A 72,089-nucleotide genomic window follows, 5' to 3' on the forward strand; every position below is an offset into this window, starting at 1 on the left:
AAGAGATCGTCAACTCCAATAGGTCTGGAACCATGACTGGTAGTTCGGAGATGAAGGTACAAATCCAACCTAAAAGAGATTGAACCTGCCCTAATAATACGCCTTTACTTTATTCTGATCGTATTCATGTGCGCTATCTGACTAACATGCAATCAATAGGTTTAACCCTAAACCTGTTTAATCTATGTTGGTTGAATATTAATGCACAAATAAAACTATTATTGGCGATCACTTGAATTATAATCATATTAACCCTAAACAAGATTATTAATTATCTTATTAAGCGTGATTACAAGTACAATTTCCCTTTAAACATGCATAAAAGGTGTGATCAAGCAATATAATCAAGCAACATAATAATAATCAAAATAATAATAATCATCATAATCATGATAAAGCATAATAATAGCAAGATCCTAGGCATGATACTGACAAGATTAATAACAAACCCTAGCATGTCACTAAACAATAAAAATCAAAGCTTTAACCCTAACATGATACTAGCATGCTATTAGGAAAGAAAAAAAGAAACATCGTAGGAATCACAATTGATATAAGCAAATCACCCTAAATATCATATTAAGAAAAGCATCCTAACATGATACTAGGAATCAAAATAACATCCTAAACATGATTTCTATATCATAATAACAATATATCAATTAAAACACTTACTTGGAGGCTTCGTATCTCTTTCTAATAACAAAATACAAGTGTTAGTAATTTGAAGGAAAATATAAAACAATTAAATTAAATTAAATAATTGAAAAAGAGATTTGGGACCAAACCCTCATAAATTAAAACCTTTCACGTCTAGGGCGAAGGCAATTTTGAATTTGGCTAGGTGTTTCTAGATCTTGTGAATGCGGAATTTTGTAGAGAAAGCTAGAGAGAGAAAAATTCTTAAAAATTAGAGAATAAGAAAACTAGAGAGTTGATGAGAATTGATTGATATTTGATGATTGAAAACGGAGGTTTTAGGAGGCTATTTACAGAGAAAATCAGCCAAACGGATAGAAAAACAAATCAGAGTTTCGACGAGAATAAAACAGGTTAGCGCCAGACGCTAAACATTAGCGTCAGGCGCCAAGCATTAGCGCTAGGCGCTAATCCCTGTCTGTCAGGCGCTAACAATTATTTTCACGCATTTTCTTAATTCTGATAAAATTTAGCCGTACAGAAGGGCAAAATCGTATTTTCCTTAAAAACACTCTTTTATTCTGATTAAAACTCCAAAAAGTCAATCAAAGTCAATTTATCAATGCTAATTGAATTAGGAATGAAAAGAACCTTCTAGAAGAATCTAGAAGACTAAAATCAATTCTAATTGCATTAGGAATGATAAATCAATATTAGGCCCTCCTCTAGATCATTAGGCCGCATATAAAGACCAAACCGAGCCCAGTTTAGTAATTTGGCCATAACTTCCTCATTATTCATCGGAATTGGGCTTATAATATATCGTTGGAAAGCTCTTTTCAAGCCCCATCCAACTATACCATTATTGGACCCTTGCTATGGACCAAACAAAACTGGATTAACTATTTTTTTAAAATAGGTTTTCAAAAACAGAGAGAAGAGAAAAGAATTAAAAATTATCCGCAACACTAGACCTTCCACACTTTCAGTTCATTCGATTATGATCCGAAGCGAAAGGTACTCATCACCGGGTTTGGTTTTAGGGAGACACAAATGGGTGTCTACAATAAGTGTAAGCAATCCTGATCATGAGGTCTATCACTCACTTGGCATTCATGTTTCTCAGGCACGGTACCTAGCACTCGATAAGAGACGCAATCTGAGACATATTCATATCAAAGACATGTTCATGTCAAAGACATTGGAACACTTGCCCTTTTGTACACTTTTATTTATTTTTTTGCTTATTTTTTGCTATTTTAATCTTTTGAAGTCACTCAACCTTTTTATGAAATTGAAAATTGCATAAGTTTCACATCATCCCATCCCAAGGTTAGGTAGATATGGGTTGAAAAATGAAAGGTCTATCGTTAGACAAGGCTCAAAGTGGTTTATCAAGAAAGGATTGCATAGTTGAAGGGTGAAAGGTGATATGATGTGGCTACAAGGGGTGCCTCAAATCATTAGTATACCTTGTGCTTAGTTTGACCTTTTTTTTTTAAATGCAATGCAATGCAATGATTATATGCAAGGAAATAAATGCTCATTTTATTAAAAGGGAAAAAGAAAAAACCTACAAAATAAATCTAAGGGAAAAGAAAGGTGCCTATGCTAGAATTTATTGGGGAAAGGAAGAATGAAAAAGAAATAGAAAAAGAGGTCATGAAATCTTGTCGTTGAAGCTCGCCTCTTGTCTTGTGTCGTTCGCTTCATCATCATCCAGTCTTCTTGCTAGCTAGAGGCAATAGGATCTTGTTTGCTTCTATGAGATCTTGAATGAGATTTTGAAATCTGTAACATTTATCGGTAGTATGACCATTTCCTTGATGGTACTTGCAATAAGAATTGGGATCCCATCTTGAAGATCACTTTTCTGGTGTTGGATCCTCGGTAAGGCCAATAGGTTTGATTAATCCTCAATAATAGAGACGATCAAAAGCAACATCGTAGGTCATTCCAATGGGTGTGAACTCTCTCCTGGGTTTCTTTTTATATCCTTGATTATCCATAGCTAAGACACCATTATGGTCAAAGGTACTAACATTATTACTAGAGTGGGTGTTTTCAGAAGAAGAAGGATTTTCGTTCTTCTTTCCTTTCCAGCCACTATGGTTACTATTGCTAGTAGCTTTTTACTTTACGATGTCATCTTCGATCTCGATGCCTATGTCATAGACGGCCTTGAAAGTATTCAAGTTATATTGATATTTTAAATGCTTTGAATACTTCTCTTGGAGATTCTTGATAAACATCCTCACAGATTCTTTTTCGGAGGGCACCTCGATCATCTTAGCGGAAGTTTCTCTCCACTTATTAAAGAAAGAAGTAAAGCCTTCATTCTCTTTTTGTCTTAGCATCTCAAGTTGTCTATAATCAGTTTCGACTTGAGTATTACACTTATATCTATCAATAAAAGTGTTTACAATAGCATCCCAAGTAGAAGTTTTCTCTTTATCAAGAGAAAAGAATCATTGTTGACAAACGGTTTCAAGAGATAAAGAAAACAAGGAATGAAAGACTTTCCTATCAATACCTTTAATGTTCATTATGGTCTCAAAAGCTCTTAAGTGGAAATAAGGATTATCTGTTGCCTTGAACTTAGGGATGTCAGTGGCATTAAAATTCTGCAGAAGAAGCTCCTTGTCCACCGAGACCCCTTGCGAGCTAATGCCCTGGAACCTGTATTCACTAGATGTCTTGCTCAAGATTTCTTGCATGAGCTCCATTTGTTATTGCTTCACAGGGTCATTAATTTGGAGGGTTAAAGCCTTCAACACCTCAGTCACGTCAGCCATTTGTTTCTTAAGCTTATTGACTTCTTCTTCACTTGCCATTATCTTCTTAACTTTACTTTTTCGACCAACCGGTTTATCAATAATTTGTACTTGAATAAAGGTGTTGTCTTTGATTAATCGCCCTTCTCTTCTTGATTAAGTACTGTGGAAAGGGAAATTTAGGGATATTTACTGCTAATTATTTGACTCAAACTCTATTCAATAATGCAATAGATGGGAGGAGGTTGGAAGAATGAATATTGTCATATGGGGAGAGCATGTAGAGAATGGAAAGATGATATAGATGGAGAGATATGAAAAAATTAGGAATAGAATTTACCCCCAACTCAAATGACGGAAAAAAACTGACTCATGCATGAACCTAAGACATGGTCATGGTGCCATATACTCAAAGTGTGTGCTAAGACTAGTAAGTGTAGGTGACATGTTAAGACTTGTGTCATGACCATGTGGCTAGATAATGTGACTAGACTTGATTAAGGACTTAACAAAGGTACTATTATTAACAAAATAACTGAACTGATTTGCAAATTGTTTAATTAGACTCATCGTGATGACTCGAGTACAGTGTTGAACTGTCGCCAAGGCAACAGGACTGTCGTCACACTCTGAATTGCAGCGCCAGACACCAGGGATGTCACTCGGCGTTGCACAACATTGTCTGGCGCTGCAGCCCAAATCGTGGCGCCATTACTGGAGCATTAATCAGGGACTGCTTTCAGTATTTTTACCCTACGGGACATGCCTAAAGTCGTACTAAGTCAATTCTGATTAAATTATTAGACTTTAATTACTCAAATTAATTAATTAATTAATTAGGCAAAGTCCTTTTAGTCATTAATCAGTTTATTTAAGACTTAAACATAAGTAAAACAAACGGTTAGGAAAAACACATAGAGTATGCACAACAAATAATGCACAATTAGACAAGTAGGCACAATATGATGCAATGAGTTTGCAACCTAACCATGGCTCTAATTCTCTAAAGTTCGGGATATGGGTTAGTCAAAGAGGGTCCATGTTCATTTGTCCGGATGCACCGCGCGGAAGCCTTACCTTTTGAAGGGTTGGCGCGAGTGGATGGGACACCGCGAGTTAAAAACTCGCTTCCATGGTTAGGTGAATTCAACGTTCTCGGATGTACCCTTTGTTGCACAGAGCGTTCAATCAGGTAGATGGAGCATGAATTCCCAGAGGGTTATATCATATGTAGAACACATATGAGTTTCAGAAAAGTGAGAAAAACTCAATCAGGAAGTAGAATCGAGCAAACAGTGCTAAAACTGGTCAAAATTAGAACTCATATTTCTGGCTCGGTATTGGAAGAACTTGGCGCCAGCGAACAGAGGCCGTCGCCGCAATATGGCTCTATTGCCTGGCGATAGAGTCATATCATCGGCGACAGACTCTGTTTTCTAGACGCCAGTTCCTACATGCCTCAGCAGCTTTCTGTGCTCGATAAAATTTTCCAGTTTTGCGCAGCATTATTTCGATCCTAGTTGTGAAAGATATTCCTCAAATTTCCTACGTGTAAAAATCCTATGTTTTTATATAATTACGGATGATCTTTCCAATGAGATATTTTTTATGCATATGACAGTTATGTTAATCAAAATTACGCACATGAAATACTTAAAACTTTTCGAGTCTCATCCACTCATTCTAAATCATTGTCGAAATAAATTTCAGGAATTAAAATAGAAATCCTCCCCAGTGGAGTCGCCAAAAACTGTAGGGAATATTTCAAGCATTACCCCAAACTTGAACCCCATTGTGATCATACACTAAAGCATGGTGGCATCCAAAGGGAAGGAAGATAGAGCAAAAGAGTCGCCAACAAGTTTTAGGAACTTGTAAACCGTTCATAGGGTGAAGGTTACAGCCCTTAACGATCCAGGAGATCGTTAACTCCAATAGGTATGGAACCAAGATTGGAAGTTCGGGGATGAAGGTACAAATCCAACCTAAAAGAGATTGAACCTACCCTAATAATAGGCTCTACTTTATTCTTCTCGTGTTCATGTGCGCTTTCAGACTAACATACAATCAATAGGATTAACCCTAAACCTGTTTAATCTATGTTGGTTGAATAATAATGCACAAACAAAACAATTATTGGCGATCACTTGAATTATAATCATATTAACCCAAACAAGATTATTAATTATCTTATAAGCGTGATTACAAGTACCAATTCCCTTTAAACATGCATAAAAGGCATGATCAAGCAATAACAATAAAAATAATATCAAGCTGAAAAGAATGGTGTCCTTCGAACAAGTGTACTATTCCGTTAGTGGGTTCAGAATTATTAGAAAGCTAATATATTCAGTGAGGTCAAGTGATCGGAATGCCTGGGTGGAGGCCGCTTCCGTTCAGTAATATTAATGAATAATTAATATTACAGCTTAATCTTGACTGAACCCTTCGGGTCACACCCAAGCATTCAACAAACCGAACCGACGAATTAATTCGGAAGGAATTAATGAGTCGACCGAGTAATATTTATTTAGACGTCGGAAATTCGAGCTTAGAGCGTCGAAACCGAGCGTCGGAAGTCGAGTCGAAAAATAGTGAAAGACGAGACGATAAATAGTAATAAATCAACAAAAGACCAAAATACCCCTAGCATCGGAATGCCCAAGCAAACCGAGTGCTAAGGGCGAATGGCCTAGCATGGTGGCTAGCATGCGCACCAAGCCGAGCCTAGGCTGGCTAGTGCGTGCTAGCGCACCCATGCTAGCATCGCAAGGCTAGGCGCTGCCTAGTGCGTGCTAGCATGCTAGGCGCAGCCTTATGCGCGCAATGGCTAGCAAGCCATGCCGCAACAAGCTGCAGCAGCTAGCACGCTAGGCGCGCCAGCTCGCCACAGCTAGCAGCAGCATGGCTAGGTCATTGCTTGCTGCCTAGCAGCGCTGGCCAAGGCCAGCAGCAGCCCGCACAAGCATGCTGGGCTTGCTGGCTAGCAGCGCCTGTCAGCCCGCATGCGAGTGCTGGGCCTGCTGGGCTTGCTGGGCGTGGCTGCCACGGACAGCAGCACATGGCAGCCCACATGGCTGCCTTGGTGCCCAAGGGTGGGTGCCATGTGGCTTGTGGTCCTTGAGTGTGTGTGGAGTGACGTGGCCGGTTATGGGAGAGGGAGTAGGGAGCAAGTTTGGTCCCCCCCTTCTCCAAGTGGTCCTCACCTAACCACTCACATGAGCTTGCCACTTGTTGATTTATTACTAGCTTGATTATTAATTTTATTTTAGCTTTAAAATAAAATGGAAAAATCATACTATCCCACATTGATGGGAGAGTAAATGATACTCCCATCATTTCCTATAAATACCCAAGTATGGGCATTGGGAATGATGCTTGAGTAAGAGTTGGAAAAGGCATCACAATTAGTGAAAACCTTTGAACTCAATATAATTACTCGGGTTTTATTGGTCGGGTCTTGCTGACCCCAAGACATTGGACCTAGTCGGTTTTTTTGGTGCGGGTGGACTTCGTTGGAGGTCTCCGTGTGAGCGGGACTTGAAGCTTTCAAGTAAGAGCTCATTTTGGAGCGAAGCACGCGTCAAAGGTAATTAGCTTATCTTAATCTTGTGATTAATTTAATTATTTTTATGGTTTTATTTATTTCGAGTGCGGTCTTGTTTTTGGGTCTGTTTTCCGCGGTGAGTCGGACTCACCAAACCCCAACAGTGGTATCAGAGCCTCGCTCGTTTATTTTTAAAATCATAATATTTTCAAGGTGTTTTTATGGCTTAATTTTTCTGGTTTTAAGTTGCTAATTAGATTTCGACCCAAAAATAGTGAATTTTGGGTGGAAAAGGCGTTCTGGAAATGGTTTTACCCTTTCAGGACTCGGTTTTTAGCCAAAAAAATGACCAGAAATGCTTTTTTCGAGGGATTTTTCGTTTTGACGAAAAATTTTAAGTCTTTCTAACCTTGAAAATTGATTGCATATTTATGGTGGTTATGTATTTGGTTCTTTCCTTTATTTATATGCAATTTTAGACCACTTTAAGCATGATTACTTGGTAGTAATTGGTGCTTGAAAGTTTGGTTTTATTTTTTCACATAATTGCAAATTAATTGCATTAAGTGTGAAATTGTTGTTCTTTGTTGCTTCCAAGTACTAAAGATTCAATCTTTATTTATGATAAGTGATTGAAACTTTGAGTTACTAAATTCCATGAATTTTGGTTAAACTTTGTTGATTTAATCATTTTTTAGTTGATTGGAATCATAAAGTTTAAAACTTGTGATTGAAATTGGTTTATCTTCATATTGGAAGATATAATTTTTCATGGAGTCACAAGTATTAAAGTTGGAGTCTTTATTGAACTTATGTTCATTTTTCCAACTCCCTTTTATTTTGTCAAAATCTCAAGATTAATTTAAAGTGATTAAATTAATAGTGAGAATTGCCCTAATTTATTTTATTACACCAAGTTAAACCAATTTTATTAAAGAATGGTTCTTGGAAATAAATTTGGTTAATTGCATTTGGATGAATTATTTAAGTTGGACTTGTTATTTTTCATTTTTCCTCAAAATTGATTCTAAAATTAATTTAGAATTGATTTATAATGTCACACACAAAAATTGATAATTTTCGAAGCATTAGCACGCAACATGAGGCCTAAGAGCCCCGAGCTAGCTCTCGGCCAGCTGGGCTGCTCACGCAACCCATATGTGGCTGCCGAGGCTGCTGGGCACTTCGTTCTTAGGTGCTTGGTGTTGTGCGTGTGTGTGTGCGAGGAAGGGCGTGGGCTGCTGCTCGCTGCCAGCAGCATAGCGCGCCAGCCAGCAGCAAGCAGCAGCATGGCGCAGCAGCAGCATAAGGATGTGCGCGTTGTGCGTGCTGCTACACTTGGCTGGGCTGGGCGTAGCGCATGCGAGCACAAGCAGCCCACATGCATGCTTGGTGTTGCGGGGGTGCGCATGGGCATACTACGTGCTTGTTGTACGGTACGTACAATCCCATAATTTGCACAATAAGCCCGGGTTATTAAGGCGATGCTATTTTAAAGTTAATTTTAGCGTTGCTTAATATGTAAATAAGGGTATTTTTTTTTTGGACTCCAAGTCTTAGTGCTAGGCACTTAGACATTTTGGAATTCGTAATTTTGCTTAAATTGTCGTTTTAATTATTTTAATTATTTTGTTTATTTAATTAAAATTTTTGGAGGCTAGGCCTCGGTTTTTGAGCGACATTTGCAAAAATTAATTTTGGCAAATATTTGGGTTCACCGACTTAATTAATTGGATTAGTTAAGTTGGATGCGGAATTTAGTGGGAGCGTCTCTTAGTTATTTCCATAACCGGTTAAAACAACTTTGACTAGTTTAATTAGGCGTGTTAATTGGATTAACCACCTAGATTAGTTACTAGTTCTCGCGCGTTTTATGCATTGTTACTTGTTTATCGTTGTAAAATGCATGGGCCATTCACAGATAATGAATGGATGAATGGAATGTAAATTCTCTCACAGGTTTTATGAAATGGCAACTAGTGGGGCCCGATTAGGATAGAAAATACGGACTGTGATCCGTGATGTATTTTTGTAAATCTAAATACGGTCTGCGAACCGTTGAGTATTTTTGTACCTTAATATTTAGATTAGTCCTAATCGTAGATACTAGCGATTGTAATATTTTGGTCAAGTCTTGAAGACGGGGTTCTTAGAAGACAAAGCCATGAAGTTGCAAATGAAGACTTTTTGAAGACTTGAAGATCTCAAGGGGTCATGCTAGTTGCCAAATGCATCTCTATTTATGTTTTCGATATATATTTATGTTTATATATATATGAATTATATGTTAGATGCATGTTTAGGATTTCGAATGTTGAGATGATTAATTAAGTTCACTTAAATCAACCAACATAGAAACCCTAGGTCCCTAAAATATTAAGTAAAACTTGCCATTCCAAAACACACTTACCAACCGAACGAGGGTAGTGGTGGGCTACGCCAAATCGAGGCATCACTACTTCTCCAAGGAACGTAAGGCATACCGGGTATGCAAGGTGGTTTTGGTTATACTCAACAATATGAGTGATGGAGTCCTAACATGTCGTGGCAAAGTGAATAAATTGTTTAGCGAGCATTGGATGCGACGATTTATTCAACCAAGAGTGTCTTGGAGCCATTAGCAAAGCGTTGCTTACCTTAGGAGATTGAGTGTTAAGACAAGCCAAAGCATGCTTAACCACTCTTTGTTTCTTTGGATCTTGGAATCGACTTATTCTCACCTAAAATGGGGACAATCTTTAATGTGTGAATAAGACTTTTTAAATAAGTTTGATTAAAATGCATGAATTCAATCTTATTTAAGTATAATGAATGGTTTTTTATTTCAAATTCTTTCAATTGTAGAATCATGTCTTCAACTAATGTCAACGACCTTATGCTCTCGGAATTGCCCGAAAAGTTGCCAATTTATCTGAACTTGGTAAACTTTAAGGAATGGGAAGAGGAACTCCGAAAGACCCTCCGAAATTGCTACCTAGAGGACATTCTGGACACTCAAATACCGAGTTTCTACTCAAAGGGGATTATGAGTGATGAGGCACATGAGGTATGGAGTGTGGATTGTAAAAGAGTTTCCAGACTCATGGCAAACTCCATCCCGGTACAATGGAAGGGGAAGTTCTCCAACTATTTTCCAGACATGATGCTCAAAGCTCTAGAAGATGTAGTCAATTTGAGAGTCACCAAAAGTACCAGAGGCAACTATGATGGACTTGTGGAAGATGTGACTAGGTCACTCTCGAACATGAGGATCAAGCCACCGCAAGATGGGTGTCTCACGAAAGAGAGACAAGAAGTATGGGCTAAGGTCTATAATGCAAGACATAGACCCGGGATGCCACTTCAAGCTCATGTGCTCAACATGACAAGGTTATTCACCCATCTGGAGCTAATTGGCAAACCAATGGACGATGAGCAAGCGGCTCTCATGCTACTAAGCTCACTCCATTCGGGGTATGTTGCATTAAAGATGCGACTTACGGCCAAGCGGAACAAACTGTCCTTGATGGAAGTTGTTCAAGAGCTCCAGAAAACCTATTCTTGCAAGAAGGCTAAGGTTGCTCTGAGACCAAAGAAGAAGGAGTTCAAAAACAAAGCTAAGATGCGCTGCTTCTATTGTAGTATACCCGGACACTACAAAAGAGAATGTAGCATGAATCTAGAAGATGAGGCGAAAAGAAAAGTAACCTCAATCTCAGGTATCATCTTTACACTTGAACATAAGCCATTTATAAGGTATTAGATACCGGAAAATTGGCTCACTATATGCTCCTGTTTCAGGAACAAAGTGAGCGGTGCTTTTCAAGTGGATATGAGTACACAAGTGGAAGAAGAAGATAATCTTTCAAAGAAAGCTTGTAATCTCATATTTTGTCTAGATTTAAAACTTGTTTAGTTTTATCTACCATATTTTGATCTTGTGGCGTTGGACGTCATTTTGAACTTGATCACAAGACATATCATCTTGTTTATATTTATGGAATGACACGTTTGTGTCTTTGGACAAATTTTTTATAATGATACCAAAATAGCTAAGACCATAGAGTCAAATCAGACATACTTGTGGCATTGTCGTCTTGGTCACATCAACATCAAACGCATCAAGAAACTTCTACAAGAAGGTGTTCTTGACTCTTTCGATTTAGAATCGTTTGAGAATTGCGAGGGATGTCTATTAGGCAAGATGATTAAACAGCCATTCTCCAAGTTGGGAGAAAGGGCAAGTGACTTATTGGGTCTTATACATAGCGATGTATGTGGACCAATGAGCTCAACCACAAGAAATGGACATCGATATTTCATCACTTTTACAGACGACTATAGTAGATATGGATATGTCTACCTCATGTCACATAAATCTGAATCATTTGAAAAGTTCAAAGAATTTCAGAGTGAAGTTGAAAATCAGCTTGGCAAGAAAATCAAAGCCCTTCGATCGGATCGAGGTGGTGAATACTTGAGCCAAGAATTCGATGACCATCTGAAAGAAAAGGGTATACTTTCAGAATTGACACCTCCAGGAACTCCACAATGGAATGGAGTATCCGAAAGGAGAAATCGGACCTTGTTAGACATGGTACGATCAACAATGGGTCTTAGTGATCTTCCTATCTCTTTCTAGGGACACGCACTTCTAACTGCGGCACTAACACTGAACCGTGCTCCATCAAAAGCTGTAGAAAAGACTCCATATGAATTATGGACGAAGAAACCTCCCAGGTTATCTTTTCTAAAGATATGGGGATGCGAAGCATATATCAAGAAATTGATTTCTGACAAACTTCATCCCAAATCTGACAAGATTTACTTTGTGGGCTACCCAAAAGAAATCAAAGGGTATTACTTCTACAACAAATCGGAGAACAAAGTGTTTGTTGCTCGCGATGGTGTCTTTTTGGAGAAGGAGCACCTTTCCAAAATGACAAGTGGGAGGAAAATCGAACTCGACGAAGTTCGTGAGGATGAGCAACAAAATCATAATGACAGCCAAAGTGCTCAAACAACATCTGTTGACGCAGGTCAAAATGATCAAAATGTGCAAAGTCGAACCGACAATGCAAATGCTCAATCCATTACCCTACGTAGGTCTCAGAGGCCGAGATCTCAACCTGATAGATATCTTGGTTTAGTATTAACCGAGAATCAGGACATCTTGATTATGGATGGAGATGAACCGGCAACCTACAAGCAAGCGATGGAAAGCACCGACTCTGCTAAATGGCAAGAGGCCATGAGATCTGAAATGGATTCCATGTTTGAAAATCAAGTCTGGGACTTGGTTGACTTACCCGAAGGTTATACACCTATTGGATGTAAGTGGATTTTCAAGTTGAAAACCGACAAAGATGGAAATGTATTCATTTACAAAGCTAGATTGGTGGCAAAAGGTTACAGACAAGTTCATGGTATTGATTACGATGAAACCTTTTCACCAGTCGCAATGCTTAAATCCGTTCGGATCCTCCTAGCGATTGCTGCATATTACAATTATGAAATATGGAAGATGGACGTCAAAACCGCCTTCCTTAATGGTTATTTGGAAGAAACTGTGTATATGACACAGCCTGAAGGTTTTGTCGACTAAAACAATGCTAGGAAAGTTTGTAAGCTTAAGAAGTCCATTTATGGATTAAAGCAAGCAAGCAGAAGTTGGAATCTGCGATTCGATGAAGCCATCAGTAAGTTTGGTTTTATCAAGAATCCAGATGAATCTTGTGTTTACAAGAAGGTCAGTGGGAGTGACATCGCCTTCCTAGTCTTATATGTCGATGACATATTGCTCATTGGAAACAACATTCCGTTGTTAGAGTCTGTAAAGGCCTGGCTTGGAAAGTGCTTCTCAATGAAAGACTTGGGAGAGGCTTAGTACATACTAGGCATCAAGATCTATAGGGATAGATCGAAAAGGATGATTGGATTGAGTCAGAGTACTTATATTGATAAGGTACTTGCTCGATTTGGCATGGAGGAGGCCAAGAGAGGTCACCTGCCAATGTCACATGGCATAACCCTAAGCAAGAAGCAGTGTCCACAGACACTTGATGAGCGGGTAAGAATGAATCAGATTCCATATGCTTCGCTTATTGGATCGATCATGTATGACATGATATGTACTAGGCCAGATGTATCGTATGCCTTGAGTGCTACGAGTCGTTGTCAAACGTCAGCCGTAATAGGGGATTATAACGGCAACACTCGGGCGACTAGGTCCTCTCAGTAAGAGGAGCTACATTACAAGACTGGGAATGTCCCCCTACTAAAATAGGGAAGATGTCTTTGTTGTATACAAGGCCTCTCGTAGAGCGAGACTGTAAAATGCATGGCCGTGCTCGGATGGATTTTAGAAATCATCTGTTTATTGACAGTCGGACTTGGAATCGAGAAACACTTCTGGACGTAATAAGGATGACAAAACAAATCTTACCTTATAGTTCATGAAGAGACATTAAGCGACATAGGAAAAAGGTTGTACACAAAATGCGCACTTGCCCGGAAGGACAAGTGGGAGATTGAAAGGAATGGTGTCCTTCGAACAAGTGTACTATTCCGTTAGTGGGTTCAGAATTATTAGAAAGCTAATATATTTAGTGAGGTCAAGTGATCGGAATGCCTGGGTGGAGGCCGCTTCCGATCAGTAATATTAATGAATAATTAATATTATAGCTTAATCTTGACTGAACCCTTCGGGTCACACCCAAGCATTCAACAAACCGAACCGACGAATTAATTCGGAAGGAATTAATGAGTCGACCGAGTAATATTTATTTAGACGTCGGAAATTCGAGCTTAGAGCGTCGAAACCGAGCGTCGGAAGTCGAGTCGAAAAATAGTGAAAGACGAGACGATAAATAGTAATAAAACAACAAAAGACCAAAATACCCCTAGCATCGGAATGCCCAAGCAAACCGAGTGCTAAGGGCGAATGGCCTAGCATGGTGGCTAGCATGCGCACCAAGCCGAGCCCAGGCTGGCTGGTGCGTGCTAGCGCACCCATGCTAGCATCGCAAGGCTAGGCGCTGCCTAGTGCGTGCTAGCATGCTAGGCGCAGCCTTGTGCGCGCAATGGCTAGCAAGCCATGCCGCAACAAGCTGCAGCAGCTAGCACGCTAGGCGCGCCAGCTCGCCACAGCTAGCAGCAGCATGGCTAGGCCATTGCTTGCTGCCTAGCAGCGCTGGCCAAGGCCAGCAGCGCCTGGCAGCCCGCATGCGAGTGCTAGGCCTGCTGGGCTTTCTGGGCGTGGCTGCCACGGACAGCAGCACATGGCAGCCCACATGGCTGCCTTGGTGCCCAAGGGTGGGTGCCATGTGGCTTGTGGTCCTTGAGTGTGTGTGGAGTGAGGTGGCCGGTTATGGGAGAGGGAGTGGGGATCAAGTTTGGTCCCCCCCTTCTCCAAGTGGTCCTCACCTAACCACTCACATGAGCTTTCCACTTGTTGATTTATTACTAGCTTGATTATTAATTTTATTTTAGCTTTAAAATAAAATGGAAAAATCATACTATCCCACATTGATGGGAGAGTAAATGATACTCCCATCATTTCCTATAAATACCCAAGTATGGGCATTGGGAATGATGCTTGAGTAAGAGTTGGAAAAGACATCACAATTAGTGAAAACCTTTGAACTCAATATAATTACTCGGGTTTTATTGGTCGGGTCTTGCTAACCCCAAGACATTGGACCTAGTCGGTTTTGTTAGTGCGGGTGGACTTCGTTGGAGGTCTCCGTGTGAGCGGGACTTGAAGCTTTCAAGTAAGAGCTCATTTTGGAGCGAAGCACGCGTCAAAGGTAATTAGCTTATCTTAATCTTATGATTAATTTAATTATGTTTATGGTTTTATTTATTGCGAGTGCGGTCTTGTTTTTGGGTTTGTTTCCGCGGTGAGTCGGACTCACCAAACCCCAACACAAGCAACATAATAATCAAAATAATAATCATAATTATCATAATCATGTTCATGTTAAAATAATAGCAAGATCCTAGGCATGATACTAACAAGATTAATAACAAACCCTAGCATGTCACTAAACAATAAAAATCAAGGCTTTAGCCCTAACATGATACTAACATGAATATTAGGAAAGAAAATAGGAAGCATCACATGAATCATAATAAGCATATTTGATATTATTTTATTTACCTTAGACATGATACTAGGAACTTATTGTTGTCATTCAAAACATCAAGTTAAGGAAAACATCCTAACATGACACTAAGAATAAAAAAAAAAAACAACTTAGACATGATTTCTATATCATAATATCAATAAAACAATTAAATTACTTACTTGGATGCCTCGTACCTCTTTCTAATAAAAAAATACACACGTTAGTAACTTCAAGGAAAATATAAAACAAAACAATTAAATTAAATAATTGAAATAGAGATTTGGGACTAAACTCTCATAAATAAAACCTTTCACGTCTAAGGCGAAGGCAACTTTGAACTTTGCTAGGTGTGTCTAGATCTTGTGAATGCGGAATTTTGTTTGAGAAAAACTTGTTTAGAAAAGAGAGAGAGAGAGAGAGAGAGAGAGAGAGAGAGTAATCAATAATTTCTTGATGAGAGTAGGTGATAATTCATGAGAAGAATTGATGATAATTGATTGATTGAAAACAGAGATTTTAGGAGACTATTTATAGAGAAAATCAGCCGGATATGATAAAAAACAAATCAGAGTTTCGAATAGGATAAAACACGACGCTGTCGCCAAACACCCGCCTGTCGCCAGACGCTGCAATCAGTTTTTCCACGCGTTTTCTTATTTTGATAAAATTTAAGCTTATGAGAGGGCAAAACTGTAATTTCCTTAAAATCACTTCTTTTATTCTAAACAAAACTCTTAAAAGTCAATTTATTAATGCTAATCAAATTAGGATTCAAAAGAACCATCTAGAAGATTCTAGAAGACTATAATCAATCCTAATTGCATTAGGAATGATTAATCATAATAGGCCCTCCTCTAGATCATTGGACCGCATATAAGAATCAAACCGGGCCCAGTTTAGTAATTTTGTCATAACTTCCTCATTATTAATCGGAATTGGGCTTATAATATATCGTTGGAAAGCTTTTTTCGAACCTAATCCAACTACACTATTATTGGACCCTTATCATGGACCAAACTAAACTGGATTGACTGTTTTCTTAAAATAGGTTTTCAAAAACAGAGAGAAATATACATACATATATATATATATATATATTTTAGAGAGCCACGTAGGATTTAATTTTTCCAGCGCATTACGTAGGATAATACGAGATCATTAATTTCTTTTAGAATTAAATAATTTAAATGACACGTAAGCAAATTGAAGAATGAAATTTTCTAGTTTAAATTAAATAAATATAAAATATTATATTTTGATATTAGGAATTTTATCTGAATATATAACAAATTTAAGCACATAAATATATGTATAAAAAAATTATTTTAAAAAATTCAAACAAACCGTGCATCGCACAGGCTTCATCTAGTAGAATTTATAATTGTGTAAACTTCAAAGACATATCGGTTAAAATATGTAAAATCTATATATTACATACGATATTATTAACATAAACCAAATTGCAAAAATTAAAATAATATAAACTAAAGAAAATTCATGTCTACAATAAAATTTTGCGAACTTTGTAATTAGTTGGAGTAATCACACATATAAAAGGTGGATATTTGTTTTCATTAACATTTTTAAAAGGGTTTTTTTTTTTAAAAAAAAAAATCTTGAAAACTAAAAATTTTAGTGTACAGTATTAAACTACTTTGCAATCAGTATTTATATATTTTTTTTAAAATGAAAGAAAAAAAATTTAGGCGAAAAAAAATGAATGAGACACTGACATTTGTACAATTTGAAAAAATTAATAATGTCAGTGGTTATTATTTTAGTAACTAGATTAGACCCGTGCGATGCACGAATTTAAAAAATTATTGAAATGAAATAGCTTATTTCTATTATTTATTTTCTCGTATATACTTTTAAGTTAAATCATAAAAGATATGCAACTATCATCATAAATAACACGAGTAACAAAATATAAAAATGAAAGCCAATTTATAGATATAAAATATTTATTCTAACAAAAAAAAATTATTATTTTTATTTATTGACACAATCAAAAGAATGAAATGAAATGATAAAAAATAAAAATAACCAATTCTTTATATATATATATATATATATATATATATATATATATATATATATATATATATATATATATATATATATATATATATATATATATATATATATATATATATATATATATATATATATATATATATATATATATGACATCATAATTCATAAGTGCATTTGGCAGGAAAAATTTTCATGAGAAAATGACACAGATACATTTGAGATAGAGGATGATGTCAGCAGACTTCTGTTTTAGTAATAGTTAATAGTTAAACGATATTTTATTTATATTGATGGGTCATTATGTTAAATATAATGTCAGTTACCACTTACCACACAAGATTTTCTTTACAATCAATCAATCAATCAATAACAATATACTAAAAGACACATCAACAATGACACGTGTCATTTTATGGTGTGTCCTTAGTATATTTAAAAAAAAAAGTTTTTATAAATTGACAAAAAATATACGCAAAATATATTACTTCCAAAATTTAGGTAAAAAAAATCGTATAATAATCATATCATATCATATAACTAATATATAAAGCTAAACTTTTAGCCAGGTCACGAAGCAGCGACACTTCGCGTTCTAACTTTTCGCCAAGTGTCGCGCCACGTAGGATAGACTTAAATAGACTTTACAAGATAAAAAAGTTAGTTTAGAATTCTATTTGGATAGAAAAGATAAAATTGTTAGTTTATAGTTTTATTTTCGATAAAATACCAATATTTCAGATGTACAAATTATAATTAAAATTTGTATCAATAATATATTTTAAAATTTGATATACAGATTAAAAATTTATCTTACAATTCAATAAACAATCCGGGCATTACACGGGGTACAAAACTAGTATATTTATAAACTTAAATATCTAACCATATCTTTGTATAAATAAATTCCCGTATTAGTAATTACTTTTTTTTTTTTTTTGATAAGAATTAGTGATTACTTTTTAATGTATAATGATTATTTATATATAGTTAAAAAAAAATCATATATATTTTTCAACTTAATATAATTGGTGAATGAAAAATTATCATATTTTGAAAAAAAAAATTCCATCAAGGTTTAAAATAGAAGAAAGCAATATAATATGTATTAAAAAATTCTTCAAAAAAAAAAAATGTATTAAAAAAAAATATATTTTAAGTAGCTCGATTTGAGATTAAAAAAATACTAGGTTAAAATCCCGTGCAATGCACGGTTGTTAACTATTTTTGACAATAATATTACAAAATACTACATAAAGTATATAAAAGATATTCAAAAATATTTTATTTGGGTATATATGAAATATAATTGTTAAAGTGGAAAGAAAATATCATAAGGTATAAATAGTTTACTTATAAATTTTGCAAAAAAAGAGGAAAAAAAAAAAAAAAAAAGGTAAAAGGCGGGAAATTTTTTCACAAGGTCATGACAAGTGTCATAGAAGAATTTGCTTTTAGTATAGGTTTATAGATAGATTATAGATGAATTTTAAATTGATACTCTTTCACAAAGGTTGAAAACCGTGCATCGCACGGGATCTAACTTAGTTTTCAATATTTTAATCTCCCCCCCCACTTTTGCGCAGTCCGTACCTTTTTTGGAATGTCGGAGTTTGACACTGTTCAATTTTCTCTCTCCTTCATTCATTCATTCTCTCCTCACTAGTCACTACTACTCTCTTCTCTATTGGGGGTGTCACTGTTTCTGAAAGACATCCCATCTATAGCTCAAATCTTCAACATCAATATTATATATATCCCACCAATTTTTATGTACATATACTAATTAATTAAATGGTTGATTTTGGTTAAACCCCTATATTTTATTTAAGGTATCCATTTCTACAGTTGTTTCTTCATCTTCAATCCTTCATCTTCTTTCCTGCCATTATTGATTAGTAAGTTTTCTCTCTTTATTTCTATCTTTACTTTCTGGGTTTTAATTGTTAAATTAAATTTCTTGTCGGCTGTTTTTTTGTTTTTATTTAATTAATTTATCTAAAATGTTTGCTTGTTTGTTTAATTTTCAATTATGCTCTGGTTTTTGCTAATGGGTCCCTTTAATTTGTGCAAATATTTTCTGGGTATTTGCTAATTTAATATAATTGTCAAGAATTGATGTGGGTTTGGCCTATAAATGAGAGAGGGTATAATTGATTTTAGTAGGGGTTGAAATTTGATTTGTAAGTATGATTTTAGGTCTTAAGAATTCAGGTTTATTTATGACATTTTGGTGGAATTTTGGGTGAGAGGATTGATTGGTGATGTGAGAAAACATGGTTTATGGTTTTTATCTTTTCTCACATGGTTTTTATCTTAGGTAGTGGAAGATGGATCGAAATCGAGTAAATAGAGCTCGTTGCTCGGGTCCTATCCCATCAGAAGAGTCAGCATTGGATCTGGAAAGGAATTCCTGTGGTCATCATAATTTCCCTTCTTTGAGTCCACCCCTTCAACCCTTTGCATCAGCAGGACAGCACTCTGAAAGTAGTGCAGCTTATTTCTCATGGCCAGCTTCCTGTCGGATAAGTGATGCTGCTGAAGAGAGGGCAAATTACTTTGCAAACCTTCAAAAAGGAGTTCTCCCTGAAACTCTTGGCCGGTTACCTCAAGGGCAACGTGCCACAACTTTGCTTGAGTTGATGACCATAAGGGCATTTCACAGCAAAATTTTACGTTGTTATAGTCTTGGCACAGCAATTGGTTTTCGCATCAGAAAGGGTGTACTGACTCAAGTACCTGCCATCCTTGTTTTCGTTTCAAGGAAGGTGCACAAGCAATGGCTGACCCCCATACAATGTTTACCTACTGCCTTGGAGGTAAAACTTTATTATTTAATAAGTTTTATTCCTTTGGACTTATTACTATCAGTATTAGTTAAATATATATATTCTAACTAGGCTTTATGCTCCATTTTAGTGGATCTGCTGTCAAATGTTATAATATGTTATTTGGACTCTTCATTACCCTTCAACTACGCATGTCAAAATATAAGTCAGTCTTTCAGACCTAGTTAACTAAGCAACATACAATGTCAGTGTATCCTTCCTGTTTTTAATTGTTTGCTTGTTACATTTCTTCTATTCTAGTTTCGTTGAGAAAAAGAATTCATCAATAGACGAAGGATACATAAAGAGACAGCCTATCCTCCCATCAAATACAACAATGTAACAGTTAACTTAAACCTGCGTGACTTTTATGTTTCATCAAACAAATTAAAAAGTCTAAGCTTTAAAACTATTCTTACGATAATCTAGCGGGAAGTGTTCAATTTTGCACTTTAATGGTTTGCAGCCATGGTTCACGTTGACACTTCTCAAAAACCGAGCAACATGCAGCTCCAAAGTGTGCCCCCGCCTTTTTTTTTTTTTTTTCCAATTATATATATTGATTAATGACTTCCTTATGTAACCCATCAAACTGGAAGGAGGTAGGGACTAGTATTGCAACGCACTGTGGCAACTAGGGACATTAATTCCTTGTAAAGGGATGATGCTATAAGATGCATATTTGTTAACCCATTTTCAAAGCATAACACTTAAATTTTCTTGAAAATGCTTCAGGCGACCTGCAGTGAAGTATTATACATTTGTCAGTATGCAAGTCATGATAAAAATTGTTTATATGATAAGCTTTTTCTTGTATATTGATAAACATTGTTCAATTTTGTGAATAGATTGCCCCTTGAAGTTTCTTGTCCAGTCTGCACACACTAAACCCCAGTTTCTTTCTCTCAAAAGATGCACGAAAACTGTGGCAGAATGTGTGTGATTGTTACAAGCTATATTAAAGGACTATTCTCAATTTAATCATCCTCGCAAGTCACAAAGAAAACTTTTGCCGTCTATTATCTTCCTTTGAAAGAATTTTAATAATTGCAGTCCACATAAGAGATGGATATCCACTGCTTTGCATGATTGAAGTTGGTACATCTATGTAAATCTCATAAAGCGTGCTGCAATCCTTTGTTGTTTAAGAGATTAATTATATTTTCAGTTGTTCATGAACTCAAAATATGCCGGTATACCGGTATACCAATTGTTCATGAACTCAAAATATTCCATAGTTTTACTCTTCAATTCTTCTTCACCATTCGTACAAGAACTAGGGTAAATGTAATATAATTTCATATGAACTTCAAAAGAAAAGAAAAGTTGGTTTGTTTATTTTCTTTAATAAGTTATGTGGCACTTGTATTCCTTTGGCAGTTATGAGCATGATGTTTCTGCCTCTAGCCCTCTTTTTGTTTATGGGATATAACACCCTTGTGCTCTTTGAATTTAATAATATTATTAGTAAATAAAAGTGAAAGAAGGTAAATCTGAAGTTATTAAAGCTTTAAAGGTGTTTCGTTCACAGATATGAGGTATGGGTTTAGAATGATTTAAACCATACGTTATGTTTGTTTTTATGTTTTTAAGAGTTTTAAACCCATACCTCAAAACCCTAAAAGTATGGGGTTTAGAAACCTAGGGGAGAGGTGGATTTGGGTCATACCAATGGTTTTAGGTATCAAATAAAAGAAAATAAACTTCATTTCATAATCATACTACACATATGGTATTAAGAATCAAGTTCCAAACTCATACCATTATGGTTTTATTCTTGATTCCAAACCCATACTAGTTTGCGAACCAAACGCCAATGCACTCTTCAATTGGATGATACGGCCTCTCTATTGTTTGATTGTGCCTTTAGTTTACACTACTAGGTGTCTGTTTCATACTTTTACTTGCCTATATGTTCATCTGGGGATATGGGCTACTATATGCTCATATTGTGAGACATAATATGAGTTTTATGTTCATTTATTGATGGCTCTTGAAATTTTTTATTAGGGACCAGGAGGTGTATGGTGTGATGTGGACGTGGTAGAATTCTCTTATTTTGGAGCTCCAGAGCCTGCACCCAAGGAGCAACTTTACACTGAGATAGTGGATGATTTGCGTGGAAATGATTCATGTATTGGTTCAGGTTCACAGGTATTTTTTCCTTAAAGTTTTACAAAACATTTTCTTGTAATTAATTCGAGGCTAAACTAGGTCATTGTTTGCCTTCCAGAAATACAACTGTTTTTTTTTTTTTCCCATTCTAGAAGGTTTTTTTTCCTCATTCATGTGGCTGTTTTTTTTTGTTTTTTTCCTTTTCCCCCTCGTTTCCTTTTCAATGTTCTCATATGGTTGGCAGCTCTGTTTTTTTTCCCCCTCTTTTCTTTATCTCTCGTGTAGTTACCTTCATTTTATTTATTTCATATATGCCCTCTTTTAGTAAGCTAGGGTTTGATGTATGTGCTTTGGTAGGCAGTAGCTACCAAGTTGGGCCTGGAAGATGGTACTAAAGTTGAATGAAATTTTAAAATTGTATATGTACAAGCTAAAATAATATATCTTACAAATTCCAATGTGGTGTCTCTGTACTCATGCCCAAATGGAGGGAAGGGCCTGTCTTTAAATTTTGGACACTTAAATGTGTACCTGTGTCCAATACCAATATCCGAGTTCAAACAATTTACATGAAAGGCTGATGTTAAATTTTATATGCTACCTGAATTTTGGCATTGTAGTTATTCCTAAGCTAGAGTTTGTGGGTGCACTTGTTCTTATGGTCTTGGTCAAATCCCATTCGCATTGTTACCACATGCTTACTATAGCTTGATCATACTTATCGAGTTATTGTAATTCTGTAAATTTTTCATGTCGAAAAATGTCGGTAGGATTTTGAACTTAAGCTCACAGTACTCAATGATGGAGGCCAATTTGGCAGTCTTTGGGAGGAGGGGGGGGGGGGGGGGTCCTACCATTTTTGTTCCAATCTACCAGGCTTTCCTCATTGCTTTGAAACAAGCTATCTGGTTGCTTAATGAAGCGAATGTATTAGTGCATCAGATATAGGATATGCTCATGATGTTAACAAGTAGTATTGATGGTATTATGCATTGCACTGCGCCCTTTTTTATGTTTTAGTGTATATAGCTGGAGTCATCTCCAATTTTTTCACAGATCAAGCAGCACTCTATCTTTCAAGCGAGTTGTTTCTTTAGCCTTATGAGATTCTTCAACTTGATCCTCTAGCTTTTGAAGGACAATTCACAATATCTTATTTTAAGCGAACAAGAGTATATGTTATCATTATTTCGACGTCTATCTTTTATTTGTTCTTGTCTTCAATGTTGATTATTTTACCTCTAGCGGTTCTCCTATTAGTTTCTCATTTTTGGTATTTATTGAGCGTTTTGGGGGGGTGGGGGGAATGTTGCTTGACTTTACTATCCAATTGGACCCTTCTTTGTTCTGGTGGAGTTGTTTATGTACCATATTAAATCATATTGCTTGTCATGACGGACTAATGGGAAAATTATGCCTAAAGAGCAACAATGGAATTGCATATGCTAAGATATGATGCTTTTACCTTGTTGTTTTGATAATTTTCTTCAATATATGCCTCGAGATTGCTGGACTCAGTAAGGCATTATTAAAGTTGCCTGCTTGCAGAACCTTTGTCATCATAATAATGTTACTATGTATATGTTCGGTTGCCTTTCGATTTCATCATTTTTTCTTTTTCTGTTTTTTTTGGTGATTATGTTTTTTTAGGAGATATTCTTTTTTTTTTTTTTTTTTTTTTTTTTTTTTGGTGTGGTAATGACGGGCTATCTAGGATAAATGGATAATCACTGTATACAATTTGATTATTCATAGGTGGCAAGCCAAGAGACTTATGGAACCCTGGGTGCTATTGTGAGGAGTCAAACTGGAAGTAGACAAGTGGGCTTCCTAACAAACCGGCATGTTGCAGTTGATTTGGATTATCCAAGTCAGAAGATGTTTCATCCTCTGCCACCAAATCTTGGCCCTGGTGTATATTTGGGTGCTGTGGAGAGGGCTACATCCTTCATCACAGATGACCTGTGGTATGGCATCTTTGCTGGAATAAATCCAGGTAATGTGACCTTGTGTCCCCTCATTTTAATTATTAGTGCAAATTACTCAAATTTATAATATTGGACAAAGATTTTAAATGATCATGTTACAAAACTGCAAGCCCTGGCATTATTGTGATGTGAAAGGTTGATTGAAATATTGGACAGTCAATCTGACTGAGGCATTTGGACTTTTGCTAATGCAATGACAGAAGATTGCGGTGGACCCAGTATAATTGTACTTTTGTCATATCTCTTCAAGCTGCATGACAGAGAAATTTTCGAAGAAATCAGTTGACCATTTGAAACTCCAAGTTGAAGGCCTGGTTTGAAAATCAGTGCCAATTCATATGTTAGTGTGGATGGGACGTAAACTACAAAAAGTAGTTTTTTTTTTTTTTTTTTTTTTTTTGGGGGGGGGGGGGCTTAAGATGCTGTCAGGAAACATTTTTCGAGTTTCTAGATTCTCGTTTCTCGTAACATATTGCTAAAGCTGTTGATCACTATACAAGACAGCTTTGTGCATAACTTGCCCATTTTTTAAATGAGCTACAGTTAACGAATTTTAAAGAAACCTGAGAACTCATTTCCTTGCAAAAGAGGCTAGAAGCTTTTGATAATAGTCTATCTTATAGTTGAGTTCTAGATTAGGTATTATGCACATAAACAAGTATAGCTACAACAATTGTAAGTACTGAATGAATTAGTCTTAATATAGAGAAATAATAATAAGACAAGATCTGCACTATGAAACCTATATAAAAAGAATTATTATCAAACTTGCACAATGTAAGATAACAATCTAAATCATGAATAATTAATTAAAGAATAAAAATAATTCTTACCTTCGTTTTTTTTAGTTGCTCGTATTCTTTTTTAGGAAGTTTATTTTTATTTGACATGTTTCCTTTTTGGGTAAGTTTTATACTTTGCATTTACTAGTTTACCCCACTTGCTTTATCATTCTCTCTCATTTGCTTTCCTCTCCTTAATATGTGTGACTAAATTGAACGTCTCAACTAAATAGAAACGAAGGAAGTAATGTTTAAAAGATAATTGGAAAAGGGTGAAACTCTATATTTTTTGAAGTAGATTAATATAGAGAAGGTTCCTTATAATTAGTACCTGGATTGTAAGGGTCAGATACAATAAATTAATCGAGTGTTAGATCTACTAAAAGGGGGTTTAGGTTTACAAAATAGAGGGAGAAAGCAGATTAGATTATTGTAAATACCATTATTTTTTGGAATTTATTTATTTATTTATTTTAACTTTTACAAGAAGGGGGTTTAAGCTCAAAAGGGATGTTTATAAAGATGGGTGGAAACTTTCGGAAGAATCGAAATTCGGCAATCTCACACCAAATGTGAAAGTCTGGTGTCGAATGAGAAGCTGTCGTGACTTAGGGTCATAACTTTTGATCATGAACTATAAATGGGGCTTATGATATATCATTGGAAAGCTATGAAAGTCTTCTTTTCATCTCAATTGAAATTTGGCCAATATTATTTATAGACTTTGAGACATAGCCAAAAGAGTGTAGGGGTATCCATTTTGAGTTCAATTTTAGTATTTTGCCCATATTTCTTTGTTATAACATAAATAAGGCTTATATATTGTTGTAAAGCTTATTCGAAGTGACATCCAAGCTAGCTCACAGAAATTTTCAATGTTTTTTGAATTATTTGAGTTTAATTTTGGGTTTAAGGATAGGGAAAGTTGACTAACTATGGGAACTGGCTAAGGTTTATGGGTATTGGCTAGGAAATTGGCCAGATAAGACAGGGGGATGAATCACATAATCTAACTACTTTAGCAATACTTCCTCCGTTCCCCTAAAATTGCAACATGGACGGGGATGATTTTAAGAAGAAGAGAGAGATAGAGAGGAATAAATTTATGGACCCATGTGATGAGGAGAGATGAGAGAAAACATGTGCAAATAGGGAAATGTTCCAATAATTGTGAAACTTCCATCAATGATGATGCCTACATTCTATTTAGATTTTTGTTCTTGTGAACAATTATGCCTAACCTTATTGCCTAAATTGCTGCAATATTTGTGGAACGGAGGAATTATTTCAATTTAATCTCGAATGCTAAATTAGGGATACACAATTTAGATATCTATAATGCCTACATTCTATTTGAGGTAGGGCATCTTGTATGCAACAATTTCCAGCTTTTATAGTGGATTATGCTGACTTTGATCCTTAAGCTAAAACAGTTGCTCTTTTGAATTTTTTTTTACCTCTGAGATCTTCCATTTGCAATTCTTTTGTTGTTGGCTCCATCAAATTTTGTGGTTAGGGGTGCAAGTGTAAATGAAATTACTGATTTACATGAAAATGGTTTCTATAATGGAACAACATTACTCTTGCTACACAAGGAAGCCTGTCATTCCTGGTTTTTTGTATCCTTCTTATATTTAGTGGGTGTTGAAAGGGCAAGGGTAGGTTTCTTTCCCCTTTTAGTCAGTCTAGTGCTGGAATAATGACTTTAGATAGTTGATAATTACATTTTGCTTAAGATGTACTGTACTATGCATAGTAATATAGTATGCAACTTCAACAATTAATCTATACTCCTTAATCCTTATGAACTTGGTTTTTTGCCATATCATTTAATTTTACTAGTGGATGCTTGATTACTCCATGTCCTTGTGGAACTTGAAAGGCAGAGTGCAGTGCCCTATATTTGCTGTTCTAAAATTACACTCTCTCTTTTCCGTATTTAATTTGGGGGTCAAAGGTCCCCATTAGGGTGGACTTTAGCTTTGGAAAGGTTTAATACCTACAATATGCTTTAAAAGCAGCTACCAGGAATTTTGAAACACCTGACATCTGCTTGCTTTGCTGCTAATGACCCATACCCACTTGACTTCATTGTTTTATGTTTTGCTACTTTTGGAAAATACTCTTTGTAGTCTATGAAGAGTATTGGGTCAGAATTCAGACCTTTTATGTTTTGCTGCTAATGACCCATACCCACTCGACTTCATTGTTTTATGTTTTGCTACTCTTGGAAAATACTCTTTGTAGTCTGTGAAGAGTATTGAGTCAGAATTCAGACCTTTATACAAGAGCGGTTACAAATTCTGTATGTAGCCTTTTGTGCTAGCTAGAAGTTGCTTCAGCAAATCGTGACAACGGCTTATTTTTTTGGTGTATCTGGTTGGAGCAGAATGGCCGTTTTTACAATAATGTTGCTATCTCACGTGATCTATTGTGGGATATATAACTTGATTAGCTTCTTTTTTGGCAAGGTTGAGGAGGCTTTTCCAAGTTACACTTGGAAACATACTAAGGAATCGGCTTAGCTTGCCTTGATAACCTATTTCTTTTTGAGGACACCTTGTCCTCTTCTTAAAACGTTTACCTTTTCACTAAGTTTTAAAAATATCGCAATTAACTCGTATTAGGAAAACATATTCTTCCTATGTTCCTTTTTGGGAAATTCCTTTTTAGTAAACATATCTATTTTGGGTAATTTTTATGTGTTGAAATGTCAATTTTAACCTCAGCTTTTCTATTTCAGCTTCTCTCTCCTCCCTCTACCGTAGTTCCCCTCTTATTGTTTCATCATCTTCTCCACTCCAAAGGACAATCTTCCATTAATTCCACTGCCACTGCTATGATGGTATGGCCACCAACCCCCTCGCAAGTACTTCCACCACCAACCCCATTTCTCTCTCCTATTTACAAACTTCTTCTCTACCCACTTCCCCTTTTAAGCCCTCTTCAATCTGGTAACTCACACGGCATTTCTAAACACTAATGGCTATTGTTGCGAGGAAAAGGAAGTAAACCATTGAAAGAAATGGGTCATGAATTTCACATCCAAACCTGTACAAACTTCTAGAACTTTGGAATGTTTGGATCTTGAAGGGTTTGGTTGTCTCAAGCTATAATTACAGGTAGCTGAGGTCGCCGATTCAGTTGGTTGGGCAAGGAGAAGGATAGGCCGATGAGGGTATAAGCGTTTCAATTGATTTGGAACTAAGGAAGTATCTCTTTTCACATAGTAAATTCCCTTAATTATTAATACTTGTTGCTTTAGTCTTTATTTAATATATGTACAAGTTTGTAATTTTGTTTCTCTTTCTTCCGTCTATCGGTTTACCTACTACCCACTGCACTCTCCCACCCCCTGCCATGTTGCAATCTCAAAGGAACAAAAGAAATATTATTTGTGCAGTTTTCGTATAGTATTTTCTTATATACAACAATCTTGTTTAAGTAAGATTATATATTCTTTAATTTCCTAAAGTTGGCCCCTACACAGTACACACTCATCCATACTGTTACCCTGCATTTTCGCTTCCTTAACCTCTGTGCACATCCGTAGTGTAAAGATTAAATTGGGAAGGGGAGAGGATTTGGAACTTTAAGTTTTGACTAGTTAAAAATTTATAGTAATTAATATTTACCAACTAAGACACATTATTGGGAAGGAAGGGGTGGAAGTGTGCAACAGTTTATCGTTAATTTTTAGCAAGCTATTGGTTGGTGAATATTTGGAAATTGAATTATGATTGTTCAGATCAGAAGAGTATGGGATTGGGAGATGCTGTGTATATACCCAATTAAGGTAGAATCTCTGATGTATGGGATTAATATTATAGCAATGTTAAAACTTAAAAGCTTGTGAATTCTGCCAAAACGTTGAGCTCATGTTATTATTGCGTGAAGCTCATGTTATTATTGCGTAAGACAAATGATTCAGATTTCTCAAGTAAATTCTGCCTTTATATCAAGGTTTTTAGACTAATCAAAAGTTTGAATCTTATACAGTGCCCAGATTTGCATTATATAATACATATTCTTTTTATATTTTCAACCCAATCCTAAATGAGTCTTGAGACTTAGTTTGTTCCTCATTGTCTGATGCTGATGCCTTTGTTGCTACCTCAATGGCTATTTTATGTAAATTTTGATATGATATTTCATTTGGTATGATTATGCTGATAATGTCCTCACAAACGTTTTTCCTACACAGAGACATTTGTGAGAGCAGATGGAGCATTCATTCCATTTGTAGATGATTTTGATATGTCAACAATAAGTACATCTGTAAAAGGTGTAGGGGATATAGGAGATGTTAAGCATATAGATTTGCAATCTCCTATTAGTAGCTTAATCGGAAAACGAGTAATGAAAGTTGGTCGAAGTTCTGGCCTGACAACTGGCGTTGTATTAGCTTACGCACTTGAGTACAATGATGAGAAGGGAATATGCTTCTTGACTGATTTTCTCGTTGTTGGTGAGAACCAGCAAACCTTTGACCTTGAAGGAGACAGTGGAAGCCTCATTATGTTAGTAGGGGAAAATGGGGAAAAGCCACGTCCAATTGGCATAATATGGGGTGGAACTGCCAATCGTGGCCGTCTGAAATTGAAAGTTGGTTTTGCGCCTGAGAATTGGACTAGTGGGGTTGATTTAGGAAGGCTTCTCAATCTGCTTGAGCTTGATCTCATCACAACCAGCCAAGGGCTTAAAGGTATTTCCTTATCCATGTCGCTATGAATTTGAAGAGCTCTGGCTATCAATCAAATGCACTATGGTGTTGTTTTGATTTTTTATTTTTTTTGTGGATTTCCTTGTTTTGCCCTTTGTCTGATGGAAGCGTTCTTTGTTATCTAAAGGATAGCTAGCATTGCAGACTAACACTATCTAATACATATAGATTTTAAGAAGACATAATGTGATTTTGGAAGAGCTAGCAATCAATCTAAATGCACTTTGGTGGTGTTTTGATTTGATCATTTATTTTTGGACTTCCTTATTTGCCATTTGTCTGACAGAAGTGTTCTTTGTTATCTGAAGGACACCTAGCCTTAGGCTAACACTATTTAATACGAAATAAAATTTTTGGAAGAGCTTATATGTACCCAGCTACCTTATCTGCCTTGGTCAATACTAAAGATATTTCTATGGTATTATAGTTAGATTTTCAACCAATATGGATTTAATTTGCTATATATATTCTGTTGCTATAATGTGTGTTTTCTTGCTATCTAGAAAACAAGGACTATATATCCCTGAATCTTGTTATTATATGCAATTAAGCTACCTATAATTACAGAGGCAGTGCAAGAACAAATTGTTGCATCAGCAACAGCAATGAATTCTGCAGTTGGTGATTCCTCTCCTCCTGATGGACTTCCATTGGATAAAAGCAAAGAGGAGTTCCAGCCCTTGGGACTCCAAATTCAGCATCTTCCTTTAGAAAATGGACCTCCTGGCCCTGATATTAATTCATCAGCAATGGAAACTGACCTGAATTTGGAAGATGAAGATAAGTCAGGCCCAAGTGTCGAGCATCAGTTTATTCCTAGTTTTGTTAGACAATCCCCGCTACATAAATTTGATCAAGAAGAGATTAAGCATTCAGAAAATCTCTCCGCGTTGAGGAATGGTTCGGATGAAGATATCTGTGTGTCATTGCAACTGGGTGACAATGAGTTGAAGAGAAGGCGATCAGATGCTTCAACTAGCTCTGATGAACCTAATAAACAAAAGTTAGAGCTTTAGTTGCTGTTGTTCATGTGAGTTGTTTAGTGTTTGTAATTCGAATAATTCTGCAACCTATATCCCAAATCTAGTGGTGTTGTTGGTGGCTAATGTATAAATGATGCCAACACCATCATGATTGGTATTTTACCCTATTTATCCATGTCATATAGCATGCATCTTAGTGTAAATTGGCTATCTTATGCCCAACTACCTTAGATAAGAAATGGTCTTTTATTATTGGGAAATTATTTATCATAGAGCTTGAATGTGTACGTTTTCTCAACTAGATTTAGGCTTCGAGATTGTCTATGGTAAACGTTATCACCTTGTCAAATTCAAAATAGAAAATCAATGGCTATAGGATTTTTTTTTTTTTTTTTTTTTTTAGGGCAAGCAAGCTAATGCATTTATTAATTAAGGGACAAAGTGTCCGAGAGTACATAGGGGGCAACCATTTCAGGGCAATGATTAACCCAGACTTGTTCGACTCCAAACGGCATTAGCTTAGCAAGGTGATGGGCTACATAATTACCATCCCTTTTAACATGAGACCAAGAAAAGGACTAAAATTCGCCAATAGACATAACATCTTCAATAACACTATCAAAATTAGATATAAAAACCACTCCCTTCGAGAGCCTGTTAACTAGAACCTGACAATCTGATTCTAGTACTACCTCTTCATAGCCAAACTTTTGAGCTAGCCTCATTGCCATTAGCAAAGCTTTACCTTCTGGAATCTCCGGGGACCAATATGCCTTGACTCTTCTCGTTGCTGAGAAAAGAACTCTACCTTCTTCATCACGGGCAACAACTCCAAGTCCCACCCACCCTTCTTCACATAAGGATGCGTCTGAGTTCAGCTTCACATGCCCAGTAGGAGGTGCCAGCCATTTGTTACTGCTGGGTTTCGTCTTTCAGGTAGGCGTGCCATACACCTGCTTGCTATATTTTCCAAATTCCTCTACAAGTCTATGAGCTCTAGCAGTGAGAATGTCATTTGGAGTACACACCCGAGAAAATCTTATTATTGCGCTCAGACCACACAATCCATGCAAGGAAAGCAGCTCTTTGCTTCACTTTCGCCCCTAGGTGTTTCCAACGGACCACCAGATCGCACGTACTCTCACCAGGCTGAGGTAACGGACCACCAGATGGCTATAGGAAATTAGTGCAGTTCGAAAATATCCTTAATTGGTCTTCTCTCTTCTTTTTTTTTTTCTCCATTTCTCTCCATTGTTTCATTGAGGGGTGTTGCAGATGAATGTATTTGGATTTTTGGTGTCAAACGTTAGGAAAAAAAAAAAAAATACTTGTACATTCTAATTGTTGTGTTTGAAATCTGGATTACGGATGAACAAAAATCTGGAAATTAAATCGAATCCCGACTTGTAATTGATAAACCGAAACAAAAATGCAGGTAACTATATCGTAATGATAGGGCTTGAGCTCAACCAATAACACAAGGACCGAAATACTAATAAATTACAAGCGCCACTTTTTCATCTGGATTTTATTTGATTTCTTTTCTTTTCTCATTTCATTTTTTATTTTATTTTATTTTTATTTTTACTTTTCACCTAAAATTATTTGTCACATTTCTATGGTCCTACCTTGTTTGTTCTTTTATGTTATTTACTAATTTGTAAGTAATAACATCTTAAGTTCTTAACATATTTCACATTCCTACTAGGGATGTCAATGGGGCAGGTCAGGGCAGATGTTGGTCTTCCCATCCCCATCCTCACCTAACATTTTAATCCCCATCCCCATCCCTATCCCCGCGGTGGGTCCAATATTCATCCCCATCCCCGCCCCGGCGGGTACAACTCTAAAACCATCCTCGCCCCGCCCTCCACTTGGATATCCATCTCCACCTAATCCCCACCAAAGACCGCCTAATCCCCACCCAAGACCTTCCTAATCTCCGTCTCTCAAATAGACAATCCTACTTGATTAATTGTAGACACCCATTTGTGTCTCCCCAAAACCAAACCCTGTGATGAGTACTTTTCACGTCGAATCATAATCGAATGAAGTGAAAGTGTGGAAAGTTTAGTGTTGCGGATAGTTTTAATTTCTTTTCTCTCTGTTTTTGAAAACATATTTTAAGAAAACAGCCAATCCAGTTTGGTTGGTTCATAGCAAGGGTCTAATAATGGTGTAGTTGGATGAGGCTTGAAAAAGGCTTTCAAACGATATATTATAAGCCCAATTCCGATGAACAATGAAGAAGCTATCCCCTACAACTAGCCCCTCAAGAGATGGCGTGAGGTTCTTTTCATGCCAGCTGTTCTGAGCGTGTAGCCTTATCGTCCATGGCTCAACGGGTCGTCCGGCCAAATTAACCTGCACACTCCTAGCCCCTCAAGTCTCTAGGGTGTTGATACGGCCTGGAGACTTGGGAGGTCAGGTTCCGTTTTTGTTGGCTGTGTTGTCGTATTGTTTGCATGTTGACGATGGCTCTAAATTTGGGGAATGATAAGTTCGCGGAGAGGAATTTCGATCACTCCCGCTAAAGTCTTAGAAATGACGAGCTCGCTGAGAGGAATTTCGATCACTCCCGCTGAAGTCTGAGAAATGACGAGCTTGCGGAGAGGATTTTCGATCACTCCCGCTGAAGTCTGAGAAATGACAAGCTTGCGGAGAGGATTTTCGATCACTCCCACTAAAGTCTGAGAAATGACGAGCTTGCGGAGAGGATTTTCGATCACTCCCGCTGAAGTCTGATAAATGACAAGCTTGCGGAGAGGATTTTCGATCACTCCCGCTGAAGTCTGAGAAATGACGAGCTTGCGGAGAGGATTTTCGATCACTCCCACTGAAGTGCGTATTCTTATTATTTTTATTTTTATTATCTTTTTTTTTTACGGGAACAATGTTTGCATGAGTGGGACACGTGTCGATGATCCAGGTCGTCAGTTTTGCTTTTACTGAAATGACATGGCGGTTTGGTTTTGCTTTGTGCCCAACCGCCTCTTTACTCCGTATTAAATTCACTGTCCCTTTTAACATTCACTTCTTTTACTTCTCCAATTTTTCATCTTCCCTTCTCCATTTTTATCATTTCAAAATTTTTGCTCTTCATTTCTCTCATTCAAGCGCTTGTGCTCTTCGATTGTTGTGGTAAGTTCTTGTCTCTCTCGCCCTTATTTTGCTTCATTTTCCCTGTTTTTGCTCCTACACTTCACTGATTTGTTTTTCTTTTGCCTTTCTTGGTTGCAGTTTTGAACTTCGTCTTGTTCGGGTTCTTCCGATCGCCATTGTTGTTGTATTCTGTTGCTTCTACAACTTTTTCCCCTAAAGGTACTTACTTTGTACTTTTTGTCATATGTATTTGTTCTAGGTATGGATCCAAGGGTTCTGCTGGATAAGCTGGGTCCCGTCAACAACCTACACACGGTAGCACACGTAAACTGCCCTGGGGGTGGCTCGAGGAACCCCCCTTCGAAGCTTAAGTTAGAGAGTGTTTAGAGAGAGAAAGTGTACTTAGATAGATATAGAAAATGTAATAACTTTAGTGTCTAACCTCCTTTCCGTTGTACTTTACCCTATATTTATAGGCGTACTATCTCCTTCGTGGAGAGCTTAGCCTGGTCAGCCCTGCGGGCTGACTCTGCTGGGCTGACGAGCCCTCCTTTAGTCGCTTATTCAGCGGTGAGTGCGCACCCTGGGGGCTGGGCGATAGTTCATCGGGAGCTATCCTATACAACTAGCACCTCAAGAGGTGGTATGAGGTGACTCATGCCGACTCTTCAACTGTAAGAACGTTCTTCTCAACTGAGCCCAACTGGAAGGAATAGCTCAGCAGGAGCTATCCCCTACAACTAGCCCCTCATGAGATGGCGAGAGGTTCTTCCATGCCAGTTGTTCTTAGCGTGTAGCCTTATTGGCCCTGACTCAACGGGTCGTCTGACTGAAATAACCTGCACACTCCTAGCCCCTCAAGTCTCTAAGGTGTTGAGGCGCCCTGGAGACTTAGGAGGTCAGGTCATTGCTATTGCTGAGTCCGCTGCCCTATTGCTTGTATGGTGACATTGGTTCCAGACTTAAGAAGTGACGAGCTCGCAGAGAGGAATTTCGATCACTCCCGCTGAAGTCTGAGAAATGACGAGCTTGCAGAGAGGATTTTCGATCACTCCCGCCGAAGTCTGAGAAATGACGAGCTTGCAGAGACGATTTTCGATCACTCCGGCTGAAGTCTGAGAAATGACTAGCTTGCAGAGAGGATTTTCGATCACTCCCGCTGAAGTCTGAGAAATGACTAGCTTGTAGAGAGGATTTTTGATCACTCCCGCTGAAGTGTTCTCTTCTCAAAAAATTTTATTTTATTTTATTATTATGATTATAATTTTTTAATTTTTTAATTTTATTATTATTTTTTATTTATTTTTTTTTTTTTTTGGGGGCGGGAATCGCATTTGCATGAGTGGGACACGTGTTGGCGATCCGGGCTGTCAGTTTGATTTGACTGAAGTGACATGGCGGTTTGGCCTTGCCTTGTGTCTAACTGCCCATTTACTCCATATTAATTTCACTGTCCCCCCTTTTTCACTTATTTATTTTACACCTCCAATTTTTCATCTTCCCTCTTCGTTACTTAGGCATTTTGAAATTTTCGCTCTTTGCTCTTCCTCTGTCAAGCGTCTCTGATCCTCCATTGTTGTGGTAAGTTCTTGCTTCTTCGTCTTTATTTTTGTCCTGACTTTCGCTTTACTTGCTTTCTCTCCTTTAATTCTTGCTCTTTTGTTAACTTTTTCCTTCTTTGTTCTTCTTAATTGCAGATTCGGACTTTTGTCTTGCTTGGGCTTTTATCTCTGCCATTGTTGTTGTACTCTGTTGCTTATGCAACTTTTTCCTTAAAGGTACTTACTTTGTACCTTTTGTTGTTTGTATTTTCCCAATTTTGCTTCTTTTTACTTTTTCTTCGCAAGATTGTGCCTTTTGATTCCTCCCAATTGTTGCTATTCCCATTTCTTCTCTTTTGTTGTTGTATTTGCATTCTTGGCTTTTTTCTACTTATTCCTTCATTGTTTCTACACTAATTCTTTGATTTTCTCGTGCCACATTGCTTTTTTCCTTCCTTTGCGGGCCTGTATTCCTTTATAGATTTCATAATGTCTGACGCCTCTGATAGTCGGAATATGAGTGAGCCTCAAACGGCCACAGGATCGGATTCTTCCTCCTCCCGATCTTCTTTTTCAGGTGAGCGTCCTGCGCGCACTTCTCCTATTTCTCCTACTCCTTTACAAACTGTTATGCCTCCTGATCTTCCCCCCGCTGCGAGCGGGATGGGTACTGCTGCGACTCCTGCTGCTGCGTTTGGGTCAGGCAGTAGTCATCCCGCTGAGGGTAGTGCATTTCGTGCTTTCCAGCGTATACCCCGTCCTGATTTCTTTGATCCTTACTGTGAGCGAGTGCTTACGCTGGATGGGGTTCCCTTATCCCATCTTACTCGCCTGAGGCTGCGCGCAATGCGCCATAAAATGCTTGATGATGCTGTTAAGGCCAATCCCCCTGATGTGTCTCTTGTTAGCCCCATTCCCCATGTTCAGCCTTTAAACAGTTTTGCTTGGCTTGATGACATGGCTGACATGCATCGGTTTGATCATTATGTAGTGCGCGGTGGGAATACTAGGACTCTATCACCTTCTCCTTCCCCAGCAATTCAATCAAGTAGGATGGCTGAGTCTCCTGGTGACCGCTCATACTTCGACTGTCAGCCCACTTATGTTGCTGAGCTCGTAGAGGAGGGCAGGACTGAATTCTTCCTTGATGACAAGTGTTATGGGCCTAAGAACTGCGTGCTAGACTCCAGTTGGCGTAAGGACGCTGAGAGACTGGGCCTGGCTGTTGTTGGGCAGAAGTTTTACAGTTTTGGGGAGGGCTACGAGCTGGTTCTGCCTGCTAATGGTGCGAAGTTATCAGCCCCTCCTGCAGGTCATATTGCTGTGTTTGCTTCGCAGCTGGACTTGGGCTTGAGGTTCCCCTTGGACCCCACCTTAGGGAAGCTGCTATGTGCTTTTAACATCTGCATATCTCTGGTGCACCCTGCCTCCCTTAATACTTTGGTTTGTCTACTGTGGTTTTTGAGGTTTCGAAGGTACCCTGAGTCTCTGCATTTTCAAGTCTCTCATGAGCCTGAAAAGATCAGCCTCTGGGACTGAATCAGGGTGGTACTATGTCGCTCCCAAAGAGAGTAGAGTCTTGTCCTACCCAAAACTTGGGCGTTTCAGGGGCTGGACTGGCAAGTTCTTCTGGGTAAGGGTGCCTTCTAATTTTGCTGCTCCGCGTAATTTTAGAGAGATTCGCACCAACATGGCTGGAGTCATAGTCTCTCCCTCTGAACCTTCTCGTGAGACAGAAGCTTTTGAAGCTCTGCAGGGAGCGGGGACAGGTGACTCCAAGTTTCCCAAGGTCTGGCTGCCCAATTTTATTTACATCGTGGGTAATGAGCAGCTATCTACTATGCGTTTGTGCCGTACACATGAGTCTGGTAAGCTTTTTCTGTCTTCTGCCTTTTTTCTGTTTTCTGCCTTTCCTTCTTTCTTTCTTTTTTTTTTTTTTGACTTTTTGTCATTTTGCATTTTTAGGTTATGACAAGTTGGACAAACGTATGCTCGGGCTGGCCGATAATTGGAAGGACCCTCTGACTGCCACTCCTGAGAACCCTACTCAGCTCTTTGATACGTTGGAGGTGTTTGCGGGTTCCCTGAAGGGCGAGGTGCGTTTGGCTCCTGCTGAGCTGCGGGCTGTTGTTGGCACCGTGGCTACTAGTGAGCATGCTGGGTCCAGCCGCGCTGAGCCTGAGCCTTCGTCTTCTACTATTGGGAGTAGGCGTGATGCTCGTCCTGCTCCTCAAAAGGTGGCTTCAGATTCTGAGGCGTTAGTGGCGCTTGCTGCTTCCCCTGAAAACAGTCTGTCGCGGCTTCCGGCCGGGTGGCACCTCAGACTTCTGCTGCCAAAAGGCCACGTGAACAAGCTTCTGAAGAACCAAAGGCTACTGTCGATGATTTTGCTAATAGTGTTCTCCAGTTTCCTTCTGAGGGGATTGAGACCACTACTGCGGGTGAAAAACCCGTTTCCTCTGCTGAGCATGTTCTGCTCTTTCCTACTCCTACTGATGATACTGCTGCTGCGAAGGGCATTGCCGTTCCTTCTGTTGCAGCTACTGATTTTCAGCTCCCTGATGAATCTGCTCTGGAGCTTCCAAGGTTTCCGCCGCGTCCCTACGAGTTGAGGGGGCGGCTCCGAAGTGCTACCCGGGGTGCGCTCTCCCGAGCTACGGGCTCTCTTCAGCAGGATCGTCCAGTGATTGACCTGGAGGACGATCCTGTGTCTTCTGTCCCTGCTAGGGATGAGCTAGAGGCGAAAAAGGCTCGCACTTCTCCTGGCCCAGACCCTCTTGCTTCCACGTCTGCCAACACCGGATTTCCAGGTGGGAACGCTGGTGGGGGAGACACTCAGAACTCCAGTGAGCTTAACCGCTGCGTTCATCAGTTCTTGGGTGATGCCTTTGAGAATCCTCTTTCTGCGTCCTCACTCTCTGCTGGAGGGACTTTTCGCCCTACTGTGGCCATTGAGTTTGCTGAGGTCCCTATTGACATTCATCTTCGCCCAATACTCTGTCTTTCTAGAGCTGAGAACGTTCCCTTTCGGCCTTTGATGAATGTGAGGGCTGATGAGTCTTTATTTGTATACGACCCTCAGAAGGGTGGTACTCTAGGATACCGCCTGACTCAGGGGGTTCGTCTCCCTGCGGATTCTACGCGCAGCTCAGTCAGCCTTCCAGCAGCTACCGCTTGCCATGATTTGCAGAAGGTTAGCCTCTGCTTTTGGCTTTTCTTTGTCTCATTTCAGCTTTTCTTTGCTTGTTTTGTTGCTGCTGTCTTGTTTTATCTATTATTATACTTTATTTTTATTATTATTTTTTTTTATATTGTTAACTTCTTTTGTTAACTCCCACTTTGGCTGACTCTTCTTTTCTGCTTTTCTTGCAGCTTGTTATGTCTGTGGGGGATTTGTCCAATGCCTTCCTGTCGGTGGAGAAGGAATATTAGAACCAGTATATAACTATTTCCTAGAAGACTCTGGAGATTCAGCAGGCTCAAGTTGAGAGGGATGCTATGGCTAATGAGGTGACTCCGCTGAGGGAGAAGGCGGATGCCTTGCAGCTCCAATTGGGAGAATTTCAGCTCACTCAGACCAAGCTGAAGGACTGCGAGGAGAAGTTGGGGACTTCTCAGGCCAGGGTGAAGACGTTAGAGGCGGAGGTGGCAGATTTACAGGCTGCGCATGTTGTTGCGCTGGAGGCTGCTAGAAGAGAGGCTCTCAAGTCTTTTACGCTCTCTCCTGCTTTCGCTAAGCTCCTGACTGACCGCCATGATGGAGGATGGGAAGCTGCGGCTCGATGCGATAGCAGCTTGTATGGTGAGGGTGAAGAGCAGCAGGCTCGCTTTAATGCCTGCTGGGCTAAGGTTGAAGCTGCCGGTGAGGCTGGTTTGTTCAATCTTCCCGCTGATCACCCTCGCGCTGCTGGCTGCAAGATCCCCAACCAAGCCGTGCTGAACTGGGAGGTGCCTCTTTGCCCTGACGTTGCTGCAGCTACTGGAGTAGAGTCTCTGACTGATGATCAATAAAGGTTATGGCGGCTGTCACCCTCCTACTCCAGTGGTTCCTCTGAGTTTCCCTCACCCAGATCTGTTGTAACTAGGTAGTTTGTGTTACTATCTTTGGGGTGTATAGCTGATGTATTCATTTTATATAGTATTTTACCCCCGTCCCTTGGTCATAATTAGTAGTGTTTTTGGCTCTTTAGAGCCACTTTTATTATTAATTGGTGTTTTCTAGTGTTTTCGTAGGTTTGGTTGACTTTTGCAGGGATTTATGCTTTTGGAGTATTTTCCCGAGATATTTTGGAGCAATCACGAGCACTGGAGAAGCACGACCAGATTTTATAGCCCAGGGCCGGTTGGAGCCATCGAACCGGTGATTAAGGGCTCGGTAGAGGTGATACCGGGGCGTTTGGACCGAGTATTCAAGACCCAAAGAGGAAACCCAGATTGGCCCGAAGAATTGGAGCGCAATCGAAGTCCAAATAATGGCCCAAATGATCCGCCCGGCCAATAAGGCTGGCGCCCGGAGGCGCGCCCGGCCGGGCGGGAGGAGCGCCCGGTGACGCGCCCGGCCGGGCGCGAGATTGTTATTAGAGGTGAAAAAAGGCGCGCCCGATCGGGCGGTGCCTCGCCCGATCGGGCGCGTGTATTTTTAGGGGACGATTAGCGTCGTTTTAATTTGTTTTAGTTTAGGATTTTTGTACGGAGTATAAATACTCCTCCGTAATACGTTTTTAGATCGTCTCTTCTTTTGGGGGAGATCTTCTTTTCTCTTCTTCTCCTCTTCTTCTTCCCTTATCTCCTCTCTTTTAGACTTTCTCTCTCTACTTAGTTTTCTCTCTCTAAACTCTCTCCCTAAACCTTTGTTCTTATTCCTTTGATTAATTCCAGATTTATTTTGGTGACGATTTCTTTTCCCTTAATCTTAGTTATTTATTTTATTCCTTTGATCATGATTTATTTTATTGCTTTGTTTAGTTTATATCTAATTATGTGTGAGTAGTTTAATTTCTAGGGTTCATGGGGATCTAATAAATAATATGAAGGGGTAAATTATTGTTGTTGATTATCAATGCTAGGTTAATTTCCTACTGATTGATTTAATGCTCTGTGACTGGATTAGGCCTATCTTTTATGCATGAGTTTGACAATATTGATTCAAGAATCGAGAGATGAGAATTAATGTTTAGGTCTAGTTTCAATAGGCAAGTTAATTTATAAATGGTTAAGTCAAGATTCGAGAGATGAGATTTAATACCGATAAATTAATTGTGTGATTGTAATAAGTAGCGAGAGCCCTTTACAATCTGGTTAATTGATGCATTGATGATTGACTATTATTGATTGTTGGTATTGCATGATGATTTCTTATTGGATTGTTTTAATGTTTTACAATTGCGGCTTGTAAAAGTATAGCAATATTAAATTGATGAATCGAGCAGATGTTAATTTGATATTAAAGGCTATTTTCAATAAGAACTTAGATCTAGTAAATTGCGAGAGCCTGTTAGATCTATGTTGATTAATAAATTGCGAGAGCCTGTTAATCATGTTATTTATGCCATGTCAATGATTGATTACCCTATTTTACCCCGGAATATTATTTATTGGTGAACCTATGCCCTAGATCCTTTCATATATTATTTTCTCCCTATTCCTACTCTTTTTAGTTTAGCTTCTTATTCATTCATAAATATTGGTTACTTAAATAATTTAGATTATAATATTTAATTAGGAGTAAAAAGACTTGTTTCCCTGTGGAGTTCGACCCTACTTCCCTATCTACTAGTTAGTGATTTAGGTAATTATTTTTGATCAGGGGATACGACTTTACCCTGTCAATAGCTGCCAAAGATTATGTTCCTTTGTGTATTTTCAGAATACCTTTTCTTTCGTTGCTGGGTCTGTCCAGCTTAACTTGAATTTGTGATCTTCTAACTTTACCCGCTGAGTGTTTCCTTGTCCTTGTGGATGAGGGCTCAGCTTTATTTGTTATGTGACTGACCTGCTGGATGTTTACTCTGCCTTGGTGGGCAGGGGTTCAGCCTTATAATGTATGCTCCTTATGATCTCCTCTTGCTGCTTTTCTTGCTGTTTATTTCATTGTCTACATGTTTGCTCTTTATTACATTTGGTGGGGCCTCGTAGGTTGGGCCTTCCTGTCTTTTTAATTTAGCTGCCTATCGCTTTTCTGTTTCATTTGCGCTCTGCTGTGCTTCAGCAGGGACTTTGTTACACTTCGTCCTTCCTCCTTTATCTGCTTCAAGTGTTTGCGCGTTGTGTACTTCACTTGGCTTTGACCAAAGGATTCGTCTGCGTGTTGGTGGACATATTTGATTTAGGGTTATTCGACTTCTCCTTGCTGAGACTTGTTTGTGTCGATCAACTTTTTGTTTATTTCGTCTGTGTCACCAGCTTGCTTTGCTGTGACTTATTTGCGTCATTCAGCTTATTTATGCTGCGACTTGTTTATGGCGTTCGGCTTGTTTATGCTGTGACTTATTTATGTCATTCAGCTTATTTATGCAGCGACTTATTTATGTCGTTCAACTTGTTTATGCTGCGACTTATTTATGTCATTCAACTTATTTATGCTGCGACTTATTTATGTCATTCAGCTTGTTTATGGTGCGACTTATTTATGTCATTCAGCTTGTTTACTGCCTGCTTATTTCTTTTTATAAGGGCTTACTGCTTGACTGTCTTCTCCTTTCCTCTCCCTCCCTCGAAGAGATGGGCTGGATGGGACTAAGAGAACCTTAGTGTTGTCCATGCAGCTCATCTTCTTCTTTTCCTCTCTCCTCCCCTACTCAAGCTGAACGTGTCAGGCCCCCCTCCCCCTCAGGCGTCCCCGAGGTGGTGTCCTGTTTTGCTTTTTGCAGGTGAAGCGAGGTTTTAAGGAGGGATGCTTTCACTTTGTCATTTTGAGCTAGAGTGCTTCTTGCCTCTAACACTTTATTATTATTCTTGTTTGATTTCTGCATGTTAGTATATGATGCTTGGGCATACTATATTAAACAAATTTACGCAACATACTCCTCACGTAGAGGCTTGTATTTCATTGAACAAAAATGGCTCAAATGCCTTAATTAACACATCATGGACTGAATAGAGATTTATCAACTTGAAACAGCTATGTTTCAGGCTATTTAAACAAAATATTTCTTTAACCCATCAACATTGAAACTGTTTCTTAAGACCCGACCTTCTTGATCTGCGAGGAGGAACGCGCTTGGTCCAACCTGCTCGTGGATGATGAAAGGACCTTCCCAGTTTGCTGACAGCTTTCCATGCTGATTTCCTCTTCCAACTGCTGCTGTCCTTCTGAGGACTAAGTCTCTTGGAAGGAGCTCCCTGTGCTTGACCCTTTTGTTGAAAGCTTTTGAGATCTTGCTCTTCTGGGCTGCCATCTTAAGGGCTGCTTTTAGCCTTACTTCTGGCAGGAAGTCTAGCTCTTCCAGCATGTGGTTTTCATTTCCTTGCTGCTCATAGTGCTGTATCCTTAGGCTGGGGATTTGCACTTCCACAGGGACAACTACATCAACCCCGTAGGCCAGGGTGAAAGGGCTTTTACCGGTTGACTCCTTCTTAGTGGTCCTATTTGCCAACAATTCCTCTGGGACTAAGTCTGCACACAGGCCCTTGTACTCCTCCAGCTTCTTCTGTAGGGCTGTCAGGATCAGCTTGTTTGTTGCCTCTGCTTGGCCATTGCTTTGCGGGTGGCAGACTAAGGCACTTGCATACTTGGTGCCCATATCTCCCAAGTAGTCCTTTATGGTGTCACAGTCAAATTGGCACCCATGATCAAAGACTATGCACCGTGGCACCCTGAATCTAGTGATGATGCTCTTCCATATAAATGTTCTGACCTAGGTTGCCTTTATGTACTTGGTGGGCTCAACTTCTATCCACTTTGTAAAGTAATCTACTGCCACAATGAGATACTTCCTGCCCGCCGACCCATTGGTGAAAGGTCCCAATATGTCCATTCCCCACTGAGCGAACGGGATCGGGCTGGGGATTGGAGTCAGATCGTTTGCTGGCTGATTTATGACTGGTGAATATTTTTGACACTTGTCGCATTTTTTGACATATGCTAGTGCGTCTTGCGTGAGAGTTGGCCAATATGCCCCTCTTCTAAGGACCTCTACTCCCAATGCTTTCCCGCCGATATGGTTGGCGCATATTCCGGAGTGGGCTTCTTCCATAATGCCCTCCTGCTCCCATTCTGGAATACACCTCAGCAGCGGCATTGAGAAGCCTTTCTTGTTGAGTTCTCCATTCATCACTACATACCAATTTGCGTCTTTCTTCACCTTTTTAACCTGTGCTTCATCATCGGGCAGCGAGCCATGAAGTTTGTATGCCAAGATGTTTGAGAACCAGGCTCTTTGACTCATGACGCAGTTTACCTGCTCCTTTTCAGCGATGCTGCTCTCCTCTAATACTTCGACCATCACTGTTCTTGTGAGGCTTTGTAAGGTGGAGCTGGCTAACTTAGATAAGGCGTCAGCCTGAGAGTTTCCTACTCTGGGGACCAAGTCTATCTGGAAATGGACTAGCTGGGCTGCTAGTTCTTTCACTTTGGTTACGTATTTCATCATAGTGGCTTCCCTTATCTCATACGCCCCCCGCAGTTGGCTGGCAATGAGTTGAGAATCAGTCTGCAGGTGTACTTTGCGGGCTCTGGCTGCGAGGCTCATACGCAGGCCTGCCAGCGTCGCCTCGTACTCTGCTTCATTATTAGACGCTTTGAACTTGAACTTGATTGCATAATCAAATACGTTTCCTTCTGGAGACGCATTATGACTCCTGCCCCACTCCCCGTTTGGGCTGAGGATCCATCCACTTCCACCTTCCAGACCCCAACGTCATCCTCTTTCTCCTCGTAGGAGGCTTCCACTATGAAGTCTGCTAAAGCTTGTGCCTTGATGGCTGCTCTAGGCTTGACTTCGAATTCATACTCAGAAAGCTTGATTGCCCACTTTAATGTTGGGGTTTGGTGAGTCCGACTCACCGCGGAAACAACCCCGACCCAAGGAACCACTCGTAATTAATAAAACCATAAAGCATAAATAAGTAAACATAAGAAAAGGAAGAACGAATCATACCCTTGAAGCGAGCTTTGCCCTCTCAAAACGGGCTCTTACTTGAAAGCCTTGAGCACCGCAAATGCCGTGCCTCCAACGGTATCCACCCACAAAGGACGAACACGACTTTTTAGGTCCGCTACCTTGGAGTTAGCAAGGTCCGACCTAAACCCAAGTGTTAATTGAGTTTAAGAGTTTTTCCAATATATGGAATGCTCTTTCTAACTCCCACTCAAGCACTTTACTCCAAATCCCAAGGTTGGTATTTATAGAGGAAAGTATGAGTGGGAATTTCTATCCCATCAATGTGGGATTCATGAAATTCCACAAATTAATTTAAAGCTAAATGAAATTAAATATATAAGCAAGTAATAAATCAACAAGTGTCCTAGTCATATGTAAAGAGGATTATGGACCACTTGGAGATGAGGGGACCATACTTGCTCCCCACTCCTTCCTCTCCTTGTGACACTTGTCCACACCAAAAAGCAAGCGTACTTACTAGCTTCCCCTTTCTACCCGACCTAGGCCCACGGCCCAGCTAGCCTCGCACCGTGCGGGCTGCGGGTGGCCTGGGGCCACAAGCGACTCTTTCTTGAGTTTTCGCTGAACTCATACGTGCAATCCTGCCAGCTCGGCCCAGCACGCCCACGCACATCAGTGCGGGCTGCTGATGCCGAGGGCGCTGCTAGCTAGCCACGCACATGTGCGGGCTGCTAGCAGCAGCGCACGCCAGCACGCTACGCACTGCTTGCGGGCTGCTGGCCGTGCTTTGCTAGCATGCCTCGCACATGGTGCGGGCTGCTAGCCACGCCTTGCTAGCATGTCTCGCACATGGTGCGGGCTGCTAGCTCGGCTAATCCCCTAGCACTCGGGATTCCGATGCTAGGGGTATTTTGATCATTGTTGATTTATTACTAATTTGCCGTCTTGTCTTTTTATTATTTTTCACTGACTTTCGACGCTCGGTTTCGACGCTCTAAGCTCGAATTTCCGACGTCTAAATATTTAACACTCGGGCGACGAATTAATTTCTTCCGAATTAATTCGTCGAGTCGGTTCGTATATTTTGCTTGGGTGTGACCGGAAGGGTTCAGTCAAGATTAAGCTGTAATATTAATTATATTAATATTACTGATCGGAAGCGGCCTCCACCCAGGCATTCCGATCACTTGACCTTACTGAATATATTAGCTTTCTAATAATTCTGAACCCGCTATCAGAATAATACACTTGTTCGAAGGACACCATTCCTTTCATTTAAGAGTCTACCCGATGCATCCATCTTTTGTAATGCTTTTTCTCCAGCGGGTGGTTTGTGAGGACCTCTATTATATGCGCGTCAAAGTATGGTTTTAGCTTTTTTGCTGCTGTGACCACTGCGAAGGCTAACTTCTCTACCAGGGGGTATCTTTGCTCTGCCTCGGTCAGCACGTGGCTCAAGAAATATATCGGCCTTTGTTGCTTCTGTCTTTCTACCAGCAGGACGGCTGCGATTGTCTGTATTGACACTGAGATGTACAACTGCAGCTTTTCCGTCAGCTTCGGGCTGATCATTGTTGGGAGCTTAGTCAGATGCTCCTTAATACCCTCAAAGGCTTCTTTCTCCTTAGTCCCCCACTTGAATTCTCTGTTTCCTTTCAACAGCTGATAGAATGGCAAGGCTTTGTCTGCTGACTTGCTGATGAATCTGGTGAGTGCGGCCATTCTGCCTGTCAGCCGCATGATATCTTTGATGCTCTTAGGCTCGGACAGATTGAGGACTGCTTCGACCTTTTTTGGGTTGGCATCTATTCCTCTCTCGCTGATCAGAAAACCCAAAAAATTTCCGAAGCTCACTCCAAAGACACACTTTTTCGGGTTGAGCTTGATTCTATACTTGTTCAGGGTGGCAAATGTTTCCTCCAGATCCATGATATGTCCAGCCTGCGTGAACTTCTTAACAATTGAGTCGTCAACGTATACTTCCACATTTCTTTCCTTCTAGTGAAGGAATACTCTATCCATTGCCTTCTGAAAAGTTGCTCCAGCGTTCTTCAGCCCGAAGGGTATAGCTATGTAATTATACACTCCCCCTTCGGTAATGAATGCAGTTTTCTACCTGTCTGGCTCGTGCAGGCTGATCTGATGGTACCCTGAGAAGGCGTCCATAAAGCTTAGCAGGGCGTGCCCGCTGGTTGAGTCTACCAGTTGATCTATCCGTGGCAGTGGGTAACAGTCCTTCGGGCAGGATTTATTAAGATCTGTGAAATCTACACACATTCTCCATTGGCCATTTGCCTTCTTAACCATTACCACGTTGGCTAACCATCCTTGATAGTCACATGGTTCAATAAATCCCGCTTCCAAGAGTTTTTCCACCTATTCCTGGATTGCCTGGTTTTTCTCCGTGGAGAAGCTTCGCTTTTTCTGCCTGACTGGCCTAATATATTCCTTCACATTCAGCTTATGCACCATGACTGCTGGGTCAATTCCGGGCATCTCATCTGCGGAAAATGCAAAAATGTCTTTATTCTTTCTCAGCAGCTCTATGAGGTGCACCCCTACTCCTGGATCAATGTCTTTTTCAATCTTCACCATCCTCGAGGGATCACCTTCTGTGAGCTCAACTGTTACATGCTCCCCGCTGCGAAGTGGTCTGGTAATTTCTTCTTTTGCAGGCTCAAAGTTTTCCATTGCCAACTTCTGTTTATCTTTTTCCCTGTGGTACTCTTCACACTTCCTTTTCCTTGACTTCCTCTCAGGTTGCTCAGGGAGCCTTCTCTCGGAGCCGGATTGCTGTCTGGTTTTGGCAGGCTACTTGAAGGAAGTTATGTAACATTGTTGGGCTGTCTTCTGGCTTCCCCTGAGCTTTGCTGACCAACCCTCATTAGTTGTGTACGCCATGGCCAGGTGGTAAGTGGATACCACCCCGCCTATCTTGTGGATGAGCGGTCTTCCCATATTTACAGTTTGATTATGCCTTCTAGGGTAAGCCCCGAGCCATTAAATCCGGTGACCTCGTAGTTTACCCTCTTCAGGTCTTTACTGTCCAACTTCAACTCATTGAACTCACTGATGTATATGATGTTGGCTGAGCTGCCTCCGTCTATCAGTATTCTATCCACCTCTTAGTTTGCAATTCTCATTGTCACCACCAGCGGGTCATCATGAGGGTAAATTATGCCCTTCTGGTCATACTCGTCGAACGTGGCTCGCGACTGCGGGGGAAGAGGTGGCCATCTACGCTTATCATTGTCGTTTATTTGATGTATCATCGCCCGCAGGTCAGCTCGCGCTCTGTTAACTGTCCCCCCATGTATCGGACTCCCGCTGATCACGTACACCCTGCCCTCTGGCTTGCCATCTCTATCCTTGTCTCCAGTTGGGCCCCTCTGACCTCTTATGCGGTCAACTCGGCCCGCTCTATCCTCCTCCTTTCTTCTGGGAGGCTCACCACGCTACTTAAATTGACTCAGGTATCCTTTCCTGACCAAGTCCTCTATGTTGTCCTTCAAGTGCGTGCATTCTTCAGTGGTATGGCCATAGTCCCCGTGAAAGTCACACCACTTACTAGTATCACGACTCCTGTTTACCATCCTTGGAGGCCTCTGCCACTTATCATCAGCCTTATTTACGCTGAATATGTGAGATATGGAATGGGTTAGTGGGGTATACTGATCAAACTTCCCCGGCCTTGGCCCTCTACTTGGATCGTACCTTCTCAGTCCCACTGCCCTGTCCGCTTCTCTGCGGTTTTGCTCAACTCTGCTTGGCTGGTCCACCCTGGGTGTGTTCTCTGCCCGGGTGACCTCTGCCCGCTTAACCGAGTCACCTGTTTCTTTCCTACCCAACATTTCTCTGTCAGTCTCGTCTGCTTTGATTAACTCATGCGCTTTACCCAGCGCTTCAGCGAGCGTTTTGAAGCTCTTACACCCCATATATGCTCTGAATGGTGACCCTGGCAGTAGGTCACTCTGCATTGCTAATAGCGCTTTTTCCTGGCTCATATTTGGAATGGTTGTTGCCTCCTTGTTGAATCTGGTGATGAACTCCCTCAGAGGCTCATCCTTTCCCTGAACCAGGGACATCAGTTCGGTTGTCATCTTGGTTCTTTCCACCAAGGTTATGAAATGATCCATGAACATTCTCTTCAGCTGGCTGTACGAGTATACAGAACATTTGGGGATGGCGCCGTACCATTCCGCTGCCAGCCCCTCCAGAGTTGGTGGGAAAGCCTTACACCAGACTGAGTCCGTCATGGTGTAGAGTACCATATGATTCTCGAAAGCTGATATGTGGCTTTTGGGCGTTGTGGTTCCATTGTACTTGCAGCTCGGCATCTTCACCTTCTCCATGGGTTCTTCCAGAATCTCCCGGCAAAATAGGGAATCATCTGGAACAACCTGGATTCGCGCTTGTTTGTCTCTCTCCGGGCTGGGTCCTCGCTCTGCGGGCGGTGACCTACTGTGAGGGACCCGCTTCTCTGGGCTGATTCAAGCGGGGGCTATTTCCTCCACGCTCCATTCCCGATTCAGGTTGCGAGCTTCCAGCTCCAATACTTTTTTCCTCAGCTGAATGAGCTCTTTCTGCTCCGGGGTGACAGTTGAGACTTCCGGCTTTTTCGCTCCGGGCTCCGCAGCTGCCGTTGTCGGTGATGGGCTTGCCCCCTTACCCATATTGGTAAGGATCGCTGTCATTGCAGCCAGCTGCTCCTTGCTGCACTTAGAGAGGTTCTGCAGAATGGCTGGCATGTTCAAGGGCTGCGGTTTCTGGGTTGCAGGTGCTGAGACAATAAGCTCATTGTTCGCGCCTGTTAACGGCATTCCGTACTTGAAAATAGAGTTGGATCCTACCGGATCTACTGGTTTCGCCGTTGCTTTAGCGGTGGCTGATGTCGATCCGATGGGGTTGGATTTCTGCGAGATGATCGATTTGGGGTTTCTGGTGGATCCTTTTGGATCGCTGGTTACTTGGGGTGTTTTTTGTGGTGTTTGGCTGGTCTCATTAGTTTTGGACGCGGGTGTTTGTATAGTTTCTTCTCCAGCCATGGTGGTTAGTTAACTAGTCCCTAGCTCAGTTGGTGAACCTCAAGTTAGATGATCCAATCCCCTCCTTCTAGCGCCAATTGTTCCAGGTATGGATCCAAGGGTTCTGCTGGATAAGCTGGGTCCTGTGAACAACCTACACACGGTAGCACACGTAAACTGCCCTCGGGGGTGGCTCGAGGAACCCCCCTCCAAAGCTTAAGTTAGAGAGTGTTTAGAGAGAGAAAGTGTACTTAGAGAGATATAGAAAGTGTAATAACTTTAGTGTCTAACTTCCTTTCCGTTGTACTTTACCCTCTATTTATAGGCGTACTATTTCCTTCGTGAAGAGCTTAGCCTGGTCAGCCCTGCGGGCTGACTCTGCCGGGCTGACGAGCCCACCTTTAGTCGCTTATTCAGCGGTGAGTGCGCACCCTGGGGCTGGGCGATAGTTCAGCGGGAGCTATCCTATACAATATTTACCCAATTTCGCTTCTTTTTGCCTTTTTTTGTCACAAAATTGTGTCTTTTGATTCTTCCCAACTGTCGTTGTTCAAATTTTTCTCCTTGTTGTTGTTGTAATTGCTTTCTTGATTTTTTCTCCTTATTCCTTTGTTGTTCTTGTTTCCTAAACTGATCTTTTGATTTTCTGGTGCCCCATTGCCTTTTCTTCTCTTTGTGGGCTTGTATTTCTTTGTAGATTTCATAATGTCTGATGCTTCTGATAGTCAGAACATCCTCAAACGGCCACTGGATCGGATTCTTCTTCCCGATCCTCTCTTTCAGTTGAGCGCCCTGCGCACACTTCCCCTGTTTCTCCTTCTTATTCTCCTCATCCTATACAAACTGTTATGCCTTCTGACTTTCCCCTCGCTGCGAGCGGGATGGGTACTGCTGCGACTCGTGCTGCTGCGTCTGGGTCAGGCAGTAGTCATCCCACTGAGGGTAGTGATTTTCGCCCTTTCCAGCGCAAACCCCGTCCTGATTTCTTTGATCCTTATTGCGAGCGGGTGCTCATGTTGGATGGGATTCCTTTATCCCATCTCACCCGTTTGAGGATGCGCGCAATGCGCCATAAAATGTTCGCTGACGCTGTCAAGGCTAATCCCCTTGACGTGTCTCTTGTTAGCCCCATTCCCCATGTTCAGCCTTTAAACAGTTTTGCTTGGCTTGATTACATGGCTGACATGCATCGGTTTGGTCATTATGTAGTGCGAGGTGGCAACACTGAGACTCTATCACTGTCTCCTTCTCCAGCTCTTCAATCGGGCAGGATGACTTAGTCTCCTGGTAACCGCTCCTATTATGACTGTCAGCCCACTTACGTTATGGAGCCCGTAGAGGAGGGAAAAACTGAGTTTTTCTGGATGATAATTGTTATGGGCCCAAAAATTGTGTGTTGGACTCCAGCTGGCGTAAGGATGCTAAGAGGCTGGATCTGGCTGCTGTTGGGCAGAAATTCTATGGTTTCATGGAGGGTTACGAGCTGGTTTTCCCTGCTGATGGTGCGAAGCTATCAGCTCCTCCTGCTGGTCACATTGTTGTGTTCGCTTCACAGCTGGATTTGGGCTTGAGGTTCCCCCTGGACCCTACCTTGGAGAAGTTGCTACGTGCCTTCAATATTTGCATATCTCTGGTGCATCCTGCTGCCCTTCACACTTTGATCTGCTTGCTGTGGTTTTTAAGATTTCGAAGGTATCCTGAGTCTCTGCACTTGTTCATGTCTCTGATGAGCCTGAAGAGATATGCTTCTGGGACTGAGTTAGGGTAATATTATGTTGCTCCCAAGGAGAGCAAGGTCTTGTCTTACCCAAAACTTAGCCGCTTGAGGGACTGGACTGATAAATTTTTCTGGGTTAAGGTGCCTTCCAATATTGCTGCCCCGCGCAACTTTAGAGAGATCTGCACCAACATGGCTGGAGTCACAGTCTCCCCTTCTGAGCCTGCCCGTGAGACAGAAGCTTTTGATGCTTTGTAGGGAGCGGGGACTGGTGATTCTAAGTTCCTCAAGGTCTGGCTGCCCAACTCCATCTATATTATGGGCAACGAGCAGCTCACTTTCCGTCCTTTCTTTTTCTTCCTTGTCTCTTTTTTTTTTTCTTTGCCTTACTTGACTTTTCTGCCCTTTAGCTTTTCAGGCTATGATAAGTTGGACAAGCGTATGCTTGGGCTTGCTAATAATTGGAAAGACCCTTTGACTGCTACCCCTGGAAATCCTCCTCAGCTCTTTGACACGCTAGAGGTGTTTGCGGGCTCTCTAAAGGGTAAAGTGCGTCTAGCTCCTGCTGAGCTGCGGGCTGTCGTTGGCACAACAACTATTGGTGAACGTGCTGGGTCCAGCCGCGCCGAGGCTGAGCCTCCGTCCTCTACTGTTGGGAGTAGGCGTGAGACTCGGCCTACTCCTCGAAGGATGGCTTTAGAATCTGAGGAGTTAGTGGCGTTTAATGCTTTCCCTGAGAAGCAGTCTGTCGCGGCTTCCGGCCAGGTGGCACCTCAGACTTCTACTGCCAAAAGACAACGTGATCAAGCTTCTGATGATCCAAAAGCTACTGCCTATGATTTTGCTGATAGTGTTCTTTAGTTTTCCTATGAGGGGACTGAGACTGCTACTGTGGGTGAAAAACCCATTTCTTCTGCTGAGCATGTTCTTCTCTTTCCTTCTTCTGTTGATGATGCTATTTCTGCGAAGGATACTGTTGTTCCTTCTGCTGCAACCACTGACTCTCAGCTCCCTGACGAGACTGTCATGGAGCTTCCTAGATTTCTGCCGCGTCCCTACGGGCTGAGAGGGCGACTTCGAAGTTCTTTAAGGGGTGGGCTCTCTCGGGCAGGGGGTTCTCACCAGTAGGATCGTCCAATTATCGACTTGGAGGATGATCCAATGTCCTCTGCCCCTGCTGGAGATGAGTCAGAAGCGAAAAATGCTCGCACCTCTCCTGGTCCTGATCATCTTGCATCTACATCCGCCAACACCAGGCTTCCAGGTGAGAATGCTGATTGGGGGGGGGGGGGGGGAACACTCAGAATTCCAGTGAACTTAACCGTTGTGTTCACCAATTCTTGAGTGATGCTTTTGAGAACCCTCTGTCTACTACCTCATTTTCTGCTGGAGGAACTTTCCGCCCTACTAGGGTTATTGAGTTTTCTGAGGTTCCCATTGATGTCCATCTCCGCCCAATACTTTGCCCTACTGGAGCTGAGAATGCTCCCTTTCGACCCCTGATGAATGTGAGGGCAGATGAGTCTTTGTTTGTGGACGACCCTCAGAAAGGTGGTACCTTGGGGTACCGCTTGACTCAAGGGGTTCGTCTTCCTGCTGATTCTACGCGCAGCTCAGTTAGCCTCCCAACTACTACGGCCTGCCATGATCTGCAGAAGGTTAGTTTCTGCTTTTGGTCTTTCACTTTTTCATTTTAGCTTTTCTTTTCTTCTCTGCTTGCTCTGTTGTTACTGTCTTGTTTTACTTTTATTTTTGGTTAACTTTTTCTTTGGATCACTCCTCCTTCCTTCTACTTTTCTTGCAGCTTGTTATGTCTGTTGGAGATTTATCCAATGCTCTGCTTTCAGTGGAGAAGGAGTATCAAGATCAGGGCATAACTCTCTCTCAGAAGAATTTGGAGGTTTAGCAAGCTCAGGCTGAAAGGGATGCTATGGCCAATGAGGTGACTCCAATGAGGGAGAGGGCGGACGCCCTGCAGCTCCAGTTGGGAGAATTTCAGCTCACCTAGACCAAGTTGAAGAGCTGCGAGGAGCAACTGAAGACCTCTCAAGCCAGGGTGCAAACGTTGGAGGCAGAGGTTGCAGATTTGCGAGCTGCGCACACTGCTGAGTTGGAAGCTGCCAGGAAGGAGGCACTCAAAGCCTTCGTGCTCTCCCCTGCTTTTGCTAAGTTGCTGGCTGATCGCCATGATGGTGGATGGGAGGCTGCAGGTCGGTGCGTAAGCAGCTTCTATGGTGAGGGTGAGGAGCAGCAGGCTCGTTTTAACGGATTTTGGGTTAAGGTTGAGGTTGCGGGAGAGGCTGGTGCATTTGATTTCCTTGCTAATCATCCTCGTGTTATTAGCTGCAAGGTTCCTCTCTGACCTGATGTTGCTGCGGCTATTGGAGTAGAGTCTTTGGCTGGTGACCAATAAAGGCTATGGCGACTGTCACCCTCCTACTCCAGTGGTTATTCTGAGTTCCCCTCACCCAGATCTGTAGTAACCAAGTAGTTTTTGTTGCTATCTTTGGGGTGTATAGCCGCCAAAGATTATATTTCTCTGTGTTTCTGCTGAACATTTTATCTTTTGTTGCTGGACCTGTCCAGCTTGACTTAACTTTATATTTTTCCAACTATATTCGCTGAGTGTTTCCTTGTCTTTGTGGACGAGGGCTTAGTGTTGCATATGTTGTAATTAACTTGCTAGATGTTTACTCTGCCTTGGTGGGCAGGGGTTCAGCTTTGTAACTATGATGATTTATCTTGCTGAATGCTTCTGTCATTTTACCTGGTGATTATTTCATAGTCTGCGTATTTGTCCGGAATTGCTGCTAGGCCAAGGTGTAGTAGTACCTAGACCTTAGCACAGCAGTCTCTTTGTTGTATTTGGTGAAACCTTGTAGGTTAAGCTTCACTGATTTTCTGATTTGGTTGTTGAGGGCTCTTTTGCTCTCCTTCTCCCTGCTGTGCTTAGCAGGAGCTCTGGTGAGCTTTGCTCTTCCTGTCCTGTTTGCTTTGGATGCTTGTGCACTATGTACTCTACTTGATTTTTGTAGAGACAGGTTTGCATGCTGATTAGTTTATTCGATTGCGTGTTATTTAATCTTCCCTGCTGAGACTTATTTATGTCGATCAACTTTTTTACCTGCTCCCTTTATGTCATTCAGCTTGTTTTGCTGTGACTTATTTATGTCGTTCAGCTTGTTTATGCTGTGACTTGTTTATGTCGTTCAGCTTGATAATGCTGCGACTTGTCATTTTGTGCCTGCTTACTTCATTTCGTAAGGGCTTACTGTATGTCTGTCTCCTCCTTTCCTCTCCCCCTGAAAGAGGTGGGCTAAGTGGGACTAAGAAAACCTTAGTGTTGCCCACGTAGCTCATCTTTTTCTTTTCCCCTTTTCTCTTCTGCTCAAGTTGAATGTGCCAGGCCTCCCCGAGGTGGTGCCCTGTTTTGCTTTGAGCAGGTGATGTGAGGTTTTAGGGAGGGACGCTTTAACTTGTCGTTTTAACGGTACTTTTCGACTTTGTGCTAGAGTGTTTCTTGCCTCTAACACTTTATAATTATTTTTGTTTGACTTCTACATGTTAGCATATGATGCCGGGGCATAACATATTAAATAGATTTACGCAACATACTCCTCACGCTGAGGCTTGTATTTCATTGAATAAAAATGGCTCAAATGCCTTAATTAACATAACATGAACTGAATAAAGGTTTATCAAACTTGAAACAACTATATTTGTTTTTTTTTCAAGCTATTTAAACAAAATATTTCTTTAACACATCAGCATTGAAACTATTTCTTAAGACCTGACCTTCTTGATCTGCAAGGAGGAATGCTCCTAGTCCAACCTACTAGTGAATGATGAAAGGGCCTTCCCAGTTCGTTGACAACTTTCCATGCTGATTTCCTCTTTCCACTACTGATGTCCTTCTAAGGACTAAGGCTCCGAGGAGGAGCTCTCTATGCTTGACCCTCTTGTTGAAAGCTTTTGAAATCCTGCTCTTCTAGGCTGCCAGCTTGAGAGCTGCTTTTAGCCTTACTTCTGGCAGGAAATCTAGCTCTTCCAGCATGGGCTTTTTTTTCATTTTTGCTCACAGTGCTGTATCCCCAGGCTGGGAATTTGCACTTCCATTGGAACGACTGCATCAGCCCCATAGGCCAGGGTGAAAGGGCTTTTACCAGTGGACTCCTTCTCAGTGGTTCTGTTTGCACACAGGACCTCTAGGACTAGGTCTGCCCATAGGCCTTTGTATTCCTCCATCTTCTTTTGCAAGGCTGTTAGGATCAACTTGTTTGCTGCTTCTGCCTGGCCATTACTCTGCGGATGGCAGACTGAGGCACTTGCATACCTGGTGCCCATATCCTCCAGGTAGTCCTTGATGGTGTCAAAGTTAAACTGACATCCATGATCAAAGACTATGCACTATGGCACACCGAATCTTGTGATAATGTTTTTCCATATGAATGTCCTTACTTGGACTGCCTTTATGTACTTAGGGGGTTCAGCTTCTATCCACTTTGTAAAGTAATCTACTGCCACGATGAGATACTTCCTGCCTGCTGACCTAGTGGTGAAAGGTCCCAATATGTCCATTCCCTCTGGAGATGTTATTATGACTTGAACTTTATAACGTACTCGAATACATTTCCCTCTGGAAATGTTATTATGACTCCTGCTCCACTTCCCGTTTGGGCTGAGGATCCATCTACTTCCACCTTCCAGACCCCAATATCATCCTCTTTCTCCGCATAGGAGGCTTCCACTATGAAGTTCGCTAAGGGTTGTGCCTTGATGGCTGCCCTAGGTTTGACCTCGAGTTCGTACTCAGAAAGTTCAATTGCCCACTTTAGGAGTCTGCCTGATGCATCCATTTTCTGTAACGCTTTTTCCAGTGGGTGATTTGTGAGGATTTGTATTACATGCGCGTCAAAATATGGTTTTAGTTTCCTTGCTGTGGTGACCACTGCGAAGGCCAGCTTCTCTACCAATGGGTACCTTTGTTCTGCCGCAGTCAGTACATGGCTCACGAAGTATATTGGCCTCTGTTGCTTTTGTCTTTCCACCAGCAGAATGACTTCGATTGTCTGTATTGACGCAGAGATGTACAGTTGCAATTTTTCCCTTAGCTCCGGGCTGATAATTGTTGGGAGCTTAGTCAGATGGTCCTTAATACCCTTAAAGGCTTGTTTTTCTTTGGCTCCCCACTTAAATTCTTTGTTCCCTTTCAGTAGCAGATAGAACGGTAGAGCCTTATCTGCTGACTTGCTGATGAACCTTGTCAGCGCGGCTATTCTGCCCATCAACCGCATGATATCCTTGATGCACTTAAGCTCAGGCAGGCTTAGGACTGCTTCGACCTTTTCTGGATTTGCGTCTATCCCTCTCTCGCTGATAAAAAAACCGAAGAACTTTTCTAAGCTCACTCCAAAGACACATTTCTTCAGGTTGAGTTTGATTTTATACTTGTTCAGGGTGGCAAATGTTTCCTCCAGATCCATGATATGCCCTGGCTGCGTGAGGCTCTTAACAATTGAGTCGTCAACGTATACTTCAACATTTCTACCCTTCTGTTCTAGGAATACCCTATCCATTGCCTTCTGAAAGGTTGCCCCAGCATTCTTCATCCCAAAGGGCATAGCTATGTAATTGTACACTCCCCCCTTCAGTGATGAATTCGGTTTTCTGCCGGTCTGGTTCATGCAGGCTGATCTGATGGTACCCTGAGAAGACGTTCATGAAGCTTAGCAAGGCGTGCCCGCTGGTTGAGTCTACCAGCTAATCGATCCGTGGCAGCGGGTAACAATCTTTTGGGCATGCCTTATTGAGATATGTGAAATCAACACACATTCTCCACTGGCCATTTGCTTTCTTCACCATGACCACGTTGGCTAACCACTCTGGTAGTCACAAGGTTCAATGAATCCTGCCTCCAAGAGTTTCTCCACCTCCTCCTAGATTGCTTGATTTTTCTTCGTGGAGAAGCTTTGCTTTTTCTGCATAACTAGCTTAATATCCTCCTTCACATTCAGCGTGTGTACCACGACTGCAGAGTCAATTCCGGGCATCTCATCTGCGGAAAATGCGAAAATATCCTTGTTCTTCCTCAGAAGCTCTACGAGGTGTACCCCTACTCCTGGATCAATGTCTTTCCCAATTTTCACCGTTCTCGAGGGGTCACCTTCTGTGAGCTCGACTGTGACATACTCCCCACTGGGAAGTGGTCTAGCCATTTCCTCTTTTGCAGGCTCGAAGTTTTTCATTGCTAAATTCTGTTTATCCTTTTCCCTGTGATATTCTTCACGCATCCTTTTCTTTGACTTCCTCTCAGCCTGCTCAGGGGCCCTTCTCTCTGAGCCAGGCTACTGTCTGGTTTTTGCGGGCTGCTTTAGGGCAGTTATGTAACATTGTTGAGCTGTCTTCTGACTTCCCCTGAGCTTTGCTGACCGTCCCTCATTAGTTGTGTAGGCCATGGCAAGGTGATAGGTGGATACCCCTCCGCCTATCTTGTGGATGAGTGGTCTTCCCATGATCACATTGTAGGGTGAAGGAGAGTTTATCATAAGGAATTCTGCTCAAACATCACGCCTTCTTGATCTCTCACCCACCCGGATTGATAGCTCGATTATGCCTTCCGGGGTTAGCCCTGATCCAGTAAACCCGGTGACTTCGTAACTCACCCTCTTCAGATCTTTCTTGTCCAACTTCAGCTCGTTGAACGTGCTGATGTATATGATGTTGGCTGAGCTGCCTCCATCTATCAATATCCTATCCACTTCCCAGTTTGCAATTCTCATTGTCACTACCTGTGGATCATCATGAGGGTAAATTATGCCCTTTTGGTAATACTCGTCAAATGTTGCTCGTGGCTGCGGGGGAAGAGGTAGCCATCTACGATTCTCATTGTCGTTTATCTGATGTATCATTGCCCGCAGGTCGGCCCGTGCTCTGTTAACTGTTCCTCCATGCACTGGACCCCCATTGATAACATATACCGTGCCTTCTGGCTTGCCATCTCTGTCTCCGTCTCCAGCGGGACCCCTATGACCTTCTCTGCGGGCAGCGCGACCTGTTCTATCCTCTTTCCTCCTTCTGGGAGGGTCATCGCGCTGCTTAAACTGATTCAGGTACCCTCTCCTGACTAAATCTTCTATGTTATCCTTCAAGCGTGTGCATTCCTCAGTGGTGTGGCCATGGTCTCTGTGGAAGTCACACCACTTGCTGGTATCATGGTTCCTATTAACCATCCTTGGGGGTCTCTACCACTTATCATCATCTTTATTCACGCTGAATATATGAGACCTTGAGTGGGTTAGTGGGGTATATTGGTCGAACCTCCCAGCCCTTGGCCCTCTCTTTGGATCTGACCTTCTCCCCCCACTTCTCTGTCCGCTTCTCTGCGACTTTGCTCGGCCCTGCTCTGCTGGTCAGCCCTTGGTGTGTTCTCTGCCCGGGTGACCTCTGCCCGCTTAACTAAGTCACCTGGTGCCTTCCTACTCAGCATTGCTCTGTCAGTCTCGTCTGCTTTGATGAACTCGTGCGCTTTACCTAGCGCTTCAGCAAGTGTTTTGAGGCTCTTATGCCCCATATACGCTATGAATGGTGAGCCTGGTAGTAAGCCACTCTGCATTGCTAGTAGTGCTACCTCTTGACTCAAATTTGGGAGGTTGTTGCCTCTTTGTTGAATCTGGTGATAAACTCCCTCAGAGGCTCGTCTTTCCCTTGAACTAATGACATCAGCTTGGTGTAGACACCTAAAAATGTCTCCTTAAAACCAAACCCGATGATGAACAACCTTTCACCGCCACTATTGGTCGGGTTCAGTAATTAATCCCGAGAGTGCTTAAAAAATCGTATTTAATTAAATTCAATTTCTAGATAGTCCATGGATCAGTCTTAATGTTTGGTCAAAGCATAGTTTTAATTTCAGCCCAAACTTATTTTACTGTTATATTATTTAATTTTAGCCCAAACCTTTTTTTATTTTATGGTTTTATTATTTATTTTTGGCCCAAACCTTTTATTTAATTTATTTACTTATTTTCTTATTTTAGCCCAAATAATAATAAAAACAGAAATGGCCCGAAACTATCAATCGGCACTTAAAATGCTGAACGAAATTAGGGTTAAAAATGAACTTAGACGGAAAAACGGACAAAAAATTCCCGCGTCACGGCAATAGTCCACCGTGTCACGGGAAACTGTCCCGTGTGACGGTGGGATTTCCCGTGACACGGGAAACCTGCTGTGACACGGGAGTTTCCGTGTCTGTTCCGCGTAAACCTTTCACGCGTTTTATCCCCCGTACTCCAAAATATTTCCCACGTCACACAACTGTTCACCGCGTCACGAGAATTTTTCCCGTCTGACGGTGGGAATTCCCGTGTCACGGTACACGGTGCCGTGTCGCGGTATACTTTTTTAGGGTTTTTATCATTTTAGGGTTCCGTGTGTTCCCTCAGCACATTTTTTCTATAAATACCCCCTCATTTCCGATGTACAGGGCATGAATTAATTATCTATTTTTCTCTCTTCTATGCTCTAACCTAACAGTAGCCTACCCTTCTTCTTTCAAAATTCCTTCTTCAAGTACTCCAAGGAGTCCATACTTTACTCGTGGTTTTGTCCTTAAGCCAAGGCGTGAAAGGTAGAACTGTTTGAGGGTTTTGCCCCAAATCAACTTAATTTAATTTAATTTAATTATCATATTATTATTATTATTTCCTTGAAGTTACTATCTCGCTTATTATTTTATAGTTGCAAGCAAACAGAATCAAAGTACGAATTATGTTCCTTTTATTTCTATTATTTTTCTAACGATTTTATATTGTTGATTTTATTGCTAAATTGCTTCTAATATTAATGTTTATCTATTTTTATAATGATCACTATATTGCATGTTTAAAGGGAATATGTAATTGAAAATCACGACTAATAAGATAATTTAGACAACCGGTTTAGGTTCCTTTTTAATCTTGTTATTAAATCAAGTGATCACACTATTTTAGAATTATGTGTTGCATTAATATTAAACCAATTTAGCTTAATAATAGTTTGGAGCAAATTGAATGTTTGTTTAGATGCCTTTGAGATCGCAGGAATCACTTTTCACTATAAGAATCGAGTAGAGGCCCATACGGGCGAATGTGACTCCATGACTCACTTTGTACCATCATCCCCGATCCTCCTTTCATGGTTCCGAACCATATGGAGTTAGTAATCTTATGGATTATGAATGGGGTGTAACCTTCACGGGTCAATCGTTGTTGCCTATCGTTGTCCCTTAATCGTGGTTGCCTTTTATGATCCGTGAACGGTTTACAAGTTCCTTACAAACTTGTTGACGGCTCCCTACTTTCCTTGTCCCTAATCGTATACGTCAATTCCCACTTCCTAAGAGTGCCAAGCATATTCACACATGTTTTAACATAGGAGCACTTTGAGCGACGCCTACGATTTGGCGACTCCACTGGGAAGGATTCTTGGTTATTTATCGATTTGAGTGATCAGTATTTAATTAAGATGAGTGGATGAGACTTGAAAGATTCTTGAAAAATATTCCTGTGATTAATTTGGCATTGTTGCATAAGCATAGACGTTTTAACGTCACATTTAGGTCTGTCCCGTTGGAAAAATTGAATAACTTGATTGCGTACGAAGGAAAACAGGGCACCAGTCAGATTGTCTGACTGCCGTGCCACGGCAGAATCTGCCGTGTCACGGTGCAGTACACCGTCTGACGGTGTGCAGCACCGTGGCACGGTGCTCTCTGCCGTGTCACAGCAGTCCTAAAATCAGTCCGGTGGCTTGTTTTCTCTTCTCACAGTCAACTTCCTTTGATTTTTCTGAAAAAAACGTGTGTGTTCTACATGCGTCTTAGCCCCGGGGGATTTAAGATCTATCAACCCAAAAACGCTCATGGCAATAAGGGTTCATCCGAGTTATAAAATCCACCCAAACCATGGAGTCGAGTTCGATTTCATCACGAACTCGCGGAGCTGCCCGTTGGCATACACCCTCAAGGGAGGCTGCCTTGCTAACGCGTCCAAACTCTTAACCATGGTACCCTATTGACACCAAATAAACCTGACCATAGTCGAACATAGAACTTGACGACCTTAGGTTCCGAACTATTCTTTGCATCATTGTGCCTACGTGTTTATGTTTGGTCGTTTTGATCCTAACCTTAACGATCTTTCTTTGTCTATGGTGGATTATTTTATGACTAACGATTTCCAATGGACCGTACTCAGTAATTAGTGCAAAAAAAAAAAAATAATTCCGTGCCACGTCAGCATCCGCCGTGGCACGGGAAAGTTCACCGTGTCACGGTGGATTTCCAAAAAAAAAAATTCTCGTGCCACGTCAGCATCCACCGTGTCACGGGAAAGTTCAGCGTGTCACGGTGGATTTCCAGCAAAAAAAAAAATTCCCTTGCCACTTCAGCATCCACCGTGTCACGGGAAAATTCACCGTATAACGGAAATTTCCACCGTGACACGGTGGATTTCTAGCAAAAAAAAAAAAAAAAAATTCCCATGCCACGTTAGAATCATCGTGGCACGGGAAAGATCACCGTGTCACGGCAATTTCCACCATGGCACGGTGGATTTCAAAAAAAAAAAAAGAATTCCCGTGCGACGTCAGCATCCACCGTGTTACGGCAATTTCCACCGTGGCACGGTGGATTTCCAAAAAAAAAAAAAAACACCACCGCGTCACGGCAGCTTGTACCGTGACACGGTACAGTTTTCCGTGTCACGGTGCCCTTGAAATAAGTCCAGTCAGCTTTTTTTAAGTCTTCCGTGTTAATTTGGTCCTCGCGTCAGTCATTTTGGTTATTGTTCACATGTCTAGCCATACGATCATATTACAAGTCTTATAACATCACTTAGTCACTCACGAGTCAGGTATAGTCCACACACTTTCTTTATGTTCCGACTCGAGTCGTGCACCAGGTCGTTTATGATCGTATACTAGGTTCATGCACCCTTTTTTTCGTCATAATAAAAAAATGAGTGGAGTTTTCTCATCTGTTTTCAAATGTCTATTTTTTTCCTTTCCTATCTTGAGCAATAAGTCAAACAATTAAGTGAATTATTTTATTTCACTGTACTTGGTCAAGGAACAGGGATAGATTAATACAGTTCGAATCATTACCGCAACAATCTCTCAGATCTAGTAGGCGTTCAAAGAGAACTTTGCCATCTCCACATTACTTATCACCTTTCAATGGCCACTAAAGAAGATATTGAGAACATCAACAAATCCATCGAGGCACTGTCTGCCATGATGCAAACCCTTACCACTAGGGTCACTACCATGGAGCAAAACAAGGTCACTGTTTCCACCCTTGACAAATTGAAGGAACAAATGAGTAAGATTTATGAGGATTTTACTTATGTGGAACGGACTCCCACTCCTTTGGATATGAAGGACAGACTCCTTGAAAAATTCTCCACTGCTAATATTCCAAATTTCAAGCCTACTGACAATCCAATATTCCATTTGAAGGCGTTCTCTGCAAGCATGGATCTTAAGGGATTGGACGTAACACTCTTCCCTACGGTGTTCCCTCTCTCCTTAGAACATGCTTGCCAACAATGGTTTTATTCCCTAGATGCCAAGCATACTGCTACTTGGCAAGATGTCACCGATAGTTTCATGAATCGTTATAAGTGTAACATTCAAACTAAAACTTCTGAACGTGAACTCTCCATTCTCAAACAGAAAGAGAATGAAGGCTTCACCACTTACCTGAATAGGTGGAGGGAAACAACTTCACTCTTGGTAGATCCTCCCAAAGAAAGAGAGATGGTTCGCCTCTTTATTCATAATCTCTCATAAATATAGGGAACATCTCAAATTTCTTCCACTGAACACTTTCGAAGTTGTATACGACATCGGCATCAATATCGAGGATGAGCTAATAAAGACTGTGGTAGTAACAATAATAACACTTGGAAAAACAAGAAGAACGAGCATCCTTCTTATTCGTCTTCTAAGCACGAAAATATTACCAACTATATAAGCCAAGTTGATCTCAATTAAGTGTTAGCTCTTGATACTCCGTTGCCCAAGAAGAAAAGAACTTACACTCCTTTAGGAATGACTTATGATGCGGCCTTTGATCGCCTTTACATTCAAGGCTTGATCACACCTATTGGGCCATTTCTAAAGCCAAAACCTGAAGAAAGGAGCGCCAAATGGAATCCCAATGCCCATTGCAAGTACCATCAAGGAAGGGGCCACACTACAGAGCAATGTTGGAATTTGAAGGACGTCATTCAAGACTTGGTGGATGCAAACAAACTTCCTGTCCCTCCAGGCGGCAAGAAGTAATGAACACAAGGCGCACAGGAGATCCTTCGTGCAAGATTTCATGATTTCTTTCTTTATCATTCATCTCCATTCCCCCATCCATGTCTAGCACAGGTTTTCCATTTTGAATTTTTATATGTTTCATGTGTTTCGTTCACCTTTTCCATTAATAAAATGAGCAAATTTCCTTTACATCTCGATCATAGAATTTTTCATTCATTCATTCATTCTAAAAAAAAAAAAAAAAATCAATTACTGAACTAAACCCAAGGTACACCAATAACTTGAGGCACCTTTGCAACCCTGTCATTCCCTGTTAACCGTTCAATCACATTCCATTTCTTCATCGACCATTTTGAGTCTCGTCTAACGTTTGGCCTTCATTTCTTCAACCCGCATTTACTTAACCCTGGGATTGGAAGATGTGTAATAGTATAACATTCAAAAAGCAAGTAAAAAAAAAAAAAAGGCAGCAAAGCAACAATAAAACAATGTCTAAGGGAAAGTGTTCCACTGTCTTTGATATGAACACGTCTCAAATTGCGTCTCTCATCGAGTGCTTGGTACCATGCCTGAGAAACATGAATGCTAAATTAGTGATAGACCGCATGATCTGAGATTGCCCACATTGATCCAAAAGAATGAAAAAAAAGAAAGCAAAAAAAAAAAAAAAAAAGAAAATGAAAAAAAAAAGAAAATAAACTTGCAAAATTCAAAATTTTCAAATTCACAATTACACATCTTGGGGGATTCTCTCAGATCTTGAGCTTTTTACCCTTTTCTTCCTTAAACCATCAACTTAACCACATTAAAACCCTTGAAAGACCTCTTTGATGTGTACATACACTTGTGCAAAGTTCGGTTAGAGCTACGTTCGGCCTGATTCCTAACGGATACGTAGGCAACCTCATTGAGGTGCGGCCACATTCATATTCATATCTATGCATGAGCTAGACTTGGGGGCTTGAACCCACATCACATTAGCTTACCCAGCATAAAGCGTCATCATCTTTGACTCTTCACGCATATATTTCCATCACCATAACCTTTGCAGCCTCACCTTAGTATCACTTTCACACACTTCTTTCACACATACATATCAGTATCATCTTTCCCTTAGGAACCCTTTATCATGAAATCTTGTTTCCCTACCGTGCATGCTTCATCATCTTTCAAGACAACATTCATCAGAAGAAACGTTGTATACTTGCTTAGCTTCCTGACTTGAGCAATATTCATTATTTCATGCATCGCATAATGTGCTGAGAAACATTTATATATCAATGATTTTTAATCATACAAAGCATATCGTTCTTAGCTCCTTAACCTAAGCAACGTTCATAATCACTTCATCTGTATACGTGCTTAGCTTCCAGCCCTAAGTGACGTTCAAGATCGCTTCGTTACACCATATATGATGCTTAGCTCCATGACTTAAGTTCATTCATCTATCGTGTCACATGATGTAATTGTCCTTAGCCTCCTGGCCTAAGAACATGCATCATGCATACATTATTTTTAGGACAAGCAATTCAATCCATACGATTCATTTCGTCTTGCTCAAGGAGGAAGTTCAAAACTTCTTCCCTTTTTCATTATTTTATTTTGAGGAAGTTCAAAGACTTTTTCAAAAAATTTATCGAGGGAAGTTCGAAAATAAAATTTCATTTTTCACGTCTCTCTTTTTCGGGAGAAAGTCGGTACCCTCCACTCGTCTCATGACAAAAATGATGGAAAATTTTTGCTTTTGCATTTTCGGTTGCTTGTGTCTGCACACACACACACTCAAACTATACACACACAATCACAAGTCATACTCATGTCATGTCATGTTGTGTCAAGTCAAACTTGGTCAAGTCAGTTGGTCAAGTCAATCATAGTCTATACGAGTCCCCTGGCAAATTTAATTTTGCAGGTTTCAATTACAGCCCACGTCCGGGGACAAGCGGACCATCTATAGCTCACGTCCGGGGACAAGCGGACCATTTACAGCCCACGTCCGGGGACAAGCGGACCATTTACAACAAGCCTACGTCCGGGGACAAGCGGACCATCTACAGCCCACGTCCGGGGACAAGAGGACTATCTATAGCCCACGTCCGGGGACAAGCGGACCATTTAAAACCAGCCCACGTTCGGGGACAAGCGGCCCATTTACAACCAGCCCACGTCCGGGGACAAACGGACCATCTACAGCCCACGTCCAGGGACAAGCGGACCATCTACTGCCTACGTCCGGGGACAAGCGGACCATTTACAACCATCCCACGTCCGGGGAAAAGCGGACCATTTACAGCCCACGTCCGGGGACAAGCGGATCATCTACAGCCCACGTCCAGGGACAAGCGGACCATCTACAGCCCACGTTCGGGGATAAGGGAACCAACTACAGCCCACGTTCTGGGACAATCGAAACACAATAATTTCACGGCGCAAGGTTCTCGATACACAGAGACTTGCAATCTCATCATCTGTCGACTTTCCTCAAGCATGGAAAGTATTATTCGGTGGATTTCTTCAAGCATAGAAAACCGCCAAATTCATATGTCGGCTTTCCTCAAGCATGGAAAGTATCATCTGGTAGATTTTTTCAGGCTTAGAAAGTTACCAAATTCATTAGTTCGCTTTCCTCAAGCATGGAAAGCGTTTCAACAAACGTCATCCGGTGGAGTCCTTCAAACATAGGAAGCTGCCAAACTCATTTGTCACCGATACACTGGTGCCAGATACGTATTCTATCCTTTTACTCTTTTATCTGTGGAATTAACATTTTTCTACAGGTATCGACGTATACAGAGTGGTTTAGGATAGCAGAACGTCTTAAATCATTCTATGTCCCTATCGGCTACTTTGCCTATTGTTTTCAAAACTGACGTTTATACAAACTCAGTCAAAGTGGGGGCTTCTGTAGACACCTAAAAATGTCTCCCCAAAACCAAACCCGATGATGAACAACCTTTCACCGCCATTATTGGTCGGGTTCAGTATTTAATCCCGAGAGTGCTTAAAAAATCGTATTTAATTAAATTCAATTTCTGGATAATCCATGGATCAGTCTTAATGTTTGGTCAAAGCATAGTTTTAATTTTAGCGCAAACTTATTTTACTGTTTTATTATTTAATTTTAGCCCAAACCTTTTTTTATTTTATTGTTTTATTATTTATTTTTGGCCCAAACCTTTTATTTATTTTATTTACTTATTTTCTTATTTTAGCCCAAATAATAACAAAAACATAAATGGCCCGAAATTATCAATCGACACTTAAAATGCTGAACGAAATTAGGGTTAAAAATGAACTTAGACGGAAAAACGGACAAAAAATTCTCGTGTCACGGCAATAGTCCACAATGTCACGGGAAACTGTCCCGTCTGACGGTGGGATTTCCCGTGACACGGGAAACCTGCTGTGACACGGGAGTTTCCGTGTTCGTAAACCCTTCACGCGTTTTATTCCCCGTACCCTAAAATATTTCCCGCTTCACACAACTGTTCACCGCGTCACAGGAATTTTTCCCGTCTGACGGTGGGAATTCCTGTGTCACAGTACACAGTGCCGTGTCGCGGTATACTTTTTTAGGGTTTTTATCATTTTAGGGTTCCGTGTGTCCCTCTCAATACATTTTTTCTATAAATACCCAAATCAATTCTATTTAATTTAATTATTTTTTTATTATTATTTCCTTGAAGTTACTAACTCGTTTATTATTTTATAGTTGGAAGCAAACAGAATCAAAGTAAGAATTATGTTCCTTTTATTTCTATTATTTTTCTAACGATTTTATATTGTTGGAATTATGGTTAAATTGCTTCCAGTATTAATGTTTATTCTATTATTATTTATGATCACCATATTGCATGTTTAAAGGGAATATGTAATTGAAAATCACGCCTAATAAGATAATTTGGACAACCAGTTTAGGTTCCTTTTTAATCTTGTTATTAAATCAAGTGATCACACTATTTTAGAATTATGTGTTGCATTAATATTAAACCAATTTAGCTTAATAATAGTTTGGAGCAAATTTAATTTTTGTTTGTATGCCTTTGAGATCGCAGGATTCACTTTTCACTATAAGAATCGAGTAGAGGCCAATACGGGCGAATGTGACTCCATGACTCACTTCGTACCATCATCCCCGATCCTCCTTTCGTGGTTACGAACCATATGGAGTTAGTAATCTCATGGATTATGAATGGGGTGTAACTTTCACGGGTCAATCGTTGTTGCCTATCGTTGTCCCTTAATCGTGGTTGCCTTTTATGATCCGTGAACGGTTTACAAGTTCCTTAAAAACTTGTTGGCAACTCCCTACTTTCCTTGTCCTAAATCGTATAAGTCAATTCCCACTTCCTAAGAGTGCAAAGCATATTCATACATGCTTTAACGTAGGCGCACTTCGAGCGACACCTACACTCGGTTGCCATTTTAGTTCAGTCTACCTGGGTTATGAAATGCTCCATGATCATTCTCTTAACCTGGTTATACGAGTATTCAAAACATTTGTGAATAGCCCCATACCACTTTGCTGCCAGCCCCTCCAGGGTCGGCGGGAACGCCTTACACCAGACTGAGTCCGTCATAGTATAAAGTACCATGTGGTTTTCAAAAGCTGATATGTGGCTTTTGGGTGTTGTGGTTCCGTTGTATCTGCGGCTCGACATCTTTACCTTCTCCATTGGTTCTTCCAGAATCTCCCGGCAAAATGGGGAATCATTTGGGACAAGCTAGATTTGCTCTCGTTTGTCTCTCTCTAGGCTGGGTCCCCGCTCTGAGGCTGGCGACCTGCTGCGGAGGACACGCTTCTCCGGGATGACCTGAGCCGGAGTAATTTCCTCCACGCTCCATTCTCGATTTAGATTACGAGCTTCCAACTCCAATACCCCCTTCCTCAGCTGAATGAGTTCCTTTTGCTCAAGGGTGAGGGCTGAGGAAGCCGACTTCTTTGTTGCGGGCTCCGCAGTTGCCGTTGTCGGTGACGGATTCGCCCCCTTACCCATATTGGTAAGGACCGCCGCCATTGCTGCCAGCTGCTCCTTACTGCACTTAGAGAGGTTCTGAAGGATGACAAGCATATTTACGGGCTGCGGTTTCTGGGTTACAGGTGCTGAAACAATGAGCTCATTGTTCGCGCCTGTTAACGACATTCCGTATTTGAAAATGGAACTGGATCCTGCCGGATCGACTGGTTTCGACGCCGCTTTAGCTGCAGCCGATGTCGATCCGATGGGGTTGGATTTCTGAGAGATGGTCGATTTAGGATTTCCGGTGGATCCTTTTTGGATCGAGGGTTACTAAGGGTGTTTTTTGTGGTGTTTGGTTGGTCTCATTAGCTTTGGACATGGGTGTCGGTACAGTTTCTTCTCCGGCCATGGGGGTTATTTAACTAGTCCCTAGCTCAGTTGGTGAACCTCAGGTTAGATGATCCTACCCCTCCTTCTAGCGCCAATTGTTCCAGGTATGGATCCAAGGGTTCTTCTGGGTGAGCTGGGTCCCGTCAACAACCTACACAAGGCAGCACACGTAAACTGCCCTCGGGGGGTGGCTTGAGGAACCCCCCTCCGAAGCTTAAGTTAGAGAGTATTTAGAGAGAGAAAGTGTACTTAGAGAGATGTAGAAAGCATAATAACTTGAGTGTCTAACCTCCTTTCCGTTGTACTTTACCCTCTATTTATAGGCGTACCATCTCCTTCGTGGAGAGTTCAGCCTGGTCAGACCTGCGGGCTGACTCCACCAGGCTGATGAGCCCTACTTAATTGCTTTCTCGGCAGTGAGTGCGCACCCTGGGGGCTAGGCGATAGTTCAGCGGGTGCTATCCTATACAACAACTATTATATTAATTATATTATTTATTTTTCGGATTTTATTTTGACTTCACCTCCAAGTTTTTATAAATCCAATATTTTTTTACTTTTATTTTTTTTTCATTTTTCTTTTTGGGGGAGAAAGTCGGATACCCTCCATCAATAATAAAAATGACGGAATTTTTGCGTAAAATTAATTTTCACAATTCTTTGCACACACAAACATGCACATTAAAAAAAGAAAAAAAATAATAAATAATAAATGAATACTGAATAAACTCATAAGTAATATGTATATACAAGCATGTCTAAATAATAAGTCTAAATAAAGGCAAAGTTCTATACAAAGTCAAAATAAAATGAAAAGCACAGGAAAAAACTACGGCGCCAGAGGCGTACACCCATCATCTTATAAAAATGCGCCGTACGAGGAGTAACCTCTGCACTAGCTCCAGCTCCAGCTCCGGTCTTCTCGGGAGGTGGAAAACTCTGCACAGGACCCGTCCACCCAAGATCAACCTGTGGCTGAGGCTGCGGAGGCTGCTGCGATGACGAGCCGATCTCGTACATCCCACCACCTCTAAGAGCCGAGGTAGCCTCTCCCTGGCCTACCGGCGCAGCATGTGCATCGTCGGATGAAGAGCCTGAGCCCTCTACTGCCTCGGTGCGGGCAGCCTTTGAACGATCACCTCGACTGCCAGAACTGGTGCGACGACGTCTCGAGCTAGACCTCGCCGGCTCCTTCCGCACCTCAGGTCTCATACGGGTACGATAAGGAATGGGCCAACCCTGCAAAAGAAACTAAAATTAGAAACATGCAAAATAGAAGCAGTAATGCAAAAATATAAGAAGGAAAACTACCTCCTGAACGGCGTCGTCTCGACGACATGTGGCCACATTCCTCATCCGAACGAGCTGGCTCCGGAAGGCATCTATGCACCGTGCCATCACCGTAACCACCTCACGTTAGAAATGTCAAAGAAAATAAAGTCAGTAAAGATGCATAACATATATGGAAAAAAGTTGCAAATAACTAAGCTTACCCGACTCTGATGGCGAGGGATCGACCGCTCCACGAAGCGCTCACCCTCAGGAGCTGGAGAAATCATCTCCTTAATCGGCCTGTATGTCCCTTGATAATGAATAGACATACGAGGTGGCACGAACTCAGTAGGTTCAGCCTGACAAAAGCAAATCAAAGTCAGTAAAGCATTACTTGGGGGCTACTTAACTAAAAGTAAAAGTTGAACATCATAGCGCCACATCCTCATCCAGTACAGGGATTGGAGCTAATAACGGCAGTAGCTCCTCCTCATAGCACCGCCCAGGGATCATATAAGATCGCCAAGGGGTACCAGCTCTCTCTGACATGCTCACCAACCTTGCGGCATTGAACATGTGACGCGGTGGAGGAGCAGGAACGACAAAGGTGTCCGAGGAATGCTGAATAGCAACCCTCTCTCCAAGATATGCGATCGCTCTATATGTCCCTAAGAAATAGCGACGCTCAACAGTATACTTCGCGGCTAGTCCAGGGACAACCAAGCCGACCCACGGCTGGTACAACACGTCAGGTCCCTGCAAAGAACGCCTATCAGATAAGAATCTATCAAAGGTATCACAAAATGTTAAAAAATGTAAAGAATCATACCGAAATGATCCAATCTCGGACATAAGCTGTGGACATCCAAGCATGGCGGCTTCCCCAGGAAGCACTCACAGGAAACCCGCGCGGCGATGGTCTCGCTGGCGGAACCGAGGGAAAGTACTCGTAGAACCAGATCTACAAAAGGGAAAAATCATCAGCAAGTGCTAATCAAAGCTTAGAGCTAAACTTTATGGGAGATAAAGTATACCTCTACCACCCTCCAAAAGCCGGATAGAGCAACATTCCCCAAGAAGGACCGGTGTCGACACGAGTCTCGTAACGCTCGGATGAAGTCAGCATAGGCCAAGCTGGCCCAGTTATAAGTCCTGATCAAGTATACATCATGGACTGTAGGCAGGTAGTGAAGCAACACTCTACTAGCCTTGTTAGGGGAGAACGTCCCTGACAGCAAGATAAGTACAAAGATGCGCACCTGCTGCTCTCGGGTAGTCGCATTGTCATCAAAAGCCGCTGCAAGAGTCGAACGGCGAAACCCCTTTGCGCTGAACTGGGTCGACTCTACCTCAGCACGAGCCCGAATAGCAATTGGACCCAAGAGCTCCTCGACCTCGGGAGAAAAGACGCTGATCTCGTTGTCAAACGGCAGCGCAACAAAGCTAAACTCCAGTCCCGTAATGAGACTGAAGTCGGTCGGGGTGACCATCATCTCACCCTAAGGAAAGTGGAAAGTGTTGGTGGTGTCCCAAAAGAACTTCACCAAAGCATGAACCACATGGTGGCCCCCACTAGAGGCAATCATAGCCTCTGAGGTCTCGTAAAGCGCAGCCAGTCCGCAAGACTCCCATAAAAGTCTCGCCTCGTTGTCATTGGTGATGTACATCTTGTACAAGTCGCTCAAGATGTCGCAGCCCGAGCCATGGAAGCGCGTCCTTCCAAAAGTGATACCCTGTCGCACTCTTTCAGAAGTGTGGTGGACGGGAGAGAAGTACAGAGTCCGCTCATCCCACTCAGGGAGTCGGCCGAGAGAAGTGGACGGATCGGAATCGTCCTCTACGGGCTCGTGCTCCTGTCGAACGTCTCGGGACCGCGAACCCGAATCTCGCTGTCTAACCATGCTACATTGTGCAAAATTATCATAAATTAAGGTTCTATAGTATCTAAGGTTCGCCTAGCCGCATGATACTATGTTCGCAAAAAACAGAGTACGTAGTACTAAAACAAAGCACAAATTCCAATTGAGCATATACGAAATTTTTCAAGAATTCAAACAATTTCTTGCAATACTATAGTAGGTATTGTGACAAATTGGACAAGAATTGCTAGCAAAAACGTCAAGAACAAGCCACATTGTCTTCCCGACCTTAATAGGTCCAGTAATGGTGATTTGTTCGTTTCTCCACCAATTT

The 72,089-nt window shown here is 41.2% G+C and overlaps 5 protein-coding genes across 5 annotated transcripts; 1 reads left to right on the top strand and 4 right to left on the bottom strand.

Annotated features, from left to right (window-relative positions):
* The first annotated feature begins 18,683 nt into the window (after positions 1-18,683).
* On the top strand, positions 18,684-30,804 carry LOC145641840 (protein NARROW LEAF 1-like). Its single transcript, XM_081692824.1, has 6 exons — positions 18,684-19,000; positions 19,423-19,921; positions 21,941-22,084; positions 23,801-24,041; positions 29,020-29,520; positions 30,106-30,804. The coding sequence occupies exons 2-6, from the start codon at positions 19,433-19,435 to the stop codon at positions 30,552-30,554; spliced, it is 1,824 nt and encodes a 607-aa protein (XP_081548950.1). The 5' UTR covers positions 18,684-19,000; positions 19,423-19,432; the 3' UTR covers positions 30,555-30,804.
* Positions 30,805-42,300: 11,496 nt separating this feature from the next.
* On the bottom strand, positions 42,301-42,906 carry LOC145642977 (uncharacterized). Its single transcript, XM_081694135.1, has one exon. The coding sequence runs from the start codon at positions 42,904-42,906 to the stop codon at positions 42,301-42,303; it is 606 nt and encodes a 201-aa protein (XP_081550261.1).
* A 114-nt stretch (positions 42,907-43,020) lies between these two features.
* On the bottom strand, positions 43,021-43,752 carry LOC145642978 (uncharacterized). Its single transcript, XM_081694136.1, has one exon. It carries the CDS (start codon positions 43,750-43,752, stop codon positions 43,021-43,023), a length of 732 nt encoding a protein of 243 aa, XP_081550262.1.
* A 3,929-nt stretch (positions 43,753-47,681) lies between these two features.
* LOC145642979 (uncharacterized) lies at positions 47,682-48,578 on the bottom strand. The gene has a single exon (XM_081694137.1). The coding sequence runs from the start codon at positions 48,576-48,578 to the stop codon at positions 47,682-47,684; it is 897 nt and encodes a 298-aa protein (XP_081550263.1).
* Positions 48,579-57,524: 8,946 nt separating this feature from the next.
* Positions 57,525-58,196, bottom strand: LOC145642980 (uncharacterized). Its single transcript, XM_081694138.1, has one exon. It carries the CDS (start codon positions 58,194-58,196, stop codon positions 57,525-57,527), a length of 672 nt encoding a protein of 223 aa, XP_081550264.1.
* Positions 58,197-72,089: the final 13,893 nt, after the last annotated feature.

The sequence above is a fragment of the Chenopodium album genome, chromosome 8, assembly GCF_948465745.1.
Source record: "Chenopodium album chromosome 8, dcCheAlbu1.1, whole genome shotgun sequence".
Taxonomy (NCBI): Eukaryota; Viridiplantae; Streptophyta; class Magnoliopsida; order Caryophyllales; family Amaranthaceae; genus Chenopodium; species Chenopodium album.

Bases quoted from the DNA above. Each gene is read 5' to 3' on its own strand.
- LOC145641840 (XM_081692824.1), top strand. From the start codon at position 19,433: ATGGATCGAAATCGAGTAAATAGAGCTCGTTGCTCGGGTCCTATCCCA. The intron at 19,922-21,940 runs GTAAAACTTTAT...ATTTTTTATTAG, and splicing joins GTTTACCTACTGCCTTGGAG to GGACCAGGAGGTGTATGGTG. The intron at 22,085-23,800 runs GTATTTTTTCCT...GATTATTCATAG, and splicing joins GTATTGGTTCAGGTTCACAG to GTGGCAAGCCAAGAGACTTA.
- LOC145642977 (XM_081694135.1), bottom strand. From the start codon at position 42,906: ATGGGCACCAAGTATGCAAGTGCCTTAGTCTGCCACCCGCAAAGCAAT.
- LOC145642978 (XM_081694136.1), bottom strand. From the start codon at position 43,752: ATGAAATACGTAACCAAAGTGAAAGAACTAGCAGCCCAGCTAGTCCAT.
- LOC145642979 (XM_081694137.1), bottom strand. From the start codon at position 48,578: ATGGAGAAGGTGAAGATGCCGAGCTGCAAGTACAATGGAACCACAACG.
- LOC145642980 (XM_081694138.1), bottom strand. From the start codon at position 58,196: ATGGTTAATAGGAACCATGATACCAGCAAGTGGTGTGACTTCCACAGA.